At 42.2% G+C, this 71960-nt stretch overlaps 1 pseudogene; it reads left to right on the top strand.

The window, feature by feature from the left end:
* The first annotated feature begins 30978 nt into the window (after positions 1–30978).
* LOC124622796 lies at positions 30979–53399 on the top strand (annotated as a pseudogene).
* Positions 53400–71960: the final 18561 nt, after the last annotated feature.

Below are 71960 nucleotides of genomic sequence, written 5' to 3'. Positions count from 1 at the left end.
ATAGTCATGTAATTATCATGTTAAAGGTGAAACGTAGATGTATATCGCATTTTTATAGGGTTCTGTCTCCACTTTCGCATAATTTCTTCAGCGTTGTTAAATGTGCTCACTTCCCTTACATGACAATACCCAACTGTTGTGTGGTTTCGTTGTTTTGTGTGTCCAGTTATTCTGTTAAAGGCCTCCCACAGTATCCTATATGTAACGTAAGAGTTGGTTATCAATGTTCATTACTAACGACGTCTTACATCAGCGACTTCCGTGACGCATTTTATTCCATCCCTGAAAAGAGTGAGCAAGATGCTTTCATTCTGAAAGACTGTCGTGCTGAAACACCCAACATTATTAAGAGGAGGAAGAAGCAAGGGATTAAAGGAAAATCCACTACTTTTAAATACAGTATTTTCAACCAATGAGGTAATATTCTGTAAGTCTATCGTGAAACATTACTTAAAGTGTTGACACCAATAACCAATCACAGGATCACAGGGGTGTTCAGAAATTTCCAGGAAGTTAACTCTCACGGCCCAGTAGAAGCCCGAGGCAGAAATCACAAGGACATAAAATTTGGCCCACTTAGAAAAGCGGTGAGGACCTGCACTTACTGTCTAAATTCCAGTGAATTGTATATCCCATGTTTACGTGCCAACAGATCTCTGCATCAGCATACATTGGAGACTATTAAATGCAAATAAAGACGATCAAGAGAAAGTCAGTCAAGCCCTTTTCAGAAAAGTGCTTTGTACACAGTGTAACACAAGAATTTCTTACCGAAGTGCAGATGAGTGTAGCAAATTTATTGAACTGGGGAACAGAAGAATCTCATTGGGACAAAATGATACTGCAAAGATAGGACCGAAAGTTAAGTTGAAGCAACACAAGAAACAAGCTTAAGCTTGTTTCCAGCACTTGTGTGTAAAGCCAACTGATTGGTTTTCCTTGAGCTCTGACTGTTAAAAGAACTTTGTTCTCCCTAAGGTAAAGCACCAATTTCACTGCTACTCCAGACAGCTTTATTGCTTCCAGAATGAGATTTTCACTCTGCAGCGGAGTGTGCGCTGATATGAAACTTCCTGGCAGATTAAAACTGTGTGCCCGCACGAGACTCGAACTCGGGACCTTTGCCTTTCGCGGGCAAGTGCTCTACCAACTGAGCTACCGAAGCACGACTGACGTCCGGTACTCACAGCTTTACTTCTGCCAGTACCTCGTCTCCTACCTTCCAAACTTTACAGAAGCTCTCCTGCGAACCTTGCAGAACTAGCACTCCTGAAAGAAAGGATATTGCGGAGACATGGCTTAGCCACAGCCTGGGGGATGTTTCCAGAATGAGATTTTCACTCTGCAGCGGAGTGTGCGCTGATATGAAACTTCCTGGCAGATTAAAACTGTGTGCCCGACCGAGACTCGAGACCCGAGACCCGAGTTCGAGTCTCGGTCGGGCACACAGTTTTAATCTGATAGGGAAGTTTCATATCAGCGCACACTCCGCTGCAGAGTGAAAATCTCATTCTGGAAACATCCCCCAGGCTGTGGCTAAGCCATGTCTCCGCAATATCCTTTCTTTCAGGAGTGCTAGTCCTGCAAGGTTCGCAGGAGAGCTTCTGTAAAGTTTGGAAAGTAGGAGACGAGGTACTGGCAGAAGTAAAGCTGTGAGTACCGGGCGTGAGTCGTGCTTCGGTAGCTCAGTTGGTAGAGCACTTGCCCGCGAAAGGCAAAGGTCCCGAGTTTGAGTCTCGGTCGGGCACACAGTTTTAATCTGCCAGGAAGTTTCAGCTTTATTGCTGTTCAAGGCTTGTCAAGTGATTGTCTAAATTTTGCTATTGTATCAATATATAACTGGACGGAAGAAGAAGGCAAGAAATCCTCCAAGGAGGTGGCTCCCATTGTATTCAATTAATTGAAAGCTGTTGATCTCTCAGGTCACGACACCATCCTCCAGGTGGCGGATAGTTGTGCAATGTAAAACAAGTGTATCAATATGTTAACAGTGGTGAACAACAAACAATCATGTTGGACGAATATCCGCAACTGAGAATTATACTAGAGGTTGAAAATACCGCTTGAGTTGTAAATTTCTTTTATTATCACAACAGGTTTCGGGCTCTCACAAGCCCATCCTCAGGAGCACTCATAGGTAGCAAACCGCTCCTTGTACACGTCCACCGTGGCTCTTGGGGGCCACAACACAGTTGCGACACCTGAGAATGGATTTATGAGAGCCCGAAACCGGTCGTGATAATAAAAGAAATTTACAACAGAAGCGGTATTTTCAACGTCTAGTGGCGAACAAGTTCCCAGATACTTACGCACCAGCAAACAAAACGAAGATTGGCCACTATGTCTTCCCTTCAGACAGTGTGTTTGACCTAATAGACAGAAATTAATGAATCTGAGCATTACAAAGGTTTTAAGTAGTATGGAAATCCGAAACTGATTCGAAGAGAGACAGTAAAATAGTTCAAATGGCTCTGAGCACTATGGGACTTAACATCTGTGGTCATCAGTCCCCTAGAACTTAGAACTACTTAAATCTAACTAACCTAAGGACGTCACACACATCCATGCCCGAGGCAGGATTCGAACCTGCGACCGTAGTGGTCACGCGGTTCCAGACTGAAGCGCCTAGAACCGCACACCACACCGGTCGGCAGAGAGACAATATCTCATGATTGGGATCTCATATCGGCATGTCAGCTCCAGTACAGGCTATCGGCTCGCACGAACTCAGGCAAAGGTGTGATCAAAGAAAAAACTTCATACAGCATAGATATGGGACAGAGAGACCAATTTCCAAATTTAACAGCAAACCGGAAGAGATAACTGGGGAGAACCGATAGAGGTACTCATGGTACCCTCCGCCACACACCGTCAGGTGGCTTGCGGAGTATGGATGTAGATGTAGACGTAGATAAACTGTCAGTACATTCACATTGTTATGCCAATCAAGGCAGAAAAACTTCATCATGTTGACAGGTCGCTGCTGAAACGTTTTGAGATAGACTGAAAGAATCTACCACTTGGTGTTACAAAAAGGTACTGTGGAGACCAATGCGTGACTCAGATTTGCCTGATGATTGATGTGAATGAGAAACACAGCAGGTTAATATTGACAGTTATCTCGTTTTAATATCTATTTGAGATCAGATTCATGACTATTTGTATTTAGATTTTCATATATAAATTGAAATTTGAAGTGCTTCTGACAATTTCCTCATAATCTGAAAATACAAACAAGTTTCTTTATTACACAAAATCCTGTAAATGAACAAAACTTTCAGTTTTTACTTTTTCCAACGATAAAACAGACTTTAAAACTTAATTTTCTTTCACTTCATATTCAAATACCGACAATTATGCAGCTGATGCTGTTGTAAACGATTCACAGCACTAGGAGGTGAATCCCTCTGCGTCAAAACCGGACACCTGCAAGCACGTTCGCATCAAATGTGACACCTTCACATTTGGGTTTCTAAGATGGAGATCTGTATTTTCAAATACAATTTTAAATGGTTGATCTAATTAAACCGGTATTGGGTACTTCTAAGAACTATTTCTGCAATATTAAAGTTGATGATGCCTTAAGCAGTGTGGAAATATATTGGCTCCACACTTCGTAATAAAAAATGACGTTTATCTTAATTTCTTGCAAATTACAGATGTCTATCTTTAATAATAATGTACTCAATTACGCTACGATCCGGGTGACATAAATACCGAAAAAAGTGAACTTTTTGTGCTTACTGATCGTGCATAACGGTGTTGCCCATATGATTCAAAATATGTAATCCGAGAAGCAATGCAGGGGTATCATTTTTTTGCTCGTAAATATCATTATGGAAGTCGTTCCTTGTGAAGTTCTTTTATTGAGATTTAGGTATCGGAGGAAATTTATTGGTTTATTGGTTCACTTCAAACTCCAGCTTGGAGAGACCTTGGCCACCAAGTGCGAAGCATTTCCACCAGTTACCATGTTGGTGCTTGCCGAAATACTATACTGATTTGAGGAACGTAAGAACGGCAACATCGCCCTCATAAAGAATCGTTTTGGCTTTATGCTAACTACTTAAGTCACATCATTTGACCAATCACAGGGCTTTTAAGAAAGGACATAAACACATATATCTCCCAATTTCAGCCCAGAATCAACCACTGAAACGGAATAGCCAATCAGTGTGCCGCCGCCTTATAGGTAATATTCACAGCTACTGAAAAGATGTGAATTTGGCGGCATTTCTAAAGTATCCGATTGACCCGGTTTGCGTAAATTGGTGCACATGTTCAAAAGCCTCTGAACGATATGAATTTTCGCAGTGTTCAAAAGTAGCCGACAGATCTGAATAATGCACCTAACGACCTGAATTTCGCTTAAAGTGGCGCTCATGTTCAAAAGCATCGGAATGATCAGAATTTTCCTTCAAGTTTAAAGCATCCGAAGGATACGTGTACCATGCTCAAAACTATGCAAACGACTTGTATTAGTTAACGAAATAAGTAAGCTTCACCTGAATTGTGTAAATTGCTTCCACGTTCAAAAAGAACAGACTGAATATTTTGTGCCATATTCTAAAGTATACGCACAGGTTGAATTACTTTGATGAGCAGTTAATATCTATGAGTGAATTGTAGTTAGGTGCAGACATAGTCACAAAAGGCAGTGAATACTTGAGAAAGGAAGAGTACGTGGAAAACGAAACATTTCTGCTATCGTGATGTTATTAAAGTGTAACACTAAATCGACTGCACACAGCGCAGGTCCTGCCGACAGCAACGACAGCTTCCTGTGAAGACAGCAGGCTGTTGGCAGCGGCCTGGCGAGCAGCAGGCGATATCGTCCAGTTATCAGAGAGCAAGCCTCGCTTATCACCACTCGATGACATGCATGGGCAGCAGGAGTTAATTTCCCTGCGAAATTATAGTTACTGCTATAAAACCATCCGTGTAAGGAATTTCGTTTATTACGGAGCATAGAGGAAAGAGCGTGACACATGCATTTGAGTTGGTATTACCGGTTACTTGAACCTATCTGATGGCGCTACTGCATTCGAAATTGTGTCTCTTGTTCCTTGACTGTGCAAGACGCGGAAGTCCACGTGATTCACTCTGGGTCAGTCAAATATGACGATTCCGTGAATGCAGACACCGACAAGAGAGTACTTGTTTTCTGACATATGACAATTTGCTAACTAATCGCTTACGCTTGTCGGAACAAGTTTGAACTAGAGAGAAAATTCTTATTCATTGTTGGCCACATGAAGCTTTTCTTTTTTCATGCAAGTTTCAACCCGTCTACAAGAGTACTCTTCAAGAGCGTATGCAGGTATGCTGAAGAAGTAGTGTTACTGAGTAAAATTCCTGCGCCTACATTTGGCAGGCCACGTCACTGAATAAAGAGCATTTTCTAGCATTATTATGAAGAAGAACTGTTGGTTAAATTTCTTTCGGCCAACATCTGTAGACTTTCCTAACTGAATAGAAGCAAAATGATCTGAGCAAATGATGTAGAATGTTTACCAAAAACACTGTTTTTCGCTGGAAGTTGATTGTATTCATCGCTCGCTGTGGATGGCTATTAACTTCCTTGACAGCGGGAAGCGGCGAAACCGGAAGCCTGTAGCCATCTTCTCTACTGAGGTGGATTCGTTCTAGGTAATCTCAATCACTTCTCCAAATTTCCTTCTACAAAAGTTTGTTTCCTCGACCAGAACACGTATATTCTTGAAATAAATGTGTTAGCTGTAGTTCCGCATAGCCGCGCGGGATTAGCAGAGCGGTCTGGGGCGCTGCAGTCATGGACTGTGCGGCTGGTCCCGGCGGAGGTTCGAGTCCTCCAGTGGCCATTTCACACACATTTGAACATTTTTTTTAGTTCCGCATATTTCATACATAGTTTTAGTTGTGTGTGGGGTTTGTGACTCTTCATATGTTCTTTTGTAGTCCTTCCCGTTTCGTCTAAATACACTCTGCTGCAGCTACACCTCATTTCATGGACTCCCAGTGTGGAGCTAATAAAGGGCGTCTTCTCAGCTTTGGCGAAAATCTTGTATTTTATTCTGACTGAAAAAAATGGTCTGCATATCATATTTCCATTGAATTCTGGTAATGCTCTCTGTAACTGGAGCAACGAATGGTAACCGTAATAGAGTGAGGAGTTGGTTCCGCTTCCTTCCTGTTAGCATAATTTATATTAAGCCCTAATATGGTCAAATCATCATAACCATTGGCCTTCATTTTCTTCTTTAAGAATTATACTCCTAATACCAAGGCATTATTGTGCCTGATAAGAGAGGTGAAGGCAGAGTGTTGGGCAGTGCTTGCTTCTGAGCTGTGTGGTGTTGGGAAGTGGCACCTAAATACCTATTTGGGCTAGTAGGCCTTTTTTACACACTGTGTCCCAGACTGTTGTCAAACGTTCCATGTCCCATTACGTCCAAGAACCTCTCTACCTACAAGGTCTTATGAATATACTGACGGTGCAGCTATGGGTTCGACCTTGTCACCAGGACAAGCGGAAATTTTCATGGAACATTTTAAACAACTGACATTAAGTACTGCGCCACTAAAGGCTTCTTGTTGACTGCACTCTGTGGATGACCCAGTTTTTATGTGGCCACACAACAAAGAAGAACTTCACTGATTACAAAAACTCTTAATTGGGACTCACAGTAAAACCAGCTTTACCTTGTGGAGTGAGGTCGATCTCCTGTTCCTAGAAGGGTTGGTGTATAGGAGAAATGATAACACTCTAGATGTTTATAGAAAGACTCCTACTATAATTAGGTATTTAGATGACACTTCGCAACACTACACAGGCCAGAAGCAAACAGTACGCAGCTCTCTGCCTTCACAAGCCTTCTGTATTAGTGTCCATATCAGTTTGGAGTCAGAGCTGTATTACTTAAAGAAGAGAATGTAGGCCAGTGGAAACGAAGTTTGTCCATTGGTAGGGCTTTTGGATGAAATATTAATTATGCTGTTGGGGCTGGAAAGTGAACCGCACGATGACGGAGGTTGAGAGTGGTGCTGGTGATATGACTCAACCTGCGGACATTTTTGGTACAGAGGTGTGGTCGCCGCTAAAATGGAGGCCATTGAAGCCAGGAAGACATAGTGAACTACAAAACCTCAGCTAGCTGCCCTCAGCAGGACCGTCTGTGCAGGGATGTGCACAGGCAGTGTCACCTGTTGACGTCACCTCGACGGCAGTATAACTGACATGAACTGCACATCGCGGCCGATTAATTGCTGCCATGTCGAGGCTGCTTGCCCGCTTCGGGCCACGTAATATATCACAGGGAAGGACGGGACTCAAACCATAGCCCCCATCACTATTGGCGTCGAAGGCGTATACCAACTCGGCTGGTAGTCAGCGACAAGGCAGTCCAAAAGGACCTGACTGCAGCACAAGGGTAGTAAGGCAACTACCAGTCTGCACTCGAACTCATATCCCAACAGGAAGGTGCATGTTTTCAGTACATAATCTCTTACTGGTTAACTCGGCAGTGTCAATAGGCTTGCATATAATCTTCTGCTCCGGTGGATGCCTGTAGCTCTTGGAACCTAAGTCCAGAGTACGTGACTAGATACATAACTGTGTACTGCGAACAGTCGTCGTCTCTCACTGGTGGCGTAGTTTGGCATCGCATACACACCTGGATATCGTTGGTGAACGTCTGAGTACGCTGGGAGAGACGGTCTGACTTTCTCCAGGGCTTCAGGCCGAAAACAAAAAAAAAATAGGACGTTCGCTCCCTAGCGAGAAGCAATAATTTACTTGACTTAATTCACTTAATTCACCTGGCCCGCTTTTCTCGTCCGGTCGGCTTTCTTGGACACCCTGTCATAGCTAAAAAGTGTCTCAACTTCACTTTTCAGAAGCGGTGGCGATCGTATTTTGCTGCATCGGAACACTCTGTATAGGTGCCCATGGACTCTGAATATGTCTTCTACTTCACGACAGTACCTGACTACCTATGACTTCATTTTGCTCCGATTAGGTCTTGGTGGAACAATGTTAATAGGCCTTCTCAGTGTATTATATTAGCAATCGTTTCTGGAGTTACTGAAAGTATCTGCAGAATTCTACGGAAAGGTGGTGTACAAACCACTTTTTCAGCCACAATAGATGCTAGACGTATTCGACACAAGAAGGACGCACCAGATTACCTCTACACTATGGGATTCTACGAAATGATATGTAGCTGTGGCAGAGTGTACACAGGTGAAACGGGAAGAAACATAAAAGGACACATTAAAGAACACAAACATCACATACGATTAAAGAAGCTGAGTGTGAAATATATGCTAGCTGAACTTCGAGAGAACTGCAGCCAAGACCCTGATTTTAGAAATGTTCATATGCTGGCTTAGGAACCACTCTTTTGTAGAAGAAAAGTCAGGGAAGCTATTGAGATTCCGTAGAACGGATGTAGATGTATCTTCAGTATAGAAGACGGCTGCACTCTTCCGGCTTCGTGGCTTCCCACCATCAAGGAAGGGAATATGAACCTGTGGTACAGGAGAAATATAAACCATGTGCATAAAGCCACCCCTGTGGACAATAATACTGTTGATAAACGTATCCCTCTTCCTCTGCCCATTTAGCTTCTATGCGATGACTATGACAAACCAACAACAACTGAAAGATTTCTAAGCAGTAACGCTTTATCAGCAGAATGCGGTGGCCCCCCTTGGTAGACACAGAAATTTTACCGAATAAGCCAACTCCTTCAGCATAAGTGCGGCATAACACCTTTTTGTAAGAGAAAATGGCAATAGTCCTCGAAGGTGTTCGGCTAACCGTGAACACTAAAGGATCCTGCGGAAGATCCCACTAGAGAAGCTGAAACATCGATGGTTTAGAAGAATCATAACACGGCGTAGCAAACCAGAAGATTGAGCTTTAGTGACAATGATCACAAAAGCCTGAAGACTCACAGTTTTGAACAGGTCGCTCGGTAGGAAGGTGAGCTAAGAAAACGAAGGCTACCAATTTGAGTTTAATATTATTGATGCTGGACTGCTCTTCAATAGTTTCTTTGGGCACATGGACAACAAACATGTCTTACGTATATACTACTTCGTAAATCTAACCAAAAGTCATCGGAAAGATATGCGACCATAAGAACAATATCTCTGAAACTGAGTTTATAAATGCTGGTAAACATACAGATCCAGACGATATTGATTCTTTCCTTTGCTCATGACGCGTTTCAGGCATAGCCCATCATCAGATGACTTGATAACAAATAGTAAAGAGAATTGTAAATAATGGTACCACATAGTACAGCTTTACCGAGGAAATGAGGTTATGTAAATCTCAAATGAAATTAATTGCCCACATTTTTGAAGAATTTGATTACACTGATATTTGTGCAGACATTATTCATTGTCTGTCAGTTTTTGCAAGTACATGACCGTAGATGTTATGTACTTAAGTTCTTTAAAATTGTACACAATTAATTTCATTTCAGATTTATATAACCTCATTAATTTTGCAAAGCTGTACTGTAAGATATCATTATTTGCACTTCTCTTTATTATCTAGTACCAGGTCATCTGATGATGGACTATGCCTGAAACGAGTCATGAGCAGAATAAAAGATTAAATATAATATGCATCTGTTTTACTTATACAATTTACCAGAATTTTTAAATTCATGTGTATTACTATTGACAATCTTACATCTTTCACCTGCTGATTACTTGCTGTAGTGCAGGGGTGCTTTTTACTCATTATGAAGTATCCGGAACTTTTAACACTTCCACAAGAAACACACGAGCATATGGTTCATTCTCTACGTTTAAGAACACAATGAATTCAACACAAATGATCTTTGTTGACCGTCACCAGACAAATAACAAACCTTGTAACTATTTCCTAACGTTAAAGTAAGCTCACGACTGAACGTTAGTACTTAGAATGCAAGTCTTCGTTGAGGAAGCGACACAATGAAAGCTTCTACAGTCACAGTTCTTTCTCCACTAGTTTGACTACCAAATGTTTAAGTCTTCGCTTTCCTCGCGCGGAACACGTTGGAACAGCCAAGTTACGGTCTCTGCACAGTTTCTACGTTCTTGCCAAATGAGTGACAGAATACCAACAGGTTCGCGAGACGTTCTGAGGTTCCTTGGTCGAGGCAGCGCTGGGTCAGGAACAGACTTCTTATCTTGGCCGGCTGATCGGCGAGGGCGCGGTCCCAAAAACCTGCACAGTGGAGGTACACGTCCTCCTGATTGGCTGGACTTGGCACAAGCGGATGCAGCAAAAGGTTCGAGGCAAGAGCGGCAGATCTTGCTGATTTAGACGCCCTCCCTGCTTTGGTATACGGTGCACGCGAATGCCGCCTGCAGGTCGCGCTGCAAGTGGCGGAGCTCGGACGTCGCGTAGTCTCAGGGGCTGAGATGGCAACCACCTTGACGGCGGTGTGTTGCAGAGTAGCGTCGGGCCTGATGGCTTTTGCGACACGGTACATTCAGTGCTGCAGAATCTGTTAGCAACAGATGTAGTCTCCTCGAAAAATATACCAGATCGTGACGAAGTTCAGAGCCTTCAGACACACGTGAAACCCTCCAAAAATGTAACTCTGACATATGTTACCATTAACAGTATTATGCCTTTCATTGTGGTATACAAAGCTTCTTCCAATTTTTGCTTTTCACCCACGGTCTCAGTATTTCCTCCAGTTGTAGTCTTCTTCAATTCATATTATGCACCACCTGCTCTGTTAATTTTGTTCGTAGCCTTCCAAGTGGTCTTCTTCGAGATTCTGTCCATTATAGAGCTTTTATTCATAGTTTTTTTCATCATTCGTTTAATGTGGTTCCTTTTAAGGGACTGATCTCAAAAGTTTTTCGCATTGTTTCATTTCTTATCCTTTCCATTATCGCCTGATCCAGGATCCATCATACAAAGCTCAAAGATAAAGTCTTCTTTGTCAAAGTCTGACTCATAGATCAAAATTGGTAGATAATAAGATCTTTGCTTCTACAGATATTTTGTGATTGCTGATGATGTGTGATATACCAGGTGATTATAATGAAACTGAGAGTGCTCCGAGTCCTGCAGTGTGGGTTGCATACTTCGCAGGACGCTGAAACATCATAGGTACGGTAATTAATCGGTGCGCTTCTGGATTATATTGAAAAAAAAAATAGCTTTACTTTCTGCCACCATGTGGAAATCTTGGGCTGTAAGCAGTGAGAATGTGGTGTGAGTGCAGGAAAAGGGGAGGAACGATCAAGCACATGATAATGGTGGTCCTGGAACGTTTACTATGATATGGTCACAAGGTAAAAAATGTGTACGACATGGTCTCTCGACTAAGCATCTGTAACACTGTCGGTGTAGTTTCTCGCAGCACGTCCGTTTGTATCAGACCGATATGTCCGCCTATGCTACCCTTCATATCGGGAAGTGTCTGGACACATAGCTGATAGAAACGCATTTTCAGATATCCTCACAACCAGAAATATATGAATTTAGGTCGGGGGATCTGGAAGACAACGTCTCTTTAAATTGCGGTCTTACCCGACGGTTACTCGAAGAAAATCTTTCACGTGGCAAGCAACACATCATGTACACCCATCCTACATGAAAATAGTGGTGTGGACTTTGTTACGTGCTTGCAACGCTGGAATCATGTGTTCTACTAGGAATTTCCTATAGCGTGCTGATGTCATTGTACACCTAAAGGGCCGCGAGGTGTTATCTCCTCGAAGAAAATCGGACCGAGAATGAAGGAGCTTGTGTAATCAGACCGCACAGTGATATAAGCTGAGTGTATAATATGTGGTGAAATACAATCCCATAAGTGACAGTCCTGTCATTGATTGCACCATACAGTGTAAAATGTACCTCGTTCATCCAAAGAATATTCCCCAGTCACATATTATACATTTCCATGCATACCAATAAACGATGTGCAAAGTCACGGAGCTATACAGTATCTTGAGGCTTCATTTGGTGCACATACTGAGTCTTGTAGTGATACCAGGTTAAAATGCGCTGCAAAAATCTTTTGAACTGATGACCAGGGTAAAGGCAATTTCCGTGACACAGCTCGAGCACTGGCTGCAGAATTTGAGGAATGTCCTGTACGGTTGGCTGTAGCTACAACAACTTCATGAACAACTACCATGGGAAGGGGCAGCCGTCTGGTCCCTGGTGTAGCACCTAACTGACTTGATTCTCTGGAGAGAGCACACATCCTTATCGAACCCTTCTATCTGTTATAAGCCATTCTGATTCTTTGTCATCTATTATTTTACAGTTCAGGCATTTGTTATACATGATTCTGGTTTTGAGCTGAATTCCTTGTAACAGTTCCAGTCTATTCAGACGTTGCTCTAGCGCTTTCCTTCCAAGAGTCTCATAAGCCTTATTTGTGTCTATGAATGCAACAACAATGTGATTAACTTCTCATGGACGGGATTCACAGTTATGTAGAATTTTTTAAAGAACATCAAATTCCTCTTTAACTGTAAAGATTATTTATTTTACAGTCGCAATTTTCAAGTGGTACTGCAAATGATTTTGCTTCAATACAAGTCAGACTTTAAAATGTAACGTCTAAAATAATTTCTACAAACAAATTTCCTTAAAAAAATCAGCTACAATGTCTTTTTTTTCACATTCAATGATACAGAATCTTGAAATACGTGTGAAGGGAGAGCAGTACTTGCCATCCAATACTCGATCAGAGCGGCGAAGACTGAATATCGAGAGACAAGTCTCAGTAAGCTGAATATCATAGACATCATCGACTGTTTGCATAAATACAGACCTAACAATATTGTTATATTAATGAACTTTTTGCAAGAAATTAGGAAACAACTGACTTTGTCCTTCGAAGTGTCAGATATAATAATCTGTTTGTACTTTGTTTGCAGTAATGCATGAACCATTTGCTTGCAAATTACCTTAAATTAAATGCAAATGATGAGCTTGAATGGGTTTCTGCTGAATGTACAATCATGCACAAAACTGTCCGAACGACCTGAATTGTGATCCGCCTGATTTGCAACATAACGTAGCTGTCTAGCCGGCCCTCTAATCGCTTTGCGGTACAGTCGTTCGACTATACAAAATGGATACCACGAGAGATCACTAGACAACACTGTTCTTTAAGGCAATCAGTGCGCTGAAACATCACACCATGATACTGCAAAGACTATAAAAACACGTAATTAGAGATGAGTTAGACCCTAACACTTGTACAGGTTACAATGATTTTCAAAAGGTTTACCATCTCATTACAATCTGAAACAACTAACTATGGCAAATAAACTATGTAGCAATCCTTAAACAAAGTAAATATTTGCATGAACAAGACATTCTGAGGCAATGTCTGGACTAATAAAGGTCTGTGACAGCTCTTTGTAAACCGAAATATTGATGGAGTGCCCTGCACGTTATCGGATTATTAAATAAGTAAAATCAGATGTTATAAATCGAATTTACTTAGGAACAGCGAGCTGTATCAATATGAGACGATGGTACAATTTGCTAGACTTGCCTGGGAATCGAACCCGGCGCGAACTGTCGCTGTTTCCCATCCATAAACAGACGTTAAGTATCAACTGCTTGCTCACCAGTAGCGAGATGCTTGCGTGTTTCACTAGAAGTAACGCTACCTATCGTTATTGTTGACTATTCATGAACGGATATTAAATATGCAAATTATTTTTCGGTGGTAGGTCAGTGTGCATATGGTAGGGCTTAAAATGAATTTATGAATATGTTTGTGCTGGACCAGGATTGCAAGGCAGATACGTTCTATTCCTAGAGATCCGAATTCGAATTCCAGTCGAGGACCAAAAATTGCAACGTCTCAAGTTCAAATTAAATATGAAACTGTGGACGAAATAACAATTACTAAATTAAATGAAATAAACCGTTTGGTGCTAGATTACTGGCGAAAGCGTTTGTGCCTTCGGTGGCTGCCGCCTTTGTTATGGTGCCATTTAAACAGGGTCTGACGCTGTTGGTAGAGAAGGGATATTGTGTTTAATGCGGATTTTGAACCACTGTGCGACCTAACATTCTGGACGTGGCGTTACCAAAGGTGAATTAGATCTTTTCGTGAATGTTAAAAATGGACGCCATGAGTGGGAATCGAACCTATACCTCGCCATTATCTACGATCAACCCAGCAGACTGCTGCAACTCACCTATGTAGCAATTGTTGTGGGGGAAGACTAACCAAAGACTGTGTTTTATTGGCACTACACTTAGAAAATGTGACAGATCTACTTAGGACACTGCCTATACTACGCTTACCGTCCTCTTTTAGAATTCTGCCGCGCTATGGGATCCTTACCATACAGGGCTGACGGAGTACATCGAAAAAGTTCAAAGAAGGGCCGCACGTTTTGTATTATTGCGAAATGTGGGAGAGATTGTCACAGAAATGATACAGGATTTGGGCTGGACATCAGTAAAACAAAGGCATTTTTCGTTGCGACGGAATCTTCTCACGAAATTACAATCACCAACTTTCTCCTCCGAATGCGAAAATATTTTGTTGACACCGACCTACACTGGGAGAAACGATCACCACGATAAAATAAGGGAAATCAGACCTCACACGGGAAGATATATGTGTTCGTTCTTTCCGCGGGCTACAAAAGAATGGAATAATAGAGAATTGTGAAGGTGGTTCGATGAACCTTCTGCCAGGCACTTAGTGATTTGCGGAGTATCCATGTAGGTGCAGATGTAGATGTAGATGTAGCAAGCGGCGCTAGCGCCAACGCCGGCCCTGCCCTTTCTGTGTTGCACGAGCTTGTCCTATGGTTACAAGCTGAAGAGATTTTTCGCGTTAGCAGGCGTCTTCTGCTTGTCACCAGGCTAATGGAGAATTGGCAACATTGCAGCATAGATTTGACGGCAATGTGGCCTTCGAATTACTTCCTGGACTGGTGCAAAAGTTTCCTTCTAAATTCACTCACTAATATCTTATCATTCTCATTAAATATCCTGAATGATCCTCCCTTAGAGGATGATAGAGAAGGTATGAAATGAATAATTTTGATTCCAGGAAGTTCGTTTCAACGGAAACTGCAGCTGGTTTCACTATTTACGTCGCTGTTTAGCTGACGAATCTATAATTGAGGAGACAAGGAGGCAAGGTTTGTTGCAGATGGTTGCTAGCGTAGGGGTAAAGTGTTTGGATATGAAATTGCAAACTGCGCATACTATCTGTTCAAATACTGGAGGCGACAATACTTTCTCCCCCTCTGTAAAATAGTGTCTCGAAGGCAGATCAACAATCAGTAAAGACATCGAATAAAACCCTCTCCGCCATTATATCGCTACCTCTATTCTCTAGTCCGTGGGTGTATAGACACAACATTTACAGAATTGCACGCATGTTAGAACCCTTTTTCTCTGCTTCTGTCGATAATACTGACTAAAGTGAGGCACTGAATGATATGGGATATTTTGCCTTAACAAGGTAGACTTTTTTGTACCGTTATCATGATACGTTTTACTCAATTTTTATTACTATATTGCATACTGCATACGGTCTTTTCGGTAGTTTATTAAACACAACACACAAAAATGAGGGAGATATTAATCCGCAGCAATGTAACTCCCATAAGATTCACAACAGTCTGACCAAGTCATTTGACATTTAACGACAGACATTAACATCCCCGCATTTTGAATAGTGTTTTACCTCCAGATATCGCATTTTACAAGCATCATTGCTAAGCGCAAATAAACAAAAAAAGCAACACGATTTCTGCTCTCAAATAAAGGTTTCAGCAATTAATTTAATTTTAATGTAATAGGAGATTTCCGACATTAAATCGAAAAGTATTCCCTATACATGGAAGGAACTACATAATTTCTATATTTGGGCAGATGGTTCTAAAAATGATCAAAGAGCATATACCTCTCCTTCGATCACATGTGTAGTAGCAGCATAATGAAGATAATAATAGCAATCATGACAGTAATCATCGAATTATCTGGTAACCTCACACGCTGCAGTTGTGTTTCTCAAACTAAAACATTACTTGTTACAGAAAAAAATTCATATTGGCATCAAATCGGAGCTATGAAGACTAGAACGCTTCTTATATCACGCAGTCATGAGATTAGAATAATACCCGCATTAGAAACTAGCAGGTAAATCGAGAGAGCCGGATTTTTTCACACCTTCTAGGCGCATCGTCGGACACAACAACACATTCAGGACGTTGCCAACTGCGAGTTGTAGTGGTCTGCTGGGTTGATCGTAGTTTGATAATTTCGGGGTATAGGTTCGATTCTCACTCATGGCGTCCATTTTTAACATTCACGAAAAGATCTAATTCACCTTTGGTAACGCCACGTCCAGAATGTTAGGTCGCACAGTAGTTCAAAATCCGCATTAAACACAATATCCCTTCACTACCAACAGCGTCAGACCCTATTTAAATGGCACCATAACAAAGGCGGCAGCCGCCGAAGGCTCAAACTCTGTTGCCAGTAAACTAGCACCAAACAGGTTTATTTCATTTAATTTAGTAATTGTTATTTCGTTCACAGTGTTCATAATTAATTTGAACTTGAGACGCTGCAATTTTTGGTCCTCGACTGGAATTCGAATTCGGATCTCTAGGAATGGAAAGTATCTGCCTTGCAGTCCTGGTCCAGCACAAACACATTCATAATTTCATTTCAATCCCTAGCATGCGCACACTGACCTAATACCGAAAAATAATTTGCATATTTAATGTCTGTTCATGAATAGTCAACAATAACGATAGGTACCGTCATTTCTAGTGAAACATGCAAGCATTTCGCTACTGGTGAGCAAGCAATTGATACTTAACGTCTGTTTATGGATGGGAAACAGCGACAGTGCCCACCGAGTTCGATTCCCAGGCAAGCAAAAAAAATTGTACCATCATCTCATACTGATTCAACTCGTGGCTGGTAAATAAATTAGATTTCTAAAACTTGATTCTACTTAGTTAACTATCCGATAACGTGCTGGGTAGAAAATCCCGTCACAACATTTTAAATCTCAGCATTCCAATTTTCAGCACGTGCATACTTGGTTACTTGTGAAGGAGAGTGTATTAAACGTCTTTCATGGTTAGTTAACAGGGCGACAATGGTTTTGATGTAGTAGAAATAATTTCGTCATTTCGCTTTAAGTTCAGATGTGTTAACTAAGACTGGTGAAAACCTTTATATTTCACGTCTCTTTACGGCTCGTCAGCATTGATGATCGTTGCCTTGATCAAATCCCGGGCGGGCGCGAAATCGTATTTTAGTTAGTAGGGGCTACGTCTGCTGGGTTTCTGTCCAGATCCAGAACAAAAAATTCGTCATGTCATTTATAGTTCAAACAAGTGGGCAAATAATTCTTCATGAATAATTAGTCCATCGACGTTACTGATTATACTCCATTAATATTGCGGTTTCAATAGACCGTTTACCTCTGTTTATCGCGTTTTCTTTAACTAGATGCTTTAACGACCAAATTATGCAACAACCAATCGTCACTGAGACATTTAGCAGGTGCGGGAAAACCTTATACAGAGGAAAAATACTTCGAACTGTCATAGACCTTTATTAGTCCAGACATTGTCTCACAATATCTTGTTCATGCAAACATTTACTTTGTTTAATGATTGCTACATAGTTTATTTGCCATAGTTAGTTGTTTCAGTTTGTAATGAGATTGTAACGCTTTTGAAAATCATTGTAACCAGTTCAAGTGTTAGGGACTAACTCATCTCTAATTACGTGTTTTTATAGTTTTTACAGTATCATGGTGTGATGTTTTAGCGCACTGATTGCCTTAAAGAACAGTGTTGTCTAGTGGTCTCTCGTGGTATCCATTTTGTAGTAATGAGATGGTAACGCTTTTGAAAATCATTGTAACCAGTTCAAGTGTTAGGAACTAACTCATCTCTAATTACATGTTTTTATAGTTTTTACAGTATCATGGTGTGATGTTTCAGCGCACTGATTGCCTTAAAGAACAGTGTTGTCTAGTGGTCTCTCGTGGTATCCATTTTGTATAGTCGAACGACTGTAGCGGAAAGCGATTAGAGGACCCGCTAGACAGCTACGTTATGTTGGTTGCTTGCAAACCAGGCGGATCACAATTCAAGTCGTTCGGATATTTTTACGCATGATAGTACATGTAAAAGTCGAATATGTACTGTTGCGATAGCTAATCGTGTTGGGTTCATACTCGTAGACCTTAGAAACTTCTCGAATGTCTACATATTACATAACAGAATGCATCAAATTAATCAGTCTCTTAAAATCAATATTTCCCTAGTATGCAACTTTTGCTTGATGAAAAAAGTGATTATTTTAATACAAAGTAAGTTTGTTTAATGTCATCTAAAATCAGTGTTGGGTGGTACTGCGTTAATGTTATTGACAAGCTTTTGAAGGAACTGGATACTTTTCAAGAGAGAGAGATTGCGGTTGAGCAGTGAAAGAAATGTTTCAATAGCGCGTTAATGTTACTGAAAATAAAGTAGTTTTTGCAAGACTGTACACAAAACTGTCGAAAAGAGGCAGCAGATAAACACTGACTCAAAGGACAATATGTTTGAAGTGGTCAATTCTAGGAAGTTTCTAACCTCTAAATGATCATACGTACCATGTATCATGAAGACCATGTAACACTTTAAGGAAGTAGACACACAAAGCAGTCAGTCGTAACTCCATTAGTTTTTATTATTCTAGATTTCGTCTATGCAACTTTTGCTTGATGAAAAAAGTGATTTCGTCTATGCAACTTTTGCTTGATGAAAAAAGTGATTATCTAAATACAAAGTAAGTTTGTTTAATGTCATCTGAAATCAGTGTTGGGTGGTGCTGCGTTAATGTTATTGACAAGCTTTTGAAGGAACTGGATACTTTTCAAGAGAGAGAGATTGCGGTTGAGCAGTGAAAGAAATGTTTCAATAGCGCGTTAATGTTGCTGAAAATAAAGTAGTTTTTGCGGGACTGTACACAAAACTGTCGAAAAGAGGCAGCAGATAAACACTGACTCAAAGGACAATATGTTTGAAGTGGTCAATTCTAGGAAGTTTCTAACCTCTAAATGATCATACGTACCATGTATCATGAAGACCATGTAACACTTTAAGGAAGCAGACACACAAAGCAGTCAGTCGTAACTCCATTAGTTTTTATTATTCTAGATTTCGTCTATGAATAGCCGTCTTCAGAGTATTTTCGGTACAGGTAAACAGACTCATGTCACCACATATTCTTACAGGTGTGTAGGCTGAAGGACACTTTGCTAGCATACCACTTGCTGGTGCGTAGACTGAAGGACACTTCGCTAGCATACCATTTGCTGGTTTATAGGCTGAAGGACACTTCGCTAGCATACCATTTGCTGCAGAACTGAAGCGTATGAACTTATTAGAAAAACTGAACCAAAGTCTATGGTATCCAGTATTCTGATTATAAGTGGATGACTGTGGAAGACAAGAAAAGTGAGAAGGGATTCTGAGTTGTACCATTTACGGTACTCCTTCTCCTCGGTGTACTGTATGATGTGAGCGTTGTCTCTGTTATTATTATTTCAAAGAAAACTTATTTGCAGACTCCGTTGACTGTGTGCAGTTCCAGCCAGTCAGCACCCAGTTACTTGAGCAACGGTAGCAGGGCCATAATACACCGGCAGCGAAAGAATCCCGGGACGCACAGCTGCAGAACATGAAAATGTTATTGTTATACGCCAGTCTTGTTATGTGCTCTAAATCAACGGATTTAATATTGTATTATGAACCAGGCCAATTTTGAATTATTGAACTGAATCTTAACTAGAACTGAATTACTTAGAGGATGGAGCTAACGGCGTATTACGTGTTTTTTGTCTTTTTCAGACTATGTGCAGGAATCGGTTACAGCATTTACACATTTGTGATGGCTAGTTTTTTGTCACTGAAATGACAGTATTCTCCAGTGTTTAGTTATTGAAGATTAGTGTTGAACACTTTCATGTAAATCAATGCAGAGGAACAATAACAAACAGAGCCAAATGCTTATTCTTTGTACCTGATAGATTTTCTTGGAGACTTATGTAGATCGTGAAACGGACGAAAATGAATTTAACAGAGACAGAGGCTGACTGTAGTCAGGTCCATCATTTTTATTAGCTATTAGCGTAGCGCCCCACTACTCCTTTCCCGTTGACTGTATGGTCTGCACACTTTTCGTTTCTTTTTATTTTATGGAATATTTATGTTGTTATGCACATTGCTCATGTGTAAAGTAACACACCACTGTAAAGCAAAACACCATGTAAACAGTGTAAAAGCGAACTCGATTTTACGTAGTTTTAACTTGGATATTATAGTAATAACGACATATTTTGACAAAAAATTTTATCCCTTTAGTGGCGGAATTTCGAAAAATCCCTTCTTAAAACATACCTACAGTATAAGGTCAACACATTCTACAAATTTCTATACATAGCTGTTTGGGGTGGGTGATGATGAGTCAGTGAATTAGCCAGGCATTATTTCGTCCCATTAGTGGCTGAATATCGAAAAGCAATGGAGCACGTATTTTTTTTAAATTTGTAATCGAGTAGCTTAGGGGTGGTATATCGACAAATACCTTCTTAAGCGACGCCTACAATATAAGAAATTTCAAATTTTTGTCCGTAGTGGTTTCGGCTGGGGGGTGATGAGTCACTGAGACGATACATTCCCTTTTTAATCCCCGTCGCAAACAGCGCAAACAGAGGGATGTTACAAATTTAAGGTGTGTATCTGCGTATCTTTCTGTAGCCCTCAAACTAAAGATCTAATTTTAATGCAAGCTTTCTTATTTGATAGCTGCTTTAATCGGTATGGTTCTTAGCTATGTTCCATGAAAGCCTGTTCGACCGTCAAAATTTCATCAGCTGAAATAAGCAAACATGTTTTCCGCCAGCGCGCTCTCTTGATATAGGTTACATAATGTATAAGAGATGCTACCCGTGGTCTATGGGTAGCGTCTTTGATTCATAATCAAAAAAACGTCTTCGGTCCCGGGTTCGATCCCCACCACTGCCTAACTTTTGATAAATAATCAGCATTGGCGGCCGAAGACTTACGGCTTAAGAAGTCAGCCTCAGTCTGCCAACGGCCTTGGCAAAGAGGGCGGAGGAGCGGATAGAGGTTCAGGGCACTCTCTTGTCCTAGGGGTGGGAAATTGCCCCTAAAGGCGGAAGAATCAGCAATGATCAACGACATGAGGATGCAGAAGGCAATGGAAACCACTGCATTAAAGACACGTAACGTGTATCAACAGGACATGTGGCCTGTAATTGAAGAAGTGTCATGATGATCTCTCCATTGGCAAAAGATTCCGGAATAGTCCCCCATTCGGATCTCCGGGAGGGTACTGCCAAGTGGGAGGTTACCATGAGAAAAAGATTGAATAATCAACGAAAGGATAACGTTCTACGAGTCGGGGCGTGGAATGTCAGAAGCTTGAACGTGGTAGGGAAACTAGAAAATCTGAAAAGGGAAATGCAAAGGCTCAATCTAGATATAGTAGGGGTCAGTGAAGTGAAGTGGAAGGAAGACAAGGATTTCTGGTCAGATGAGTATCGGGTAATATCAACAGCAGCAGATAATGGTATAACAGGTGTGGGATTCGTTATGAATAGGAAGGTAGGGCAGAGGATGTGTTACTGTGAACAGTTCAGTGACCGGGTTGTTCTAATCAGAATCGACAGCAGACCAACACCGACAACGATAGTTCAGGTATACATGCCGACGTCGCAAGCTGAAGATGAACAGATAGAGAGAAGTCTATCAGACATAGGACTTAATTTGAGGAAGAAATATCAGAGAATGAACGTTTGAAGTAAGGCATTGTATGGCGGTGGAACGTAGGTTGTGGGAAAATCGGAACAAACTGGAAGCGTTTGAAATGTGGTGCTACAGAAGAACGTTGAATAGTAAGTTAACTGTTAAGGTAAGGAATGAGTAGGGGAAGGGATCACGAAATAACTTCCTCAGTACTAGGGGGAACTGTAGAGGGTAAAAACCGTAGAGAAAGACAGAGATTGGATAACACCAAACAAATAACTGAGGATCTAGCTTGAAAGTGCAAGAGATTGGAAAAGAATTCGTGGCGGGCCGCATCAAACCAGTCAGAAGACTGACAACTCAAAAAAAAAAAAAAAGAGGTCAGAGCGAAGTCATAAGATTTTTCCCTCCGAATAGTTTCGGCAGCATAGTGCAAGAACATCTCACTTTGTTCCGACTTCATTTATTACTTATGTTAGAACCTAAATCAGCTAAATATATGTTAAAAGATAGTCAACGAAGCCACGTGTGCATTAAAAAAAGATACAATCAAATCGCATAAGTGGAAATGGTCTCACGTCACAATTTCATGTTTCGTCCCGGAAAATATTCGCGTGCATGTGGGGATAGAGTGTCGATAATACTGTGTTTATCAGTAAAATATAAAGCTTAAAAAGCGTGAAATAAAACTTAAATTAAAAATATAAATAAACCCCCACACAAAAATACTTCTAAAATCTAAACAAACAATACGTATTGCTCCTGTAAGTTTAGTATAACTAGTATTTTGACTCAATCCTTGTCGCGTCGGGGGACCGCTAAGTAATTAAAGAAATAGGAAGTTAACAGCAACTACCGTTTCTAGAACAGTATGCTTTCAATAATTACTTATTATATAAAATATGAAAACCAATCCGGCTTTAGTTAGCCTAACAGCTTTAAGGAATAGTGTTACCCATATGTTTTACATCATCATATTTTAAATAATTACGTACGAATTTAGTTCCATGCATTAATCTACATAGTGAGGGCTACATCCTGCAGTTGTTTGATGATATTGTACTAAATCACGCTTCCCTAAACGTCGAGCGTGAGTTGCGTGGTGTATGACCAAGTACGGCGGCCCGAACGGGCAGTCGCTTGGTGGCAGGCCTCTTTGATGTAAACTGCGAATTTTTCAGAATAACGATTTGATATTTACCTACTTTGACTAGGTGGCTTACTTGTGTTTAAATTCCGTATTTCATCATTTTTAGATGTGTTCTGTTTTTGTTTTACTTACTTCGCTGCACACAGCCAGAAGAGCAGTGGTTATGACTGTGAAATACATCAAAGAGTCGACCACCGCAGGTATTCATAATCAGTTCCAGGCGGTGTGAGATTTTCTGAGAAAGGACTCACACGGTAATATCTCTGTAAATGGAAATATAAGTGTTTGAAAAAGTTTCATTTTTAGGTCAAGATTGAAGAGGTCTTCATATTTTAGTAGGCCATGGAGAGATGCTGATGCCTTTTGCACATTGAGGTTAAGTGCTCAGTATATTTTAGATTTTCGTGTGTTACTACTCCTAGTCTGAAGGCGAGAATTTGAAATTTGCCCCATTTAGGGTTAAAGATGGTACCGAGACCTGATAATTCAGGTTAATGAGCAAAGCATGACCAATCAGTTGGTTGAGGTTTAGCTGTATATTCTGCGCCATTTTGATTGTGCACACATGTCTGTACTGAGATTCTCGATAGCAGTCTTCAGATATGTTGTCTTCGTACTTAGATACAGCTGGGGGCTATCGGCGTACATGTACTATTTACAATAGGACAAAACTAGTGACACATCATTGAAATTCAGTGAAAATAGTATCGAACCTGACACCAAATCCTGGAGAAGGGCTGTTACTACCTGCTTCCATTGTGATTTTGCGGTGCCAGACATTCCGCATTCCAGGGGAGACGTCAGGTATGAGCAAAATCATTGCACTGCACTTAACGAGAAACTTAGGCTGCTAAGATCAACAAATGAAATGTCGAAGCCGCGAGTATCAAAGGTTTTGCTGCTGTCTAAAAACCAGATGATAATCGTCTACTGTATATCCACGGCAAGCTTCAGGTTCCCTGTTACATTCATTAAAGTAGAAGTTGTGCTGTGATGTTTACGAAAACGTAATTGGTACTCGGCTTGTAAGTTATTATTAAGTGGTTAGGTAGTTTGCTTGATAGTCGTGGGATATACAGAATGAATATTAATAAAACCGACAAACTGCAGGGACAGACTGCTGACTGGGGATGGAGGAAAGAAGGTCCTATGACCATGTGTCTGGAAATGCATCGTTGACACGGTAGATGGGCTGACGAATGGGAGTTCTTTTGATCACATGCCGTGTTGCTCGTCTGTGCCAGGCTGTGTGATTAACTCAGCGTACTGTAAGCAGCAGGACGATCCCGTATTCATGTCGGGAACACGCCGAGATAGTGTTTGTGCACGGCAAAGGGGATCAAAACGGTCGAGGGGCAGCACGGCAATACCAAAAGAACTACCCTCACAGAGAATATCCACATCAAAAAGCATTTCAAGCTCTTTTACGGCGTTTGAGTGATCAAGTGTCCTTTCAGACAGGAATGTGCAGGGAGGAGGTAGGCTTTGTGTACACCATATTTGTAAGACTGGCTCCTAAAGGATATTAAGACGAACCCCTAGTACAAGCTCCAGGCAAGTGACCCGCCAACATGGGGTAAGCCAAAGTACTGTTATGTGTATCCTAGATAACATCCGCTACAATCCCTACCACCCGCAATTCCATGGAGGCCACTTTGAACATCTATTGTGACATGGATGCGATGCAGCCCTGCACTGTGTTCTAGGACGATTTGTTGTCGTTGCATGCACACAGTCAGTTTCCGGACACACGTTCATAGCACATTTTTCCCTCCATTTTCAATAAGGAATCCGTTTCTGCGTTTGTCGGTTTTATTAATGCTCACCTCGTATATTCTAAGGCCTCGTAAAGTGCGAGAAGAAAGCAAATAGGTCGGGAATCAGAAGGTTCTGTGCCAAGGCCCTTTTCAGGTAGTGCCTTAAGTAGTCCCTGTTTTGAGGCCTCAGGAAAAACACTTCTGGCTAAGGAGAGGGTGAACATATCTGTTATAGTGGGCAGTAGTGGGTCAATAATAAGCTTCATCATCTGGACTGTGATGCTGATCTGATACATATGATGGTTTCTTCACTTTAGTCAGCTTCATCATTACAATTAGCCATTTTCCATTCATTGGAGATCTCACCTGGATCGTTCTAAATATTCTTTGAGCGTCCAGGATCGCGAGTGTGTGAAGTTGGACAGACAGCGCAAGATCATTCGATAATCACCTCCCGATTGCCGGACCACCACCCAGTCTGTCATGTTGTTGTTGTTCGGGTCTTCAGTCCTGAGACTGGTTTGATGCAGCTCTCCATGCTACTCTATCCTGTGCAAGCTTTTTCATCTTCCAGTACCTAGTGCAACCTACATCCTTCTGAATCTGCTTAGTGTATTCATCTCTTGGTCTCCCTCTACGATTTTTACCCTCCACACTGCCCTCCAATACTAAATTGGTGATACCTTGATGCCTCAGAACATGTCCTACCAACCGATCCCTTCTTCTGGTCAAGTTGTGCCACAAATTTCTCTTCTCCCCAATCCTATTCAATACTTCCTCATTAGTTATGTGATCTACCCATCTAATCTTCAGCATTCTTCTGTAGCACCACATTTCGAAAGCTTCTATTCTCTTCTTGTCCAAACTATTTATCGTCCATGTTTCACTTCCATACATGGCTACACTCCATACAAATACTTTCAGAAACGACTTCCTGACACTTAAATATATATTCGATGTTAACAAATTTCTCTTCTTCAGAAACGATCTCCTTGCCATTGTCAGTCTACATTTTATATCCTCTCTACTTCGACCATCATCAGTTATTTTACTCCCTAAATAGCAAAACTCCTTTACTACTTTAAGTGTCTCATTTCCTAATCTAATCCCCTCAGCATCACCCGATTTAATTTGACTACATTCCATTATCCTCGTTTTGCTTTTGTTGATGTTCATCTTATATCCTCCTATCAAGACACTGTCCATTCCATTCAACTGCTCTTCCAAGTCCTTTGCTGTCTCTGACAGAATTACAATGTCATCGGCGAACCTCAAAGTTTTTATTTCTTCTCCATGAATTTTAATACCTACTCCGAATTTTTCTTTTGTTTCCTTTACTGCTTGCTCAATATACAGATTGAACAACATCGGGGAGAGGATACAACCCTGTCTTACTCCCTTCCCAACCACTGCTTCCCTTTCATGCCCCTCGACTCTTATAACTGTCATCTGGTTTCTGTACAAATTGTCATACCTGAACAAAATAATATGACAAAGTGAAGCCCGTACAGCATTTAAAAAGAGCATCAGAACACTTTCCAAGTTCTGAGCCCATGTTATCGTTAAGTATCCTTGTCAAGGGCAGGTGAATGATGACAAAGCAAAGCACTGCGTTTTCTCCCGGATGAGGAAATCGGGACCGACTGACCTCCACGTCATCGTCTTCCAAAAAAGAGTCATTGGATGCTGTATGGAGGTGCGTGGGATTAGCACACTACTCTCACGGCCGTTGTCGGCTTCCTTCTCCATGGAGGCGCTACTTCACCCTTAAGTAACTTCTTAACAGCCATCACGAGGGTGAGTGAACCCCGTTCCAGCACTACCCACCAAGGAAAAATCTCTCGCGGTGCTGAGAATCGAACACAAGTCCTCCGTAGAGCAGCCAGATACGTTGACTACTGAGTCATGCAGGTGGACAGGGAATAAACGCCAAGTCACACTGGACGTTACGTTATCGTTACGCCACGGCACCGTCACGTAAGTTGTATTCACACTGTCCGTCACGCGTCGCGTCACGGCGTGTCAGATCAATGCAAGTCACGTGATATCAACTCTCATGGCTGCTTTTTTCTTTTATTTTGTTTCTTTTCTTATTTTTTTATGTGGGAACTGCGATCTTTGCAAGATGATTTTCAACTGTTTAAACTCGTGAAGTGCGCAGACACAATGCGATTGCTTATATATGTGAATGCTGGAGTCAACATTTGTACGAAAATGACATTTATTGAACTCAAATGATTTACAGATTGCAGGGAAAGCTTGTATTTCAGAGAAGGAAGACAGAAATGCGAAGCAACACAAAAAATAGTTTAAGTCCGAAAAATTTCTCTAAATAGTACTGAAAAGAAAACTTCACACACTGTACACAGAGGAATCTGCATTTTATAAGTATTTTAGAAAGTCGAAGCACCAGTTTTATTCATTTGTTACCACAAACTGCATTCAGAATTATTAAAAGGAGCAGAATGTTACGAGCTGCCATCATATCCCACGAAAAATTGATTGAGGTTTAGTTTCCAGTGCAGTGCAAATTTCTGTGCAATAGTCATATCTTCCTTCAAGATGTATTGGTTTCCTTTACATCTTCTATTTGATTTTTAATAGTTCAAGTGCCGTATTTGCACTGTGGTTCAGTTAGTGAAACCACATAGATATTGACCACTGATGCTGCAACGCTGTTTCTAATACAGCCCATAGAGCTACTTAAAAATAAATACTTCACAAGAATAGAATTTTACCACTATTGCAGTGTCTGAAAGTTTCAGTTCATTTCTTTATGAAACATTACAAATACCTGACAACATACAAATAAATTCCACTTACTAATCAATCTGATTCAAGCACAGCACTTTTTTTCACTTCAAGTTGCAACCATGTTGCAGTCAATTTAATTGTAAAATATCAAGTACGGTACTAGTATGTATCAAAGTCTACTATATAAATGTAGTAGACGGCAAGTAATTTAGTAAGCTCATGTCTTAAAGTTCAGAACGCCGTCTCAGTTCTTCAAATAATCTTTCATCATTTGTTATAAAATTACAATTTTCAACAAAATAAATAAAGAAATGAAACAGTTTATAAAAAGTTACAAAAAAAACTAACAAGAAACAACTGATACCAACCACGAAAACAACAACGAATAGGAATATGAAGATGTGCGCAAGGCCGTATATCGTCGGGAAATGAGCTTGGTGGTCATTTGATCAACAGGAGATGGATGACGTCAGTTGTCAAAACATTTTTTTCCGAAGAAGCCTTGTGGGTGCCGTGACGTGACGCGACTTGATAGCCAGTGTGGATGGCACCATTTGAAATGCATTGCAGAATGTTATGAGGTGAGGTGACGTGACGCAATGTGACAGCCAATGTGAACTGGCCTTAATAAGTAGTTAATAATTAATATAAAAGAAAATAAAATAATTCATGTCATCATATATCATTAAAGTACAATATATAATTTGATAGAATGAACAATATCAATTTTATAATAATATGAATAACATTATTTATGTATGTAATCTACTGGCCATTGGTCACCGATTTACCTCTTTTTCTGATACTGATGGTTCTTTGTATTTGTCTTTGAAATTGCTCAGAATTTATAAGTGAAATTCAGAACAAGCAAATGATGCAATGAAATACTCATGCAGTGGCTTGGTCGTTATGAGGGCCTATTAACTGAGTATATGTTAGCGTGTGATCTGTGTCCAGAGAGAGTGAATCATACTCAGGGTACATTGTAAAGTGCAGCCAGCCATTTTGTGGGACGGAGGAGACAAAATACATTTCAGGATCATTCTGTTATTTAAAGAGAGAGTTATTTTGATATTTTTGGATTTTATAAATTTGTTCATTTAGCAAGATGTTCATAAAAGCTGTTAAGTTATGTTTGGTCAAAGGTGGAAAATGCGGGATTGCGCGGTTTAATACTAATATCTGATTGGCTATGTCGTGTATCAGACAATCAAGGACGGTAGGTTCGCGCGCATTGTGTGGGCTAAAGAATTGCTTTGTGAAGTCTAAAGAGTTCAGATTGGATCATGTTCGGACGTAGATATAAGGAACTATGGATAGACGGGAAAGTTCTACTGGACAACGGTTAAAAATGACCGTGAAGTGCAGCAAAGTGGACGCGTATGTGTGAAAAAGAGAATCATGTGAAATTCTGATTTTAGTATGTAAAGCGAACGCAAACTGAACATTCGAAGTGGTCAAATTGTTCAATACTTCAGACAGATTCTCTCAAAGACGATCTGTTTCTTAATCATTTCGTTAACGCATTTGTTAATTACGATAGTAGTCTGTAGCCATTGATTACGATTGTGAGTGAATGACGAAACAGTAGCCTAAGATGGCGCTGTTTCATACCAAACAAGTTACAATATATTGAAGTTTTTAGTCGCAAAAATACCTTTCAATTAATTGTTCAGTTAACAAGATACAGAAAAACATTTGTTGCACCCATTGGATTCGTATAATACTACTAGTTCTACTACAGTTTTTCCAGTAGAGGAACATGATTTATTTTTAATAGGGGAGGCGTGCTCACAGGACTGCGGAAGAAGATTGGTTGGTTGGTTTGTGGAAGGAGACCAGACAGCGAGGTCATCGGTCTCATCGGATGAGGGAAGGACGGGGAAGGAAGTCGGCCGTGCCCTTTTGAAAGGAACCATCCCGGCATTTGCCTGGAGCGATTTAGGGAAATCACGGAAAACCTAAATCAGGATGGCCGGACGCGGGATTGAACCGTCGTCCTCCCGAATGCGAGTCCAGTGTCTAACCACTGCGCCACCTCGCTCGGTGCGGAAGAAGAAGTCACCGCTAGGTGAGTGTGACACTTTTTCTGTGGGACGAACCACGCCGTTGCAGTTTATTGATTTAGAAAGAGAAGACGAAATGTTTTAGGTCACTTCATATCCCGTCAGATTAATGTGAGTTAGCAGGACATTCCATGCTTCCACCATTAAGAATCTCACACCACGGATCTCACACGAACGGATGTCATAAGATAGTTCGAAAGATCTGGTTCATCCTGCGAACAGAAAATTGCACGTCAATGCTATAAAGTGCAAAGTGGCATCCTCTCACGTGTTAATGAAACATGATTTGGCAAATGATTGCAAATATAATATTCAACGTTATAATTTGCAGCTACTGACAGACGGTCGGTGTGGGTCTTAATTATAATATGGCAGCGAAACTTGGTAAATGTTTTATTGCTTTAATGCGGAACTGATCTACAATGGAAAAAATTGTTCCAGTTTTGGCCACCAGGTGTAAATCTGGCGCTGAGAATGCAAGGAAGATGTATAGAAAAGTTTCCATGTGTAATGTATTAGGAACAGGACGAGGTCAAGAAAGGCCAAACAAGTGAGAAACGCATAATGGTTCAAATTGCTCTGAGCACTATGGGACTTAACTTCTGTGGTCATCAGTCCCCTAGAACTTAGAACTACTTAAACCTAACTAACCTAAGGACATCACACACATCCATGCCCGAGGCAGGATTCGAACCTGCGACCGTAGCAGTTCCGCGGTTCCGGACTGCGCGCCTAGAACCACGAGACCACCGCGGCCGGCGAGAAACGCATAATGTTGATTTTATTATTAACTGCTGCTTACACAGTTTGTTCAGTATGAGGACTAGAGGTTTGTAATGGGTGGCCAAAACTGGAACTACGTTTCTGCCTGCGCAAGTCGATTGCGCATTAACGAATAAGGTTTTCTACCAAGGTTTTCCGCCATACAATAATCATAGCCCACAATGGACCTCTGTGAGTTGCTGCACTTCAGTTGCATCCGCCCAGTACATATCTTATCAGCCTCATGGAAGTCCCCTGTCAAGTGTTCAAGTGGTTTGTGTGCTACAGCCGAGATAACTTTCGAAATATAATGTCAGATATGATAACATCCGCTCTACAGAGAGCCCGGAAACGGTAGTCAACACAAGTGCAGAGTAGGGCAAATGAATGTATCAGTCGAGGCTTTACAAATACAGCAGTGGACATCAAAGTTCCTGCATCAAACGTCAAGATGTCATAAAGCGTACCACGTGCTCTGATACGCAAATTAATTGCACTACATTACAACTGCACAAAGCATGTAGTGCTAACATTCTATACTTTCAATATGAGAGAAAATGGTATTTTGATATTTTTTTATTGTGAGAAGATCATGTTATGGCTTGGACAGGGAGGAGAAAGGGCCATCAGCTCGTATAGGGGGGGGGGGGGGGGGGGAGGGAAAGTAGCGGAAGAACTGGAAAAATCCTGTCTGCAGCATCAGGCCATGGTTATTAAATCAGGTAACTCAGATGTCATCGGAGGTTTGTAGATACTTACACAGAATTTCAAGTCAATTGGACAAGTAGGAGTGGCTCGAAATACAGTTATAAGGTTTTATCTAAACAAATATTGATGCAATGCTAAACAAAATTTTGTCAAATACACCGTAACAGTAAAACAAAAAAGAAAAAGTCGCACCATGAAGGAATTACGCGAATGGAACAGAAATTAGTTGATGTGATGTACACACAGGCAAAGAAATGATTACAATTTCGGAAAAAATGGATATTGGATAATTCGTACAAGAGAAAAAGTTCACAAACTGAGCAAATCAATAACGGGTTGGTCGACCTAATGCAAGCAGTTATTCGGCTTGGCACTGATTGTCGAAGTTGTTGGATGTCCTCATGAGGAATATATTGCAAAATTCAGTGTGACTGGCGTGTTAGATCTTCGATAAAGTTCCAATTGTAGGCGATTGGGGAGAGATCCTGCGACCTTGCTGATCAAGGTAGGGATTGGTGAGCACGAACACAAGCAAAGACACTTTCACCGTGTGCGGGCGGGCATTATCTTGCTGAAATGTAAGCCCAAGATGGCTTACCATGAAAGGCAACAAAACGGTTCATAGACTATCGTCGATGTTTTCTTTTTTCCTAAGGGACTGAAGTTCGGTCAGATGTACTAACAAACATCACATTTACATAAACTGAATTGACTGGTTAATTTGTTAAAATGGAATAACGTTTATCACGAAGTGGATTAAGCAGGGAAAAGACCCACCGTGATTTAAGAAGTAAATTCGGAAAATGCTGAGGAAGCAAAGGCTATTGTGCTCTCGGTTCAAAAGAGAACAGGCTATGGTGACAGGAAAAGATTAGTAGATTCGATGATCTGTGAAAAGATCGATGTGCGAAACGTACACCTCCCATCGTAGTACCTTAGCAAAAGATCTGGCCCGGAACCAGATAAAATCCTGGCACTACGTAAAATCGCTAAGCACGTTTAAGGTTTTCATCCAGTCACTTGTTGATCAGTCTGGTGTGCCAAATTGAGATAACAAAACGAGAGCTGAAGTTTCAAATACCGCGTTTACGAAATCTTTCACGCAGTTGAATGGTGGAAACATACCATCGTTAGACCGCCAAACAGACTCCCGTATGGAGACATACTAATAATCATTCCCAGCGTTGAGAAACAATTGAAAGAGTTGAAAACTAATAACACGTCCAGATGGAATCCCAATTCGGTTTTACAAAGAGTACTCTACGGCATTGGCCTCTTAATTAGCTTGCATTTATCGTGAATTTCTTGTCCAAGATAAAGCCCCAAGCGAGTGGAAAAAAGTGCAGGTGACTCATGTATATAAAAGGGCAAAAGAAGGAATCCCGCAAATTTACATACCAATATCCTTAACATCGGTTTTCTGGAAATTTCTCTCAATATTCTCAGTCTGAATATAATAAATTTTCTTGAGACCTTACGTCTACGAATCAGCACGATTTTATGAAGCATCGCTGCTGCGAAGTCAGCTTGCCCGTTTCTCACACTATATACCTTGTGAGCTATTGATGGAGGGCCACAGGCAGATACCATATTTCTAGATTTCCGAAAAGTATTTGACAGGGTACGGCACTGTTGACTGTTAAAGAAGGTATGAGCATCTTGAATATATGCCCAGATAATATCACTGTCTCGAAGCCATTTTAAGTAATAGAACCAGCTACGTTGTCCTCGACGGCGACTGTCCGTCAGAGACAAGAGTTTCGCCTGGAGTGCCTCAGTGAAGGGAGACAAGATCGCTATTACTTTCTGTATAAATAAATGGTATGGCAGACAGGGTGGCGGTAATCTGCGGTTGTTTGCTTATAATACTGTGTCGTACAAATAAGGTGTCGAATATGAGTGACTTTTAGAGGATACAAGATGACTTTACTAAATTTATGGTAATTCTTTTAATCCATATGTGGCATACAGCAAACCAGTATTGGTTGAAAATAGTCTTGGTTGCAATTTTAGTTTTTTATTTTTCAACTACGCGTTTCGCCTTTTTTAGGCATCTTCAGGTTATCTTAATTTGGTATTTCTTAGAAGGAACCTTTAGTCAGTGTAGCCAAAGGGCATCCTCGAATATATCAGGCCAACATCGCCTTCGTTAAACTCAGTAAAAACTTTTCTAGATGCTTGGTGTGATGAATAGTAGCTGGCATTCAATTTAGTAAAATGTAAGTTAGTGAGGATGAGTAGGAAAATAAACCCTTAATGTTCGATTACAGCATGAGTAACGTCCTACCTGAAACAGTCACGTCGCATAAATAACGGGGCGTATCATTACAAAGTGATATGAAATAAAACGGGCATTGGGGGATAGTAGTAGGTAAGGCGAATAGTCTACTTGAGATTATTGAGAGAATTTCGGGAAAGTATCGTTCGTCTATGAAGGACACCGCATATACGACGCTAGTCCCACCTGTTCTTCAGTACTGCTCGAGTGTTTGGGATCCACAACAGTCGAAATTAAAACAAGATGTCAAAGCAAATCAGAGGCAGCATTAATCTCTGGATACACCACAAAAGTTTTTATTTCTGTGAAAAGAATCTCTATACTGTTTCAGGAAATTCTTTCAGACGTTGAAAGTGAAACGAAACAAACTGAACGATTTTATTTTCCAGTTGTTCTAACAGTAAAACTATCTCACAGTTTTCACCAAATAGATCGTCATTGCCTGTAAAATAATTAAGTGTTCAGTTCTCTGAGACTGTATCCTTGCAAATGCTTCAGGTGACCAGGACACTAAAGTTGCCTACATGGTAGTTCAAGACGCATAGGATTCTTGCAGATCCCGCTGTAACGCCAAGAATGCCTCCCATTACTCGAGGCCAAACTCTCGTATCAGCCGCAAGGTGAAGAAATCGTGTGCGTCACCACAAAGACCACGAGCAGAGTCCCAATAGGGTCTTCTGGGCCTGTATCAACCATCTGGGCAGCCATATCTATGGAGGACTAGAGCAGTACAACCAAACCTGGCCCATAGAGGAAAACGTGTACAGCTGTTACTCGTACGTCAGCAAAGAGCAAGACAATGCTGGCGTGGCAGAGCGTTACTGACTCTTCTCCGATGGCCGGTACGTTTATATTCCTCAATACGTGCACCTTTTTATAGAACAGAACACGAATACGCCAGAGGATGCATTATGTTTCACTTCCAAGAGGTGTGGCCGAGCAGTTCTAGGCCCTTCAGTCTGGAACCGCACTAGCGTTACGGTCGCAGGTTCGAATCCTGCCTCGGGCATGGATGTGTATGATGTCCTTAGGTTATTTAGGTTTAAGTAGTTCTAAGTTCTAGGGGACTGATGACCTCAGACGTTAAGTCCCATAGTGCTCAGAGCAATTTGAAATTTTATTTCACTTCCAAGAACAAGGCACCTTACCCAATTGAACGGTTCAAATGGTTCAAATGGATCTGAGCACTATGGGACTCAACATCGGAGGTCATCAGTCCCCTAGAACTTAGAACTACTTAAACCTAACTAACCTAAGGACATCACACACATCCATGCCTGAGGCAGGATTCGAACCTGCGACCGTAGCAGTCACGCGGTTCCGGACTGAAGTGCCTAGAACCACACGGCCACCGCGGCCGGCCCAATCGAACGGTCTGAGAGTGTTACGGTGATAACAATCTGCAAATACGAAAACGAAAGGGTAGCACACGAGAAGGCCATCGCAGATCGCCTAGGCAAACCCGTAGGCATTCTAGACGAGCGCATAACCACGTATCCTATACGGTCGACGTGGGCGCGTTACAAGAGAGATATCAACGACACGACAGTGAGACAGTTCGCCAACGAGATAGTAGATCACGACTTCAACAACAGCCAGACGATAAGTGGGAGACTTGTTACGGCAGCCTCACGTTCGACCCCGCCAAATTCCCTGATGTCAGAGCGCTCGTAGACGACCTGCACGCTCTTGGGTTCCGTGTCACACTGTGGGTGCACCCGTTCATCAACTCTGACTGCGAACCGCATTACTCGAGGGCGCTTGAGAGGGCGTGGTTCGTCAGTGACTCCGAGGGCAGCACCAACACCAGCTGGTGGAACGGTGAGGGCGGCATCATCAACTTCAACAACGCTTCAACTAAAGGCCAATGGGCGTGCCTGCACTGGGTAAGTAGCGCTGATGCGAGCTTTCCGTTTCTGTGGCTAACTATCCCGCTGCATCTTGCTTATTTTACAAATTATGGTGGGGATGTGATACATATAGTGAGTGTAACAATTAAAGATTACGTTAGCATACGTTCTGTGGTACCGAAGTCGTCATCTTTGTATGTGGAATTGTTTAAACTGTTAGGAAGGAATTGAACACATTAGCTGTCAGCGGGCATTGACTTACATCAATGGGGTATGTTGAAACTTTGTGCCACACTGTGATTCGAACCTGGGTCTTCTGCTTACTTGGCAGATGCCCCGACCACTATGACACGTGGATTCAGTGGACGCAAGAATCAGATGGACTACCCTACTAAGATTCCCGTCAGTTCCAAATTATCAACTTACACTACACACTACTGAAGCACTGGGCCTCCTCATTATCCTCATTACTCCGTGCATTTCGCCGATTCCTGTAAGAATTCGAGCTTGGTGTGCACCTGCACTGGAGGCATCAGTTACCGTCTTCACCTGAATTATATAAATGTGATGTCTGTTCTATTACACATGTCCGGAGGTTATCGGTCGTCTTTGCCTAAGTTATACAAATTTAGTTTCTGTTTTTTCGTACATGTCCGAAAGAATGGACACCACATACACACAATTAAGGCGAAGACGGTCAGCGGCCTCTTCAGTGCAGGTACACTCCAAGCTCGAACACTTACGGGAAGCAGCGAGATCTCGCGAGTAATGGGGCTAATGAGCGGGGTGACGACATCAGTAGTGTGTGGTGTAAGTTGATAGTTTGGGTCCGACGGGAATTGTGGTAGGGTACGGCATTCGGTTGTGGTGACCACTGTGTCTGGATGACGTAGTGGTCAGGACATCTGCCTAATACGCAACAGACCCTGATTCGATTCCCAGTCGTGCACAAATTTTTAACATGTCCCATTGATATAAATAAATTCCCACTGGTAGCTAATGTCATTAATTCTCTTGTGACCTGATTTATAGTCGCTGCATGATCAAAATGTCTCTGTACATTTGGACTGGCCTGAAGAACTGACATCACATATATTCAGCTTTAACTGATTTGTAAAGTAGTCGTGTTGCGGTTGAGTAATTTAAAATGTATACTAGTAAATCGTGCAGTTAAAAGTTTTCTGCTTTTGTACAGTGGAAATTAATCTTAAATGTTCCCCATTACCTAAATACATATCTGTGTCAAGAACATTTCACATACTCATTGCATTGTCTGAAACGCATTGTTGACCTCTGACTACGTAAATGTGAAATGTATATGGTATTTTTTTTTTTGAAGAGATGATTTTAAGAAATTTGAATTGCTTAAACAGCACCAGCTCTTCTACAGAACAGGCTCCATAATACATGCCAGTTAGATCTTGTTCAAGTTAGAAAATCAACAGGCTCTGCACGTGTCTCCAGCATTAGGATAGGAAACGGTAAGCACTTAATTAAGGTAGTGGATTATATAGGAACTATCGTTAAGGTATGTGACAGGAAAATAACATGTATGAAACAGACAAAGATATTGATAATGTCGGATAACGGGATTAGTGGAAATCATCTTGATTTTATATGATTTTCTTACGCATACGAAGTGATACGAAACATATCAGTTTGTGTGCATTAGCCATCTGTGTGAAATCCAGTTTCCGTAGCTTCAACATGACACCTGTCCTTATAGTCATCCAAATAGACTTACATCTAGTTTTTCACACGTCCACACAAACGTAACTTGGCCTCCCACCAATCGGCTGTAGGATTTCTCTGTAAACGCCACCAGTATACACATCGTGATATGCTTTACAATATTTGATAATTTTCAACTCTATAAAATCTGTCCTCCATCTGAGTCATAATTTTCTGTCTATACAGGGTGGTCAGAAACAGCTCGAAAAGCTTGTAGGGTGTTTCAGGTTAGTTTGTGCCGAGACATGATTGTTCGATACGCTGCGTCGTTACCGAGTTAAACAGCGTTGAAGTTAACCAGTCAGGTCTTTTCGCGAAAAAATTCAAGTGGCCCGCAAGAGACGCTCTCACCAAACGTGTTCTTCGTGTAGTTTGCTACAACCGAAAAAGAGGATACAAGTATTGAACATGGGAAGGTAGTAAGGATCGAACCCGAGCCAAAAGCTGAACAGTATCCTGTGCTTTCATGTACGCTATGAGGACAGCTGACACGAATTTTATCTGGTGGGCTGATTGAGTATGTGCGAGCAAACGGCTTGATTGGCTAACTTCAATGCTAATTAACTCGGAAACGGTGCAACGTAGCGAATTTTCTTCTTAAGACTTATTTCTCAGCGCACCCTGCCATGCAACGCCATTGCAAGCTTTACGGGCTGTTTCTGACCACCTCGCACTAGAATGTGATGTGTCATAATCTTATCTACATTTTTACTGTCTCAAATACCTTCCAGAAACTTACGAGTGAGACGGCGAGACCAGCTGGCTACCACAGCCTCCCGTACTGAGGCCACAGAAGATGAACCCGATGCAGTACTCTATGGACTACGTGCAGACCGCTGCCCAGCTCGGGGCGATGGTGGAGGTTCGCGTCGGCCAACACAGCCAGCAGTTCCCGTACTACATCCGCGTGCTCGACAAGGACAGCAGGTGGGGCTTCGACAACGGCCTGGCTTCGCTGGTGACGACGCTGCTGCAGATGAACATGGTGGGCTACCCCTTCGTCCTGCCAGACATGGTGGGCGGCAACGGCTACGGCAGCGAGGCGCCCACCAAGGAGCTCTTCATACGCTGGCTGCAGGTCTTCATGCCGGCCATTCAGTTCTCCTACGCGCCCTGGGGCTTCGACGGCGAGGTACGTAGCATTATATGCACAAATCTGCATGTTCTCTTTCTCAATGACTGGTTAAAAGTTGTTTGCATTAGTTTTAGTATCTACAGCTAAGAAAACTGTCAGGCTTTCGAAACTTATAACCACGTAATCTGACTGAAATGTGTGAATGTCGCTGTGAATTAATTCTTCAATTTACATTGTAGGGTAACATTATTGTTAGCACCATAATTGATGTATACTCTGACGAAGGAGGTAAGAGAGAACTCCAGATAGTAACGTGTAAGTTAGTGTGCCAGGCGAAACAGCCGTTATTGAACGCTACACCATAATTCGAAGTGATACTGGCACATTACACTATTCTTTTACACACTCAGCAATTCTTCGTAGAAACAACAATCGGAATATTAAACCAGTCGTTCAGTCTCTCGACGGATAAAATACGTTCCAATGGAATCAGTCATTTGTAATCCACAGATTTTCTTTCAGTTTGCCGAGAAGATGGGAATCACATGGTGCAAGATCTGAGTTTCAAAAGGCACACGCCAGTGTGGCACTAGTCGCGATGCTTCCACACTTTCACTACTGCTGGACTCGACACTGCACTTTCTCAGTACACCGCTAGAATTTAGCGGTCAGTCTGTGTGCAGTTTAAACGTATTGCGCTCAACGATCCTATAGTCTCACTAAGTTCAACTTTGGGGTACGTTTACATTCGCTACGACACTTCAACCACACACTGGGATGCACCAGTTATCGTTATTGCAGTAGAACTGCGTCTGCAGGGATTCCAGAACACGTACCCTCTTCAGAAAATGTGCCTCTCGTGTTGCGCAATTATCTTAGTGTGGGATGACACGTGTAACTTACGTTATGAAGTCCCTACCTAAATAAAGGAGCAGACTGGTTTGATACACATAACCTTACGACTTATCTTAGAAGAAAGATTAAGAAAAGGCAAACCTACGTTTCTAGCATTTGTAGGCTTAGAGAAATCTTTTGACAACGTTAACTGGAATACTCTCTTTCAAATTCTGAAGGTGGCAGGAGTAAAATAGAGGGAGCGAAAGGCTATTTACAATTTGTACAGAAACCAGATGGCAGTTATAAGAGTCGAGGGGCATGAAAGAGAAGCACTGGTTGGGAAAGGAGTGAGACAGGGTTGTAGCCTCTCCCCGATGTTATTCAATCTGTATATTGAGCAAGCAGTAAAGGAAACAAAAGAAAAATTCGGAGTAGGTATTAAAATCCATGGAGAAGAAATAAAAACTTTGAGGTTCGCCGATGACATTGTAATTCTGTCAGAGACAGCAAAGGACTTGGAAGAGCAGTTGAACGGAATGGACAGTGTTTTGAAAGGAGGATATAAGATGAACATCAACAAAAGCAAAACGAGGATAATGGAATGTAGTCAAATTAAATCGGGTGATGCTGAGGGGATTAGATTAGGAAATGAGACACTTAAAGTAGTAAAGGAGTTTTGCTATTTAGGGAGTAAAATAACTGATGATGGTCGAAGTAGAGAGGATATGAAATGTAGACTGGCAATGGCAAGGAAATCGTTTCTGAAGAAGAGAAATTTGTTAACATCGAGTATAGATTTAAGTGTCAGGAAGTCGTTTCTGAAAGTATTTGTATGGAGTGTAGCCATTTATGGAAGTGAAACATGGACGATAACCAGTTTGGACAAGAGGAGAATAGAAGCTTTCGAAATGTGGTGCTACAGAAGAATGCTGAAGATAAGGTGGGTAGATCACGTAACTAATGAGGAAGTATTGAATAGGATTGGGGAGAAGAGAAGTTTGTGGCACAACTTGACTAGAAGAAGGGATCGGTTGGTAGGACATGTTTTGAGGCATCAAGGGATCACAAATTTAGCATTGGAGGGCAGCGTGGAGGGTAAAAATCGTAGAGGGAGACCAAGAGATCAATACACTAAGCAGATTCAGAAGGATGTAGGTTGCAGTAGGTACTGGGAGATGAAGAAGCTTGCACAGGATAGAGTAGCATGGAGAGCTGCATCAAACCAGTCTCAGGACTGAAGACCACAACAACAACAACAACAGGATATCTCATATCATCGCTAGAAACTGGATTTATATGTGCTGCTAACAAGGAATATTGTAAACTTTACAGTTAAGGTGATTTGTGAGGTTGTGTACGCGAGAGGACTAATGGGCACTTTTCAGTCGTGGCAACTGCGAATGTCATGTCTTTCGTGAACGACGGTTTCAGTGGTGCATTTTGACCAACCAGAATGCCTAAATGAAAAAGTTCAATCTTCAAAGAAATTATCCTTCAAACAGAAATGATTAGCGCGTCAGCTGAGCTGGTAGATCATGGATCACCGACAAATAGTCCAAAACAAACGGACGGTGTCTTCACCCAACCTTAGGGTCGACCGTAAAGTGAAAGAAACTTCAGCTGCCTTGACCCCATCGGAATTTATACTGCTACAGTCTGGACGCCATTGGCCATCTCTGCATAATCACGTTTTTATTTCACAAATTTGAAATCATACTTGATGTCTCCATTCACCATGACACCAAGAAAAGCACGTCTGTGTCTCTCGTCTCTTACGATATTGCAGTGCCTGGGATATTCTGAATTACGAACAATGTTCCTCCTTACGTGCATGCGTGTCCGAAAGAACAGACACTGCCGTGGCTACAGCCGTTATGAAACACGTGAAATGTATTCGCAGTTGCGAATATGTACAACCATCGGCTGTATTATGGAATGATAATGCAAACTTCTGGTGGACCGCGACTCGAACCATGATTTCCCGTTTATCGTGAGCGGCCGCGTACCATTTGGCTATCCTAGTACGACTCATCGACAGACTCAATCTACTATCGTCAACCATGTGTCTACAACTTGCACACGTAGATGCATTACGTATATTCCCATACAAGAGAGACATTTTAATTGAAAGCCGCTTGCCCCGTGTCGGCGGATGAATGAAATATTGCAACATCGTATTTATCCGCCGACAATGGGCAAGCGACTTTGAAGTAAAATGAGTCCCCTGTACGGGAATATACCGGGTGATCAAAAAGTCAGTATAAATTTGAAAACTTAATAAATCACGGAATAATGTAGATAGAAAGGTACAAATTGACACACATGCTTGGAATAACATGGGGTTTTATTAGAACCAAAAAAATACAAAAGTTCAAAAAATGTCCGACAGATGGCGCTTCATCTGATCAGAATAGCAATATTTAGCATAACAAAGTAAGACAAAGCAAAGATGATGTTCTTTACAGGAAATGCTCAATATGTCCACCATCATTCCTCAACAATAGCTTTAGTCAAGGAATAATGTTGTGAACAGCACTGTAAAGCATGTCCGGAGTTATGGTGAGGCATTGGCGTCGGATGTTGTCTTTCAGCATCCATAAAGATGTCGGTCGATCACGATACACTTGTGACTTCAGGTAACGCCAAAGCCAATAATCGCACGGACTGAGGTCTGGGAACCTGGGAGGCCAAGTGTGACGAAAGTGGCGGCTGAGCACACGGTCATCACCAAACGACGCGCGCAAGAGGTCTTTCATGCGTCCAGCAATATGGGATGGAGCGCCTCGCTCTAATAAACCCCATGTCATTCCAAGCATGTGTGTCAATTTTTACCTCTCTATCTACATTATTCCGTGGTTTATTAAGTTTTTAAATTTATACTGAGTTTTTGATCACCCGGTACATAACGGACGTAAGCTTACACATGGTTGGCTACATATGGAAGTTTTGTTGTCGCCGTAAGTTGTTCTCGGATAGCCACATGGTAAGGCGTCTGATCGCAATAAGCAAGAGATCGGGGTTCAGAGGATGCAGACAGAATAGCGCCTTTCTTAGCAACCATACACAACCACTCACACGACGAGACGTCTGTTCCCGAAGACTGGAAAGTGGCTCAGGTCACACCAATATTCAAGAAAGGAAGTAGGAGTAGCCCATTGAATTATAGACCCACATCACTGAACTCAATTAGCAGTAGAATTTTGGAGCATATGTTGTACTCGAACATTATGAATCACCTTGAAGAAAATGACTTATTAACATAACCAACAGGGATTCACAAAATATCGTTCTTGTGCAACACAGCTAGTTCTTTATTCCCATAAAGTAATTAGTGCTGTCGACAAGGGATTTCAGATCGCTTCCATATTCCTAGATTTCCAGAAGGCTTTTGATACCGTCCCTCTCAAGCGACTATTAATCAAATTGCGTACATATGGAGTATCGTCTCAGTTCTGTGGCTGGATTCGTGATTTCCTCTCAGAGAGGTCACAGTTCGTAGTGATAGACGATAAATCATCGAGTAGAACAAAAGTGATATCTGGCGTTCCGCAAGGTAGTGTCATAGGCCCTCTGCTGTTCCTGATTTACGTAAATGATATAGGTGATAATCTGAGCAGAACCTTAGAGTGTTTGCAGATGACGCTTAATTTACCATCTAGTAAAATCATCAGACGATCAATTCCATTTACAAAATGATCTAGAGAAAATTTCTGTATGATGCGAAAAGTGGCAATTAGTACTAAACAAAGAAAAGTGCGAGGTCATCCACTTGGGTACTAAAAGAAATCCGATAAATTTCGGGTATACGATAAATTACACAAATCTAAGGGCTGTCAATACTACTAAATACCTAGGAATTACAGTTACGAGCAACTTAAACTGGGAGGACCACAAAGACAATATTTTGGGGAAGACGAAACAAAGACTGTTCTTCAGAACACTTCGAAGATGCGACAAACCCACTAAAGAGACAGCCTACATTACACTTGTCCGTCCTCTGCTGGAATATTGTTGCGCGGTGTGGGATCCTTACCAGGTAGGATTGACGGAGGACATCGAAAAAGTGCAAAGAAGGGCAGCTCGTTTCGTGTTATCGCGCAATAGTGGTGAGATTGTCACTGATATGATATGCGAATTGGGGTGGCAGTCACTGAAACAAAGACGGTTTTCTTTGCGGCGAGATATATTTACGAAATTTCAATCACCAACTTTCTCTTCCGAATGCGAAAATATTTTGTTGACACCCACCTACATAGGGAGAAATGATCATCATAATAAAATAAGAGAAATCAGAGCTCGAACGAAAAGATTTAGGTGTTCCTTTTTCCCACGCGCCATTCGAGAGTGGAATGGTGAGGAGTAGTATGAAAATGGTCGATGAACCCTCTGCCAGGCACTTAAGTGTGAATTGCAGAGTAACCATGTAGATGTAGATGTTCGAGTCTCGGTCGACCTCAGATTTTCATTGTCCTCATTCCATTATAGAGTTGTTGGTTATTCATAGTAGCATCTGTGAGTATTTAATGTGACTAATTACTGTCTTTTTTTTTCAAAATCATGATCATCACTGGATACGTCAACTACAGAAGGGAATCATTGTGTGGACAAGGCGAAAAACAGCCTATCAGTTGCAGAAATGAAAGGTTTATTAAAACTTTTTTGTGTTGTAGTGGCTGGCTATACGTGGGGCAGAATTTTGTATATCGGCTGCCGACAGTCACTGACCATTGTTCCAGCATGACACATGATGTTTTATGGAGTCCTTTACATGCTCTGATGGTAGGCACAGGTATCATGGGTTTCTGATGTGCTTTGTGTACAATAAGGCAGTCATTTGTTATCGTGATCGGAAGTGGTCAATCGTGCGACGATCTTAGGTGCTATCACTTTTCCATACAGTGTAATATATGTAGACTGTCAAATCCAAGTGGGTCACCAATGTGGATACTGCACGGAACAACTAGCTGGGAAGATGCCATCTGCATACTTTGTCAGGCGCTGATAATACCGTGTCACGTAAGTACTGGGTGATCAAAAAGTCAGTATAAATTTGAAAACTTAATAAATCACGGAATAGTGTTGATAGGGAGGTACAAATTGACACACATGCTTGGAAAGACATGGGGGTTTATTAGGACAAAAAAAAAATACAAAAGTTCAAAAAATGTCCGACAGATGGCGCTTCATCTGATCAGAATAGCAATAATTAGCATAACAAAGTAAGACAAAGCAAAGATGTTGTTCTTTGCAGGAAATGCTCAATATGTCCACCATCATTCCTCAACAACAGCTTTAGTCAAGGAATAATGTTGTGAACAGCACTGTAAAGCATGTCCGGAGTTATGGTGAGGCATTGGCGTCGGATGTTGTCTTTCAGCATCCCTAGAGATGTCGGTCGATCACGATACACTTGCGACTTCAGGTAACCCCAAAGAAAATAATCGCACTGACTGAGGTCTTAGGACCTGGGAGGCCAAGCATGACGAAAGTGGCGGCTGAGCACACGATCATCACCAAACAACGCGCGCAAGAGATCTTTCACGCGTCTAGCAATATGGCGTGGAGCGCCATCCTGCATAAACATCGTACGTTCCAGCAGGTGTTTATCAGCCAAGCTGGGGATGATGCGATTCTGTAACATATCGGCGTACCTCTCACCCGTCACGGTAGCAGTTTTGCTGTCCAGTGCCATCTGTCAGACATTTTGTGAACTTTGTTTTTTTGGTTCCAATAAAACCCCATGCCATTCCAAGCAATTTTTACCTCTCTATCTACATTATTCCGTGGTTTATTAAGTTTTCAGATTTATACTGACTTTTTGATCACCCGGTACATGGCGCCTCCATGTTCTCGACAGTGAGCACCCAACATCTAGTAGTGTTTACGCTCTTTATTTACCCTCCCCTATCGTCACTAAACATGAACAACACTGCAGCAATCTTGTGGCTGTTCTACCTGTCACAGAGAATTGTAATTCTGATCATTTACGTACCAGATGATGGTGTGTAGGTCTATGAGGTTACACTGACATCCAACCTTGTCTTCAGAATGCTTCACTTTTTTGTCAGTTTTCGCACGTATGCTATTCTATTTAGTGTATGTTTGTGGTACCATTAACTATTTGGTGAATAATACTGCACGTCCTCATCGAGTATCTTCATCGGTTTATGATGATAACCACCCAGGGGACATTATAATCTTCCTTCAGCAAAATTCACGATGCTACTTTGCTAGGACGAGGGAAACTCAGACTTCATCACTGTTTCGAAGCCGAGAGCACAAGCTCAGACTTGGGAAGAAAATCGGCCTGTTCTTACAAAGGAGGCATCCCAGAATTCGCAATAGGCCATTTAAGGGAACCAAAAAAATGTATATCTAGATAGATGGCCTTGGGACAGTAGTCCACTGACTTACCACTGTGACACGTCACATAATACGTTATTAGACATCTCCAAAGCTGGATGGTAGATGGACAGGAGCGTCCTTATCAGCGTAAAAAACAAATAATATGAAAACAAGGAATTACTAATTATTGTTAGGCGTATAGTTTCTTACGTGAGTTTTGTGTGTATCTTTTAGTTAAGTTAATGGAAAACTATGCTGATGTAGAAGGGTCACCCGTAAAACAGTCTGCACTTCCCTTTTCCCAGTATTTTTCCCCTAACAATTCCGTCAACCCCCCAGTCTGGTGGGTCGACCCCACCGACGACACGGCCCTCGGCATAAACTCAGGTATGGAGGGAGAGGCTTCCCTCTGACATTGCGTGTGCTTGTGCGTGCGTGTGCGCGTGCGTGTGTGTGTATGTAAGGGTGTGTGCATGTGTGTGTGTTTGTACGTATGTATGTGTGTGCCCGCAGCCTGCTGCTACCCCTCGTCACATCGCGTTCGTCCTGTGTCGTCTGTAATCTACCATGCTACCATGCCTCTTTAATTTGTTTGAAAGTACATTGTAAAGAGAATATGGACAAACTTCATGGAAACGACACAAAAACGCACACAGTTTTTCCTATATAATCTGAAATATATCTATAAAAAAACTTAATTAAATAGTAATGGTACCAGCAACACTAAATTAACATACGCTTACTTTTCTCAATTACTGTTGTTTTTCTTTAAGAATACTTACTGAAAACGGCTGCGTCGGTCCATTTGGCACAAAGTACAGGTGCATCTTGTCTTATGGAATGAAGCTAGAGGCTAGAAACTTATTAAATGCGTGCGAAAGACAAACAAAGCATTTCCTTCCCTTTTATCAATTTTTATTTGAAGACTGTGGTCGTTTACCAGCCTCACAAACAATAACGTTTGTTGAAAAATTCAGCAACCAATTGCACAAAAGAAATTTTATTTCCTTACCGATTTCAGGAACTTACAGCCCATTTTCAGAAGAGTTTACAGGAAAATAAACCACAAATAAATACAAGCTATATAAGAATATTAATATTTAGCGAAAAGAAATTAAAAATTTGATTTAAGTGGATGGTACATACCCAGAAATATCGCATTATCAATCAGCATTAAAAATAATCAGGTGTATGTAGTGTATTACTATTTTCCTAAGAACATACAAGAATACAATGTAATGCAATAACAAAATGCATTAAAGCAGATAGAGCTCGTAAGTGCCGAAATGTGGATCATAGCGCATGTACAAATAAGGAAGGACATGTACATAAGGAAGCGAAACAATCAGTGCAGACGTCATGCCAGAAGTGAAACTAATCAAATAATGTCATGCATACATTGATGTTGCTCTCACGGTGCGGATGGAAGGTAAAGTGCTATAAATTAATAAAACAAAAAGTTACACAAGTGTTGTTGGCATTAAACATATACGAAAAAGTAAGTGCGAATAACAAACGTATTATTAATAAATAAAATCCTAATTATAAATAAAATACCTTAATACAAATGACATGTGGCTCTATGGGTGCGAAGTTTAGAAACGCATCTTAAAAATTTGTCATGAGGTCAGTAACGTGGTAACCGGTAACATATCGGCGAAAACAAAATACAGACTGAATCATGGGCCTGGAAGCTGTAAATGAAGTAAGTGGAGAAACAATTCTTAATATGCACCTAATGTGAAAGTTGTTTTTCTTAGGACCGTAACATACTGCATACACCTGTTTATTTTTGACGCCCAATAATACTGTGATAATTCAAAATATGTGCTCTCTTTTTCTCCCTAAATTTTTAAGCTGTTATTTCTTAAATTACAATATTCTCAATATTCTCAATTGCACTTATTTGTGGTAAATTTTTCTGTACAGTCTTCTGAAGAACGACACTAGGTGCCTGAAACGGTAAAGAAATCAAATCTTTTTTGCAACTGGTTGCTGATTTTCAACAAATGTAGTTATTGTTGTTAAAGAAGGATAAAGTACTAAACAATAATAGTCCATCTCTCAGCACAGAGACCTACAATTCTTACTAACTGTTGTGACCAGGTGGTCTGTTCGTTAACCTCAGCCGCAGCGAGTGGTTAATAGCTATCTCCTTTAAGGTTAGTGCTAAAAACTTAGGTGACTAAGTATGCTCTGTAAAGGACACTTGTACTAGGCTCGGCTATTAGCTCTTTCGGGGTTGATGGGATATGTATGTATGTAAGTAAGCTGCAGTTCTGAGCGTTGGAACGTGTACCTCTCATATCTGTTTAATGCTAGTATGTATAAAGGTGCTCTCGGAATTTGGAGAATAATACTACTGACTACAGGGTGTATATACAGAAGGCTATGAGCGATGAAATAAGGTAGTGTGTGTTTATAGTGTGTCTGTTTCATGAAAATCAGATCAAATCACCATCTTCTCCATTCTAAGAATGTCTGATTGGGTCTGAGCACAATGGTACTTAACATCTGAGGTCATCAGTCCCATAGAACTTAGAACTACTTAAACCTAACTAATCTAAGGACATCACACACATCCAAGCCCGAGGCAGGATTCGAACCTGCGACCGTAGCAGTCGCGCGGTTCCGGGAGGAAGCGCCTAGAACCGCTCGGCCACCGCGGCCGACTAAGAATGTCTGAAGTAACTAACTGTGTTTTCTTATACATCATAGGCATTATATTCAGACATTACGATGAACTTCATTAATTCTGATACTTTGTGCATAATGCGTATGTATTGGGACGTATATACTCCAGAAAACTCCTCAACATGTAGAACATTGGTATGTCCCATTTCAAAGCCATCTTCAAATGTTATGTTGAAAGCTTTTTTACGATAGAATTGAAACAAATAAGCACTCGGTAACAATTATTGAAGTCTTATTGACCAGGTTTTAACACTTCTAAGAGTGCCTTCATCAGAATTAAACAATTAAAATGGCCCATAACATAGTTACAAATTTATAGAAAAAGACATTTTATATATAAAAAGTGTAAGTACTGACTAACAATGAAAGAAAGACGCAGTACTTACATGTCACACATAGAATAATTAACAGGCCAGAAGGGCTTTAGTCACAAAATATATAAAAAAGGAAAGCAAGAAAGCGAGCCACTATGGGCTGCTCGTATCTGTGCAGCCATAGGTTGCAACCTATGGATATTTTCCAGTTGTAAATCTTGAGGTATAATTATTTATACAGGTATTGCACTACAGATTTTCGCTGCACTGCGTTCAGCACCTCGAAGAAGATTCTTTAGTTCACTTAGCAACACTGTCCTTTCGAGTATTCTTCGTTGATAAACTGTTATTAGTAGTATCGAATGTAAGTCCTTGTAATTGTGCTGCACTGACTGGTCACATACCTCATGTCTATACAGGGCTATTACAAATGATTGAAGCGATTTCATAAATTCACTGTAGCTCCATTCATTGACATATGGTCACGACACACTACAGATACTTAGAAAAACTCATAAAGTTTTGTTCGGCTGAAGCCGCACTTCAGGTTTCTGCCGCCAGAGCGCTCGAGAGCGCAGGAGCCGAGAAAGCGTATGTCGTGCTTGAAATGCACTCACATCAGTCAGTCATAACAGTGCAACGACACTTCAGGACGAAGTTCAACAAAGATCTACCAACTGATAACTCCATTCGGCGATGGTATGCGCAGTTTAAAGCTTCTGGATGCCTCTGTAAGGGGAAATCAACGGGTCGGCCTGCAGTGAGCGAAGAAACGGTTGAACGCGTGCGGGCAAGTTTCACGCATAGTGATGTGAAAGATTCAGTGTTTAAACCTTCTCCACCAAGAAACGTGCCAGAACTGCGAGCTCGCTTCAACAATGCTTTCGAACTCATTGATGGGGACATGCTGCGCCGAGTGTGGGAGGAACTTGATTATCGGCTAGATGTCTGCCGAATCACTAAAGGGGCACATATCGAACATTTTTGAATGCCTAAAAAAACTTTTTGAGTTTTTGTATGTGTGTGCAAAGCATTGTGAAAATATCTCAAATAATAAAGTTATTGTAGAGCTGTGAAATCGCTTCAATCATTTGTAATAACCCTGTATACTTCGCATTAGAAAGTTTGTGTACCACGGCAGCACGGAATACTAAATACACCGGCGAGTCGCTCCACGTATTTAGCTTCGTCATGCATGAATAGGAAGACCCGCCACTCATTTCCCTTGGGTGAATGGTATGCGTAATCTGTACTAAGCATATGCACATTCAATTGATAACATGACAAATTCTGTTACCTACATACGTCTCTATTTCGGAAGATATTGGGAACACAGTGTTCGTTTCTATGTTGTCTTCTATTCAGCATTGTCCAAATTATACGGGCGTCTGCTTTTAGAATGTATCATGTTCTCCATGGAATGCTCGTAATCCAGCGACTTACTTTCAAAAATCATGAACAAAGTTTTGTTTAGCTGGTAAACAGAAATGCATTACACATATTTTCGCAACACAGGATTTTTTTTTTCTCTAACGGATACAGTTACTGAGACGTGGGATACACCCTCAAGGATATTTAAGCTCAATAAAGTCAAAGCAATAATTACCAATAAAACACAAACTCAAGTTTGTAATTTCCAACAGTTTATTGAACAGTTGCATGACAATGGCAAACTGCCGTTACCCCAGAATAATATACATAATTGCCCTAGGATGTGAAACTTTACTAAACAGACAAAATGTCTACGGGCATCAAAGCCTACCCCAAACAATAAATAGTTTTATAAGCCTCTTAAGAACCATACAAACTTTAAATGATTTACTGAGAAAACTTCCACAGAAGCAGGACACCTTTTAAGATATGAGCAGAAACAACTCAAAATTTCTCTTTCTGAATAAGGTATAAAAAACCAGTACAATGAAAGGCATCTTTCACGTATTGCAAAATTTCAGTAACAAGTAATGGCACATCAGAGGTGCGCGGAAGCTACAACTCAGATCGAGTCTGAATGAAAGCTGAAAGGAACGATGAAGAAGGGAAGACGGACGCTTCGGCATCACCAGGAACAAATAATAAAATACTCAGTTTAAAGTCGCCGAAAACCTGGAGTCTATTGATAAACACAGCGACCACGCTATCGGTTACAATTCAAACTGGCTGCCACCAAAGTGTCGTCCCCCCAGTTAAACGACCAGCTACAACGGACGACGCACACGGCTGATTATACCACTGAAACAACAACATAAAACCACACAGCAACTGGGCAGTATCCAGAGTAACACAATCCTTAAAATATTAGAAACATTTCAAAATAGGAATAGGCCAGAAGAGACCCGACTGACAATAAGCTCCGTTTAGTCAAGCCCACAACGCGTGTGTGGTGTATTTCTTTCCAGCTACGTAGACGGGACGAGGTTCTCCTCACTCGGCTTCGAATAGGCCACAGTCCTATGACGCATCGCTTCCTGCTCCGGCGAGAGGGCCCTCCACTGTGTGGTACTTGTGGCGTCCGGGTCACTGTGCGCCACGTTTTATTGGATTGCGTTTTATTTTCTGATCAGCGGGCCGCGACTGACTTGCCGGTGGATCTGCCGTCTCTTTTAGGAAATATTGAAACGAATGTGGTTAAAGTTTTAAAGTTCGGTGACTTGTCCAATGTTTTTACCAAGATATTAGGGAGAGAGTCTCAATTTGCTCGCTAGATGACTGGTTCGCCCATATTTTACGTCAATGGCCAGCCAGTGACAATTTCCTGTGGCATCCTTGACGCTCTTTTCACGGTTTCCTTACGTTTTATTTTCTTATACAGTATTCTGCATCTTTCCCCGCTTTCTTTGCGTGTATGCTTCCATTTTACTAAATTTGTCCACAGGGCGCTGATAACCTCGACGTTGAGCGCCCATAAGCCCCAACACACACACACACACACACACACACACACACACACACACACACACACACACACACACACACTCACACAAGCCACTCACACACACACACGCACACACACACACACACACACACACACACACACACACACTCACACAAGCCACTCACATTCAGAATTAACCACTTTAAATATCTGCACTAACTTGTCGTTTATAATATGTGCAGACATGCTTGTTATTGCCAGAGCAGGAAGCCAGTTACAGAGTCAAATCATGCTCTCGTAACTTAACTCATAACATAACCCCAGAGCCCATCATATATATATATATATATATATATATATATATATATATATATATATATTTTTTTTTTTTTTTGTGCACACAGCCGGCCGAAGTGGCCGTGCGGTTCTAGGCGCTGCAGTCTGGAACCGCGAGACCGCTACGGTCGCAGGTTCGAATCCTGCCTCGGGCATGGATGTGTGTGATGTCCTTAGGTTAGTTAGGTTTAACTAGTTCTAAGTTCTAGGCGACTAATGACCTCAGCAGTTGAGTCCCATAGTGCTCAGAGCCATTTTTATATTGCACACAATCAATTTTTCATCATTAAGCACCTGCTTCTTTACCTCTGAACACATTACATAAACACCAGCACACAACCAGAAAATCGAACCTGTGGTTATTTCGGAGTGCACAGACATGCGCTTAGATAAACACCCCATGCCCGTATCTCAAGTGCGTCCAAAACAAGCAAGAATCAATCACACTGTTCAGTAGGTTGTGCACCAGTGGTCAATACGAAACAGATAACATGACGCCCAAACACTGGGAGCGCCGTTAACTGCAAACAGCATGAAATTCAATATGCATATATACAGTAGGACTTTGAGAACCTCAATACTCCCACCGTTTGATTCAGTAGCGTATCCGGTTGCAGACTGATACATTCCAAAGCCACCACCACAGACGAGATTCTTGCCCTCTCACTAGACGCAATACGCACTCGCCGACCGCACGCACGTCTCCGTTCGCAGCCCCACAACCACGTGGCAGAAACAGGCAGAGCATGCGCAACCAGACTTCACACCGGAGCGCCAACCAAACGACCAAAACCAGCCCTCTCCCCACAGCGTCGTGCGCTTAAACTGTCGAGAAGCGACCAAAGAGGAAAACCGCTGCCACGCGACAGCAGAGTCGACTGCAGAGATCTTAAATGAATACAGAGAAGCGACTGGCGTCAACGGCACTACGTATCAGCTACGAAGTTTTGAAGTATAGTTGCAGTACGAAACGGATTTAGTATCATGTCAGTGAGGTCTATCTCACCTTCATAGATCTGTTAAACGTAGAGCACTGAACACTACAAGAGAAACGTATTAAAACTAAAAGCGTTATAGTATCGTATCAGTGCGGTTGTAGAGTTGCTTACTTTTGTGGAGTGAATAGCTGATATGTACACTGAGAGAGACAGACCCAATTTACTTACTATAAAATAACGGTTAGTGAAGCAAATAAATCCTTACCAAGGAACTGTGCCTTAAGCAGTTTGCACAACGGGAACGATGGCTATGACGAACAGCAGTATGAACCACAGAATCTGCTCCTATCGGTAACAAAATAGTTAAGATATTGTCAGTACAATTAAAATGAAATCAACATCAACTATTGATTATGGGTAGTTTCGTTTTATGTGTCTGGGGCAATTATATCACATGAAAGAACAGCATCCTTGCAAATATTTTGGTCGATCCTCGTTTATCATAAGTTCACCTTCATTGACCATTGTTCCATTTTGTCCTCCTGTCGTTGACGAGTATTTACACAGTAACGGCCTTGTTTGAATTCGGTTGCAAGCTGTATGTGGTTAAGGTGTATGTAGGATTATATCGAGATTCAATATTATTCACTCACTTATTTTTAATTGGTATACTAAGCCCCTTTCCTAGACGTGTACTGTTGAAACGGTAATTGCAAAGATATGACACGGACTGGAAACTCGAAGATAACCTCTCATAGCTGAAATGAGTTAGAACCAAAGTAACACGCTAGCATGTAATGGAAAACGGTGACTAGGCCAGAATTGCTTATGGCCACGTAAGTGTTCAGGGCAAAGAGAATTCATTGTGACGTCATTAAGAGTCAGTACTTTTGTTACCAAAGATATGAGACTACGCAGACAGTTGTGAATGTACGTGTTTTCCGTACAGAGTTCCTGCTGGGAGAGGATCTGTTGGTGGTGCCTGTGCTGGAAGAAGGCGCCATCAGCCGCGACATCTACCTGCCGACGGCCAACTGGACGGACGAGGTTGACGCGGAACACCCCATAATAGAGGGACTCGTCTGGCTCACCAACTACTCGGCTCCGCTCAGCGCCCTGCTATACTTCTCGGGTATCTCTAGTTCTTAGGCATTACAGTTCATAATTGTAAACTGCCTTTCGGATCTGAAATAAAGTCTTATTACGCAATCTGGCAATATTGTTGTGAATTTATTCACCAACTTACTTGTTGAGAATTTAATCATCAATACATTTCGATTTCCAGACGCTCATCACAGGATCGATTGTTTCATTCTGCAACATTTCTCAGTTCAATCTCATGTGGAGCAATCAGTATACATCACAAAAGGAAGTGTACAATATGCGTGCTGCTAAAACTCCGAAACGAGTTCCGGTCGATCAAGGGAGTTATATTTTGTGGTATACTTCTGTCCCCTAATCTTGAAGATGGTTTCCGTTTTTACCTTAAGGGTTTGCGTTTGAAGATATAAGGGCTAGGAAGTTTCCCTCTTTAGAAGTTTCTAGAACATTATAGAGTGTTAGAGAACATTCCAGAACATTCGAGGGTATTTGAGAGCATTCCACAACATTCCATAATCTTAGAGAACGTTTCACAATGATCCGGGATGTTATAGAACGTTAGAGAATAGTCTGGAGCCTTCGGATTCATTCCACAATGAGCGGGAAGATCCCGGAACATCCCAGATCATTGTAGAACATTGCAGAACACTTTCTAGTGTTGTGAATGTTACGGAACACTTTGGACCATTCGAAGCCTTTATGGTATGATCTGAAATTCGCCATTGGTGGGACATCCCTTTCGTAGGGGTATGTAAATCTCTACTTATACTCTCAAGGGGTTTTCGACATACACTTACAACTATCCCCAAGTCAACACCAGCAGACTGGAGCAACACAAGCTTAAAAAAGTCACATGTCTGTCCCCACACACAAATGTGGCGACTAACAAAAGCGAAAGACGAAACAACAGCACATTTAGCTCAACAAATTTTACAAATAGACGAAGTCACGTTTCCTACTGACCAGACGGCCGGCGTCGTTAAACTCAACAGTGATTTGTGAAACGTAGCCACTGTTGGAAACGAGCTTATCGACCAAATTTATCCGAAAATTGTTCACAACTAAACCAGTCCGGGCTGGCTATTTGAAACGGCAATTTTGGCAACTAAAAATAAAATTGTCGACGATGTCAACTTTAATATTCAAAAGGGAATTTCCGGTGAAGAGAGAATATACAAATCGATCGGCATTAAGGTAAACGTTGAAGAAGGTGTGAACTTCCCTACAGAATTTTTAAACTCTTTGCGACTACCAGAAATGCCATTTCAGCGCCTTCGACTTAAAAGTGGATCTACAATCGTAGTACTCAGAACTCTAAACTGACCAAAACTATGTAATGGAACAAGATTGATCGGAAAGTAGCTATCGAATAACATCATCGTAACCGAACTTATCACTGGACAGTACAAAAGAAACTTACCATTTATCCCCAAAATACCAATGACCTACACCGAACTGCCATTCCAATATAAATACTTCAATTTCCAATCAAATTAGCCTACAGTTTTACAATTAACAAAGCACAAGGACAAAATTAAAAATATTGCAGCGACGTTCTCAAAGACTTCTCCTCCTCTCATGGTCAGGTGTAAATAGCTTGCCCTCGAGTACGAAAATCCAAAAATTTTTACATGTATACCCCAGATAACGAATTGAAAAACTTTGTTTGTAAAAGTTGTAAATAGTTAGAATACGTTTTCAATAAATTTTGTTTACCTATTATACTTCAACAAGCATTGTAAATAGTGAAAATGTGTTTTCAATAAAAAAAAATTTTACCCCTTATACTTTAATGTTTATTTTCTTTTCCAGCTTTCACACAATGTCATATCAACTCCCCAGCTTGTTTCATATAATTTTCAGAAAAAATTTCACTATTCACCTACATAAGTTGACTGTCGACTTTATTCAGTGATAATGTCCTTAAACAGAATTATCGACTTCCAATTGACTTATAAGCCGTAAGAAATAAGTAGTAGGGAGATGGCGGGTGCTGATGCAATTTTGATATCAAATAAATCTGAAATTGATACGCAAATTAATTAACTCAATCAGTTAATTTTCCCTGCAACCACGCCCAACCGCACCCCCCCTCCCCCCCCCCCCCCCCACGCACACACACTCCTGGATGACATCATGTCTATCCCTCAGCCTGCACGTGGAACCCCACACCCTTTCCCCAGACAACCACTTCACCCTCCCTCACCTACCCTAATGGCAGGAATTTCTAATTTTGATGGGAATTTCGAATTTTTGCGGAAATTTCGAGTTTTGTTGCGAATCTCGAATTTTGGTGGGAATTTAGTTGTCCCAGGGTTGTCATCACGTCCCACCCCATGCCCTACCACAGAAATTGGCTAGAAATTTAAAATGGCAGTTCCTTTTCCAGGTCTTGAACCCTGGTACTACTACACAGAAAGCCCAAGTGCACATCCTAATACAATTATACCACCATAGGCTCTTGGAACTAGGAAGAAATTAAAAATGGTGGTGTCGCTGCCGGCACTTGAACACTGGTCCTTCTGGACGGAAAGCCCAAATGCACCTCCTAACACATGGAAACTGCACAGATGCGAAACAGGAATTTTAGGTTAGTATACTTTCTTCCTTTTGGTTAGGGAACTGAAGTAGTGATAGGTCCTAATTAGTTAATTAATCATAAAGATGGGCCATAATTACACAACTGTATGCATAGCGCTGCAAAAAGACTGACTAAAATGGTAATACAGCTGAAAAACTGACGATGCCGTACAACTAGTGTTATACCACTGGGAAAAAAATTTCATAATACTACTTGGAGCTAGTGGCAGACGCACTCAGACTCTAGCCCTCACCTACAAGCCTGTGGGAAAAAGGCTTGCATGTAAGGTACTACCTCTATTCTTTTTGGCAAGAAATATGTTCGACGAGAGAGGAATTTAATAAGTGTATTACCTATAAGCATACAGCTGAGGACTGTATCTATGAGATCAGAGTTCGTTACAGACGGCTGCATAACTATCACCCTGCTGCACATATAATAGAGGCCAATACACGCTATAAAAACTGATGGAAAATGCATCCTAATAACGCATCGAAATTGTCTTGAAAAAAAAAAAAAAAAAAAAACAGCACTCGTAATGAACAGGTCATAATACAACACATGTACTGGGGAAAATTATCGTCCTGAAAGGTTGTAGAGGAGGTGGTACTTGAATGTTTGTTCTTCTAGATGTACGATCACAAACTGCCGAAAATTAAACGCCATCTTACCTCCCCTCATACTCCCCCCCCCCCTTTCACTTCTTCCCTCCCTGCCGCCATCTACGGGGGTACAGGGCTTTTTCAAATGGTCAGGTGCTACCGCCGAGCACCTCGCGGTTTTTCTGCGAGCCATCATCATTTTGTCAGCAGACGAGAGGCAATCCAACATAAAAGCATGTATACCCAACTGAGCCGGTACGGCTCGGTACTTATACACTCCTGGAAATGGAAAAAAGAACACATTGACACCGGTGTGTCAGACCCACCATACTTGCTCCGGACACTGCGAGAGGGCTGTACAAGCAATGATCACACGCACGGCACAGCGGACACACCAGGAACCGCGGTGTTGGCCGTCGAATGGCGCTAGCTGCGCAGCATTTGTGCACCGCCGCCGTCAGTGTCAGCCAGTTTGCCGTGGCATACGGAGCTCCATCGCAGTCTTTAACACTGGTAGCATGCCGCGACAGCGTGGACGTGAACCGTATGTGCAGTTGACGGACTTTGAGCGAGGGCGTACATTGGGCATGCGGGAGGCCGGGTGGACGTACCGCCGAATTGCTCAACACGTGGGGCGTGAGGTCTCCACAGTACATCGATGTTGTCGCCAGTGGTCGGCGGAAGGTGCACGTGCCAGTCGACCTGGGACCGGACCGCAGCGACGCACGGATGCACGCCAAGACCGTAGGATCCTACGCAGTGCCGTAGGGGACCGCACCGCCACTTCCCAGCAAATTAGGGACACTGTTGCTCCTGGGGTATCGGCGAGGACCATTCGCAACCGTCTCCATGAAGCTGGGCTACGGTTCCGCACACCGTTAGGCCGTCTTCCGCTCACGCCCCAACATCTTGCAGCCCGCCTCCAGTGGTGTCGCGACAGGCGTGAATGGAGGGACGAATGGAGACGTGTCGTCTTCAGCGATGAGAGTCGCTTCTGCCTTGGTGCCAATGATGGTCGTATGCGTGTTTGGCGCCGTGCAGGTGAGCGCCACAATCAGGACTGCATACGACCGAGGCACACAGGGCCAACACCCGGCATCATGGTGTGGGGAGCGATCTCCTACACTGGCCGTACACCACTGGTGATCGTCGAGGGGACGCTGAATAGTGCACGGTACATCCAAACCGTCATCGAACCCATCGTTCTACCATTCCTAGACCGGCAAGGGAACTTGCTGTTCCAACAGGACAATGCACGTCCGCATGTATCCCGTGCCACCCAACGTGCTCTAGAAGGTGTAAGTCAACTACCCTGGCCAGCAAGATCTCCGGATCTGTCCCCCATTGAGCATGTTTGGGACTGGATGAAGCGTCGTCTCACGCGGTCTGCACGTCCAGCGCGAACGCTGGTCCAACTGAGGCGCCAGGTGGAAATGGCATGGGAAGCCGTTCCACAGGACTACATCCAGCATCTCTACGATCGTCTCCATGGGAGAATAGCAGCCTGCATTGCTGCGAAAGGTGGATATACACTGTACTAGTGCCGACATTGTGCATGCTCTGTTGCCTGTGTCTATGTGCCTGTGGTTCTGTCAGTGTGATCATGTGATGTATCTGACCCCAGGAATGTGTCAATAAAGTTTCCCCTTCCTGGGACAATGAATTCACGGTGTTCTTATTTCAATTTCCAGGAGTGTATTTTTTTTGGTTTTTGAAATCACCCGCCTTCTCACTGCTTGCCGGGACGCCAATATCGAGATCGGATTGGAGTCTCTGGTCGCCGCATGAATGCCGTACATTTGCCACGCCGGAAATTTGCCACATTTGCCCCTTCGCCAGGTAGCGATCCCTCAGGTAAGGGACGCCCTTCCTCGTGCTTCTTCTGTCCGCTTTCAAACCACCGTCTCCACATGTTAGTCGAGACAATCAGTACGTAAGGGGACGTTCTTCTTCGACATCTTGGCGAAATACAGAGCTTATTTTCCGAAATCGAAATATTTATAAGTTTTGGGAAACGAAAGCAATACCGATGATTATGTCAGTATGCAATTAGTTCTGCCAAGTATAACTATAGATCCCTCTGTCTGTAGGATAGCTTCCTTTCACGCTTACTGATTGCGGTAGAAACAGCACATTGACATGGGAACAAGAAGAAAGGAACGATGTAAAGAGAATGAGAATGTAAGATAATCATTTCTTTTTGATCAATGCATTTGTGCCTACTTTAATTACTACAACTGCATGCCCAAAAGACAATAAGGAAGGAAGAAATATGAATGTGAATGTTTGAAATGAAGAACGACATACTCCATATTAATTTACTCTCTAAAATCCGATATCCCTTACGCCGAAACATTAGTTAATAAAGAGTAGAGGGACAATGTTCAAAACATGACTGAAATTTTTTTTTTTTTGGTCATCAGTCTACTGACTGGTTTGATGCGGCCCGCCACGAATTCCTTTCCTGTGCTAACCTCTTCATCTCAGAGTCGCACTTGCAACCTACGTCCTCAATTATTTGCTTGACGTATTCCAATCTCTGTCTTCCTCTACAGTTTTTGCCCTCTACAGCTCCCTCTAGTACCATGGAAGTCATTCCCTCATGTCTTAGCAGATGTCCTATCATCCTGTCCCTTCTCCTTATCAGTGTTTTCCACATATTCCTTTCCTCTCCGATTCTGCGTAGAACCTCCTCATTCCTTACCTTATCAGTCCACCTAATTTTCAACATTCGTCTATAGCACCACATCTCAAATGCTTCGATTCTCTTCTGTTCCGGTTTTCACACAGTCCATGTTTCACTACCATACAATGCTGTACTCCAGACGTACATCTTCAGAAATTTCTTCCTCAAATTAAGGCCGGTATTTAAGATTAGTAGACTCCTCTTGGCCAGAAATGCCTTTTTTGCCATAGCGAATCTGCTTTTGACGTCCTCCTTGCTCCATCCGTCATTGGTTATTGTACCGCCTAGGTAGCAGAATTCCTTAACTTCATTGACTTCGTGACCATCAATCCTGATGTTAAGTTTCTCGCTGTTCTCATTTCTACTACTTCTCATTACCTTCGTCTTTCTCCGATTTACTCTCAAACCATACTGTGTACTCATTAGACTGTTCATTCCGTTCAGCAGATCATTTAATTCTTCTTCACTTTCACTCAGGATAGCAAGGTCATAAGTGAATCGTATCATTGATATCCTTTCACCTTGTATTTTAATTCCACTCCTGAACCTTTCCTTTATTACCATCATTGCTTTCTCGATGTACAGATTGAAGAGTAGGGGCGAAAGGCTACAGCCTTGTCTTACACCCTTCTTAATACGAGCACTTCGTTCTTGATCGTCCACTCTTATTATTCCCTCTTGGTTGTTGTACATATTGTATATGACCCGTCTCTCCCTATAGCTTACCCCTACTTTTTTCAGAATCTCAAACAGCTTGCACCATTTTATATTGTCGAACGCTTTTTCCAGGTCGACAAATCCTATGAAAGTGTCTTGATCGTTCTTTAGCCTTGCTTCCATTATTAGCCGTAACGTCAGAATTGCCTCTCTCGTCCCTTTACTTTTTCTAAAGCCAAACTGATCGTCACCTAGCGCATTCTCGATTTTCTTTTCCATTCTTCTGCATATTATTCTTGTAAGCAGCTTCGATGCATGAGCTGTTAAGCTGATAGTGCGATAATTCTCGCACTTGTCAGCTCTTGCCGTCTTCGGAATTGTGTGGATGATGCTTTTCCGGAAGTCAGATGGTATATCGCCAGACTCATATATTCTACACACCAACGTGAATAGTCGTTTTGTTGCCACTTCCCCCAATGATTTTAGAAATTGTGATGGAATGTTATCTATCCCTTCTGCCTTATTTGACCGTAAGTCCTCCAAAGCTCTTTTAAATTCCGATTCTAATACTGGATCCCCTATCTCTTCTAAATCGACTCCTGTTTCTTCTTCTATCACATCAGACAAATCTTCACCCTCATAAAGGCTTTCAATGTATTCTTTCCACCTATCTGCTCTCTCCTCTGCATTTAACAGTGGAATTCCCGTTGCACTCTTAATGTTACCACCGTTGCTTTTAATGTCACCAAAGGTTGTTTTGGCTTTCCTGTATGTTGAGTCCGTCCTTCCGACAATCATATCTTTTTCGATGTCTTAACATTTTTCCTGCAGCCATTTCGTCTTAGCTTCCATGCACTTCCTATTTATTTCATTCCTCAGCGACTTGTATTTCTGTATTCCTGATTTTCCCGGAACATGCTTGTACTTCATCCTTTCATCAATCAACTGAAGTATTTCTTCTGTTACCCATGGTTTCTTCGCAGCTACCTTCTTTGTACCTATGTTTTCCTTCCCAACTTCTGTGATGGCCATTTTTTGAGATGTCCATTCCTCTTCAACTGTACTGCCTACTGCGCTATTCCTTATTGCTGTATCTACAGCGTTAGAGAACTTCAAACGTATCTAGTTATTCCTTAGTACTTCCGTATCCCACTTCATTGCGTATTGCTTCTTCCTGACTAATGTCTTGAACTTCAGCCTACTCTTCATCACTGCTATATTGTGATCTGAGTCTATATCTGCTCCTGGGTACGCCTTACAATCCAGTATCTGATTTCGGAATGTCCGTCTGACCATGATGTAATCTAATTGAAATCTTCCCGTATCTCCCGGCCTTTTCCAAGTATACCTCCTCCTCTTGTGATTCTTGAAAAGGGTATTCGCTATTACTAGCTGAAACTTGTTACAGAACTCAATTAGTCTTTCTCCTCTTTCATTCCTTGTCCCAAGCCCATATTCTCCTGTAACCTTTTCTTCTACTCCTTCCCCTACGACTGCATTGCGGTCGCCCATGACTATTAGATTTTCGTCCCCCTTTACATACTGCATTACCCTTTCAATATCCTCATACACTTTCTCTATCTGTTCATCTTCAGCTTGCGACGTCGCCATGTATACCTGAACTATCGTTGTCGGTGTTGGTCTGCTGTCGATTCTGATTAGAACAACCCAATCACTGAACTGTTCACAGTAACACACCCTCTGCCCTACCTTCCTATTCATAACGAATCCTACACCTGTTATACCATTTTCTGCTGCTGTTGATATTACCCGATACTCATCTGACCAGAAATCCTTGTCTTCCTTCCACTTCACTTCACTGACCCCTACTATATCTAGATTGAGCCTTTGCATTTCCCTTTTCAGATTTTCTAGTTTCCCTAGCACGTTCAAGCTTCTGACATTCCACGCCCCGACTCGTAGAACGTTATCCTTTCGTTGATTATTGAATCTTTTTCTCATGGTAACCTCCCCCTTGGCAGTCCCCTCCCGGAGATCCGAATGGGGGACTATTCCGGAATCTTTTGCCAATGGAGAGATCATCATGACACTTCTTCAGTTACAGGCCACATGTCCTGTGGATACACGTTACGTGTCTTTAATGCAGTGGTTTCCATTGCCTTCTGCATCCTCATGTCGTTGATCATTGCTGATTCTCCCGCCTTAGGAGCAATTTCCCACCCCTAGGACAAGAGAGTGCCCTGAACCTCTATCCGCTCCTCCGCCCTCTTTGGCAAGGCCGTTGGCAGAATGAGGCTGACTTCTTACGCCGGAAGCCTTCGGCCGCCAATGACGATTATTTGTCAGAATTTAGGCAGTGGCGGGGATCGAACCCAGGACCGAAGACGTTTTGATTATGAATCAAAGACGCTACCCCTAGACCACGGTGTATCCATTACATTGAAAATACGTTCACTAAATAGAGAGAAGAACATCTATGATTGACATGTCCTCTAAAGTCAACGTACAATTTTAAAATGTTGGAAATAAGGAAATGAAGTTATACAGAATGCTATGCTTGTAACGTACGTTGTTGTTCTGCATTCTTTAGCTCTGGTATTTACAGGGTCACAGAGAAAGCATCCTAGGTTTTGGAGGGAAAAGCCGTAATTGTAATGATCTGCACTACTACAGAAACAAGAATCACAACTAAACGAAAAATAATGTAATGTGTGTTTCAGCTCACAAGAGACATTGAAGCAGATAGTTTCTGTGACTTAGTATGGGCAGAGGTTATATTCTACAACAATAAATTAATAACTGGCTCCTTTTACCGACCCCCGGTCTCAGATGTAACAGTTGCTGAACAGTTCAAAGAAAACTTGAGTCTCATCACAAATAGGTAATCTATTCATACAATTGTAGTTGGCAGTGACTTCAATCTACCTTCCGTATGTTGACAAAAATACCTTTTCAGACCCTATTGTAGTTAGAAAACAACTTCCGTAATTGTTCTAAATGCTTTTTTAACTTATTTTGAACAATTAGTTCACGAGGCCATTCAAATTGTAAATGGTTACGAAAACACACTTGAGCTCTTAGCCACAAATGATCCTGAGCATCACGACGGATACAGGGATTAGTGAACTCAAAGTCGAGCGAGGCTCAATTCCGGAACAAAGAAATTCACCAAAACTAATCGCGAAAAATATCTATTTCTAAAAGCAGCTAAAAATTCGGTTGACGTCTTTCTAAGAGACAGTCTCCAATCCTTACAAACTATGTAAGTGAAGACCACATGTGGCCTAAGTTCAAGGAAATAGTATCAACTGCACTCTCGAGAGTCATACCAATTAAATTAATAAGAGACTGAACTGATCCCCCATGGTACACAAAACACGACAGAAAGCTGCTGCAGGAGCACCGAAAAAGGCACTATAATTTAGACGAACCCAAAATCTCCAAGATTGGCGAAGTTTTACTGGGGCTCGAAATTTGGAGCGGATTTCAATGCGAGATGCATTTAATAGTTTCCACAACGAAAGTCTCTCTAGAAATGTGGCAGGAAATCCAAAGAGATTCTGGTCCTATGTTAAGTAAACCAGCGGAAAGGCTCGGTAAGTACCTTTACTGCTTGACAGCGATGAGGAGGTGGAGGGGGAGACAAGGGATCCAACCCTTCGGAGGAGCAGGTAAAATGGTGGCTGGCAAATGTCCAGGGTAGCAAATGTCCGGCGTGGCAACTGTCCGCACCCCCCCCCCCCCCCCCCCCCCCCCCCCGCATATCTTTGGTGAGTTGGCTTCCCGCCCGCTGCGTGGCAAGAAGGGGGTTGCGGTGGTGTGAGCTCTGTTCGGCGCGTGAGGTGGTGAGGTGGGACGCCAGCGTCGGAGGGCAACGCCGCTTGGTCGGTGGTCCCCGCGGAAGCAGTCGGTTGGGGACGGAACGCCGTGGGCTCGAAGATCCTAGTGTGAAGGGGCGGTGCTGCCCCGGTGGTGGTCATCGTGTCGTCATTCAGGGGTTGAGAAGTGATTTCTTGGTTCTGCCCTCGAATTCCGACAAAGAATTACGGCAATTTTGGAGTATGAAGTGAACATAAAAATTCTAAAAAAGTGCACGTTGGCGGCGCGTATATCAGACTTCTGAGTAGTACTGCAGTATGCAGTTAGAGCGTTGATTAGGAGGAGAGTGTTGATATCGGCATTGTCATCTATTTGGCTGCTTTAAGGTAAATGACTGTTTTGGATCGAGCTGGACCCAAGTGAGGAACCAAAGCATTGCTTGTCTTATTAAGAAACCTAATCGGCCCCCAGGGTGTTAAACTCTGTAATATACAGTTATAACGAGTAATTGACAATCTGGAAGTGTCCACGAGTGAGCTTTGGAGGTATTGTTAAGTGTATGTAATAATGGAAAGGTTGATTGTGGAGCTTTTCAGTCGGACGCTTATGAATCGTGTTAATTGCACTTCACTTCTTATGGCATTTTACGGTTCTACTTGTCGTGGCGAAATCGTCGATAGTATTTTCATAATTTAGTTTGGGACGTCATTCTGTGGTTTGGTGTGGCACTTCCAAGAGTTTAAAGCCCCAAATATTTTCTTACTGCCTTTTCTGAGGCGCCTCGCAACAGTTGTTGATTTATCTCTTGTCTACCCCACCGTAGTGCTGTTTGGTGCGGTGCGGTACAATCGAAGTGTTCAGTAGTAACGCATTTACTCCCTCGTCCGTTTTAAGGTTTGCGAGCCGCATCGATATCGTCGTATAATCCGAGCATGCAAGTTGGCTGCCCCCTGTTAACGTTTTTTACAGCGTGGAAAATCTTTCCAGTGACGCATGTGATCCTGAAGGACAGCACGGTGCACAACAGCGCATGACCACGACGAAATCAAAAGACTTGTATTGTATATTTTTTAACGGATGTAGCCACTGAGCGTAAGAGTTGATTTGTGTGTTTTTTGATTTCATTACTTGTCATAATTCGTTGGGTGTCGTATTCATCACATGAAGGGTGGTTTGCAGTGTAAAGTGTTTAAAAGGAAGGAAAATATTTTGTGATACAGTGCACATCGTAGAAGCTGCGGGGTTTGAGTGTACGTTGACAGTAATCAGATTTTATCGCATTTAAGTTGATGTTGAAATTAAAATTTTGTGATCAATATTTTATTGCCTTTTGAGGTCACAGGTGATATCTAGGAAAATTTTGGTATTGCCGTATGGCGTTAGAATCTTTTATTTAACCTTGCATTATGCAATTACTATTTTTTTCCTTTGCTTGAAAAGAGATTTTAAGTTTTAAGCGTTGTAAATTGATTCTCAGACCTGTTCTTTGATCTGTTATTATTCAAGAGATTGTTGGTTAAATAATGCTTCTGGAACTTTCATTATGAAACTATATTGAGGATCTTGGTGTTTATGATAACGAATGTTTACTTAATATTTTAAAATCAAGTTAATAAAGTTGTAAAATTTTGAAGGGAAAAAAACTTTTAGTAGAGAGACGGTGGCTGCCCGTACTCGCCACGACTTCGACGTATTCAAGGTATTGGCATGTGGGCGTTGTCTGATGTTTTGCCCGGTATCTGTCCCAGCTAACGGCTGCCGGGCCATGTCGCCAACTAATCAAGCAGAGATAAACGAAGGACGCCCCATTTCCACAGGCCTCGTGCTGGTCGTGACACAGCTACCTTGCGCGACCACCCACACACGCGCTGGATCGTGCTCCACACCGCGCCACACAGGTGACTGCCACTTTGAGGAGTGAAAACAATTAATTTTAAAACCTGTATTTAATGTCAACGAATTTCTTATAATCGAGCATCTTTTAACAAGGAATCGTAGCGATAATAAATGCTCTCTTTCCACGAATACAGGGACAATCCATTTTATTTTACTTTTATGAGCAAAATCGGTATAGTTTTACGTTCGACTGCAGGATGCAATTCGCATCTCATTATTTTGCGACATCCAACGGAGCGCACCACCGCTGTTTGCAATTGATCAGACTGCAAAGACATGCCCACCCTCTGTAATACCAGGAAAAAAAGTCTTCCACATTTTTTCTGCGAAAACTACCGGTCACCGCAGAATGTCCTAGTTATTTCTAAACCGCCATCGGAGTAAACAAAAAGCGAGAATTTAGGCTGTGAAGATTAAAAAATCTAAATTAAGCAGCACCTTTCAGCCTGATGGACAAATTACGCGACTTGAGATCGTCTCTCAAGCTCAAATCAGTCTCTGTAAATAAACTGTGATGCATGTATGTATTACAAACATATCAGACACGTCAAACAGCATTAGAGAATACAAACTTTCACGCCATTAACTCACACTCCGGAAAAACAGAATCTACGTCGACAACAACAAGGTATAATTCATGATGACGTTGCTGTTTTGTACACTATGGCAAGTCCCGTTTCAGCAATCAGAAGCTGCGTTTAAGAAACAAGTCGTGAGAGCCTGTCTCGTAATAGAATCTCCTATAAGATTTTACCCCATCTCTGTCTCTTCCGTTACATATAAACCAGCTACCATATGCATTTGGCATTGTTTGCTCCATAACTCTCCTGTGGAACATGTCTGTAAAGTTTCTATTATACAGCAGATTCTTGCGTTCTAGTTTTTTAAGCAATTTGTTCATCACAACCTGTATCACACAATCTACTCACATGTCGGGAAAAAAGACTATCATTTTTAGGCTCCACAACTAGCTATAACCGAGCGAGGTGGCGCAGTGGTAGCACACTGGACTCGCATTCGGGAGGACGACGGTTCAATCCCGTCTCCAGCCATCCTGATTTAGGTTTTCCGTGATTTCGCTAAATCGTTTCAGGCAAATGCTGGGAAGTTTCCTTTGAATGGGCACGGCCGATTTCCTTACCAATCCTTGCCTAACCCCGAGCTTGCGCTCCGTCTCTAATGACCTCGTTGTTCAAATGGTTCAAATGGCTCTGAGCACTATGGGACTCAACTGCTGAGGTCATTAGTCCCGTAGAACTTAGAACTAATTAAACCTAACTGACCTAAGGACATCACAAACATCCATGCCCGAGGCAGGATTCGAACGTGCGACCGTAGCGGTCTTGCGGTTCCAGACTGCAGCGCCTTGAACCGCACGGCCACTTCGGCCGGCTCCTCGTTGTCGACGGGACGTTAAAGACTAACCTAACCTAACATAACTAGCTATAATTCAAGTGGTGTCTACTCTATAATTAGAGATTATGAAGTATGAAATAGTACAGGTCTTGCAATATCACGTGTTTTTTAAGCACACATTCGTAGCAGTAATAATAAAAACAGTCATTTTTCCATGAAAATAGATATAACTGATTTCTGTTAGTTTTGTGAACAAAGTCGGTGTAGTTTTGAGAGAACTACTGGCACCCGACCGTTAACCAGTTATACCACTCATTGTAACAGATCTTCCTATAAAATTTTACCACGTCTCTCTCTTCCGATATGTCTAAAAAGCAAATACCGCCGCCGGCCGGCGCTACAATCTGGACCACTACGGTCGCAGATTCGAATCCTGCCTCGGGCATGGATGTGTGTGCTGTCCTTAGGTTAGTTAGGTTTAAGTAGTTCTAAGTTCTAGGGGACTGATGATCTCAGCAGTTAAGTTCCATAGTGCTCAGAGCCATTTGAGCCAAATAGCGCCGGCATGTTGTCATCGACCATATTACATATACACGTATCTCCCAATTGGAGCATGTGGTCGGTGATGTCTTGTACCATAGCAACCAAGGGAAAGGATGTTCTTTAGTGGCTTGCATCCTCTTTCTACGACAATTTAATCGTTTTCTTTCCTCAAAGTGGCAGCCACCTGTGTGGCGCGGTGTGGAACACGATCCAGCGCGTGTGTGGGTGGTCGCGCAAGGTAGCTGTGTCACGACCAGCACGAGGCCTGTGGCAATGGGGCGTCCTTCGTTTATCTCTGCTTGATTAGTGGGCGACATGGCCCGGCAGCCGTTAGCTGGGACAGATACCGGGCAAAACATCAGACAACGCCCACATGCCAATACCTTGAATACGTCGAAGTCGTGGCGAGTACGGGCAGCCACCGTCTCCCTACTAAAAGTTTTTTTCCCTTCAAAATTTTACAACTTTATTAACTTGATTTTAAAATATTAAGTAAACATTCGTTATCATAAACACCAAGATCCTCAGTATAGTTTCATAATGAAAGTTCCAGAATCATTATTTAACCAACAATCTCTTGAATAATAACAGATCAAAGAACAGGTCTGAGAATCAATTTACAACGCTTAAAACTTAAAATCTCTTTTCAAGCAAAGGAAAAAAATAGTAATTGCATAATGCAAGGTTAAATAAAAGATTCTAACGCCATACGGCAATACCAAAATTTTCCTAGATATCACCTGTGATCTCAAAAGGCAATAAAATATTGATCACAAAATTTTAATTTCAACATCAACTTAAATGCAATAAAATCTGATTACTATCAACGTACACTCAAACCCCGCAGCTTCTACGATGTGCACTGTATCACAAAATTTTTCCCTTCCTTTTTAACACTTTACACCGCAAACCACCCTTCATGTGATGAATACGACACCCAACGAATTATGACAAGTAATGAAATCAAAAAACACACAAATCAACTCTTAAGCTCAGTGGTTACATCCGTTAAAAAATATACAATACAAGTCTTTTGATTTCGTCGTGGTCATGCGCTGTTGTGCACCGTGCTGTCCTTCAGGATCACATGCGTCACTGGAAAGATTTTCCACGATGTAAAAAACGTTAACAGGGGGCAGCCAACTCACAGAAATTGCATGCTCGGATTATACGGCGATATCTATGCGGCTCGCAAACCTTAAAACGGACGAGGGAGTAAATGCGTTACTACTGAACACTTCGACTGTACCGCACCGCACCAAACAGCACTACGGTGGGGTAGACAAGAGATAAATCAACAACTGTTGCGAGGCGCCTCAGAAAAGGCATTAAGAAAATATTTGGGGCTTTAAACTTGTATTAACAGGGTTATTTATTTACTTGAACAGGAAGCTGCTTGTCTTTGAGAAAGTCAATTGTTGCGGAGCAAGCTCTTCCACAATAGTCCACTGCTGGTGAAGGACAAATCCCGCAATGCGATGAATGACAGACGCGAATCTGGAGTGCGAGTTGGTGGGCCAGTGACTGAGCAGCTGAGCTAGTGGCTGAGACTGAGACGGAGCTAGTGACGGAGTCTGAGACCCTCCAGTCAGAGGCGGCGATCTCAATACTTGTGATCGAAAGGGAGAGTATGAAAGGAGGCGTGGTAGGCGCAGCACTAGGCCATGATTTGTTGTTATTACTGAAGAACGTAGACAAAGTTGCTACGAAATATCGGTAACACAACTCGCATCAAAGATGTAAAGATGTTATGCTCTTCATCAGAATTTAAATGTACCTTACATCCCACACAGAAACGTTTTGCGAAAAGTTTTCCCTCTTTGTGAGACTGCAGCATTGTCGAAAATAACGTATGAGTGGTTGAAATCGAGACTTCACGATTGTTGATATGCAGTCAATATGCAGTCATGTATGTGTGTAGAGCTATCAGCGGAGCACGGTTGTGGTTCACATGTATAACTTGCATATTTTCCCTCTATAAATTATGTTGCTGGGGGTGGATACCCTCTATGTATGTGGAGAGGAAACTCTCATGTTCCATGATCCTGAGTGCCGTCGACACACTGCCAACTAAATAATAACTTATTACCGCGGTAAAAAAAAAAAAAAAAACAAAAAAAAAAACCCGAAACCTACATTTTGTACATGTCCTGAGTTGATTATGGTTCAAATGGCTCTGAGCACTATGGGACTTAACATCTGTGGTCATCAGTCCCCTAGAACTTAGAACTACTTAAACCTAACTAACCTAAGGACAGCACACAACACCCAGTCATCACGAGACAGAGAAATTACCTGACCCCGCCGGGAATCGAACCCGGGAACCCGGGAACCCGGGCGCGGGAAGCGAGAACGCTACCGCACGACCACGAGCTGCGGACGGAGTTGATTGTGGGGACATACCAGAGTTGGAAGGCATAAATGTAGTGAAGCTAATCTTGTAAGCTATAAGAGCATATCAAAACATCAGCAGAAATCAATTCTGTACACATGTCAACTCGCTGATGAACGTGAAGAACTGTGCCAGACTTTCAGCTTCCGACATGAGCCCGAAGACAAGCTCTATGACGTGCCGTAGCAGTACACGGATTTGTTTCCAGACTACGAGTTTCCAATCTCCACCACTCATTGAGTCTCATCTAGGTACGAGGCGAGTGTTACTACACTACTGCCCGTTAAAATTGCTATAACACGAAGATGACGTGCTACAGACGCGAAATTTAACAGACAGGAAGAACATGCTGTGATATGCAAATGATAAGCTTTTCAGAGCATTCACACAATGTTGGCGCCGGTGGCGGCACCTACAACGTGCTGACATGACGAAAGTTTCCAACCCATTTCTCATACACAAACAGCAGCTCACCGGCGATGCCTGGTGAAATGTTGTTGTGAGGCTTCGTGTAAGAAATGCGTACCATCACGTTTCCGACGTTGATATAGATCGAATTGTAGCCTATCGCGATTGCGGTTTATCGTATCGCAACAATGCTGCTCGCGTTGGTCTATATCAAATGACTGTTAGCAGAATATGGAATCGGTGGGTTCAGGAGGGTAATACGGAACGCAGTGCTGGATCCCAACGGCCTCGTATCACTAGCAGTCGAGATGACAGGCATCTTATCCGCATGGCTGTGACGGATCGTGCAGCCACGTCTCGATCCCTGAGTCGACAGATCGGGACGTTTGCAAGACAACAACCATCTGCACGAACAGTTCGTCGACGTTTTCAGCAGCATGGACTATCAGCTGGGAGACCACGGCTGCGGTTACCCTTGACGCTGCATCACAGACAGGAGCGCCTGCGATGGTGAACTCAACGACGAACCTGGGTGCACGAATGACAAAACGTCATTTTTTCGGATGACAGGATCATGATGGTCCCATCCGTGTTTGGCGACATCGTGGTGAACGCACCTTGGAACCGTGTATTCGTCATCGCCATACAGGCATATCACCCGGCGTGATGGTATGGGGTGCCATTGGTTACACGTCTCGATCACCTCTTGTTCGCATTGACGGCACTTTGAATAGTGGACGTTACATTTCAGATGTGTTACGACCTGTGGCTCTGCCCTTCATTCGATCCCTGCGAAACCCTACATTTCAGCAGGATAGTGCACGACCGCATGTCGCAGGTTCTGTTCGGGCCTTTCTGGATACAGAAAATGTTCGACTGCTGCCCCGTCCAGCACATTCTCCAGATCTCTGACCAACTGAAAACGTCTGGTGTATGGTGGGCGAGCAACTGGCTCGTTACAATACACCAGTCACTACTCTTGATGATTTGTGGTATCGCGTTGAAGCTGCATGGGCAGCTGTACCTGTACACGCCATGCAAGCTCTGTTTGACTCAATGCCCAGGCGTATCAAATCAAAATGGTTCAAATGGTTCTGAGCACTATGGGACAACATCTGTGGTCATCAGTCCCCTAGACTTAGAACTACTTAAACCTAAGGACATCACACACATCCATGCCCGAGGCAGGATTCGAACCTGCGACAGTCGCAGCAGCGCGGCTCCGGACTGGAGCGCTCGGCTACCGCGGCCGGCCCCAGGCGTATCAACGCCGTTATTACGACCAGAGGTAGTTGTTCTGGGTACTGATTTCTCAGGCTCTATGCACCCAAATTGCGTGAAAATGTAATCATATGCAGTCCGCAGCTCGTGGTCGTGCGGTAGCGTTCTCGCTTCCCGCTCCCGTGTTCCCGGGTTCGATTCCCGGCGGGGTCAGGTAATTTCTCTGCCTCGTGATGACTGGGTGTTGTGTGATGTCCTTAGGTTAGTTAGGTTTAAGTTGTTCTAAGTTCTAGGGGACTGATGACCATAGATGTTAAGTCCCATAGTGCTCAGAGCCATTTGAACCATTTTTTTGTAATCACGTGTCAGTTCTAGTGTAATATATTTGTTCAAATGGTTCAAATGGCTCTGAGCACTATGGGACTCAACTGCTGTGGTTATCAGTCCCCTAAAACTTAGAACTACTGAAACCTAACAAACCTAAGGA

Source organism: Schistocerca americana, chromosome 7 (assembly GCF_021461395.2).
Source record: "Schistocerca americana isolate TAMUIC-IGC-003095 chromosome 7, iqSchAmer2.1, whole genome shotgun sequence".
Taxonomy (NCBI): Eukaryota; Metazoa; Arthropoda; class Insecta; order Orthoptera; family Acrididae; genus Schistocerca; species Schistocerca americana.
Note: the sequence above shows the minus strand (reverse complement) of the source record. Positions and strands in the feature narration are given on the sequence as shown.